Below are 72,089 nucleotides of genomic sequence, written 5' to 3' on the forward strand. Positions count from 1 at the left end.
AACAATGAGATTTGTGCTGTTCACTTTTAGCCCACACATAAAAAATATGTCCAAATCTACAGACCCAGTGATGTAGCACTGTCCTTTGACCATTTAGTGAAGGACCCCATAAATTATTGAGATGTTTAGGAAGTGGGAAAGTGGTCTAAGGCATTAGGTATTAACCTCTAAAATCTCAAGAAAAGAGAAATGGCTCACATTCACACACTTAAGCAGCCATAATATAATCAGCCCTTTTGGTGACCTGGTCAAGTTATGCAGAAGAGTCCAATGACTTTTTCTTTTATACACTTAAGTCACAAATTACTGGACTTCTAATAGAGTTGAATTCAATTGATTTGCCATTAGCCTTTCATTACTTCCTGAAAGCTGCCCCAGAATTGTTCAATAGGCATTTGTTTCTGTTTGCACAGTAATAGAGTCACTAACCAACTGGCCAAGTGACAGAAAGTGAGATCTAATATTTGACCTATAGAGCATTTCCAAACAACAAAAGAACAAAGTAGAATATATATGTGGGAGTGTGTGTGTGTATGTATATATGTATCTGGATTGCATATTAACCTATACATTTAAAATAAGGCAACGCTTTTAATGTTTGCCCTGTTCAATAACCACTCACTATTCTTTTGTAATTGATTTTGATAAATGTTATCAGTATCAAAGTTCATGTCTTGTGGCACCCCTAATCAGGAATATTGCAAATGGTTAATATAGGTCAATGTATTTTGGGGATTGATATGGGGGTACCTCCATGACCCCATATGTACATGCCAATATTTTTAGTTAAGAGGAACACTATGTAATATTTTACCTTAAAATTACAGTTTCAAAACCATTGTGATGTTCAATTACTGGTATATTTAGAATAGATCCTTTGTTATTACTACTCTGGGCTCAGCACTGCAGACATTTCTATATGTAACTTTAGGAGAAAGGTAGGAAACTCCCTCTCGCTCCCCTCCCAATTCATTTCAGTACAATACTGTAACTGTTAATTAAACTAGGGGGAGCCCCAGGAGCAAAAGGCCCAAATCTTACCTAGTGTTCCTTTAAACAGTGCAGTGAGGTATATGAAGCTCCTAATCATTGGGCTGCAGTATATTTTTCTGAAGCATTGGAATGTGTTGGAGTGGCATACTTGTGGCTAAATGGCATTGCATTCTTCAATGCTTCAGTGACATATGCAACGTTTTCCCAGAAGAGTTCCTGTTGCTGCAAAAACAAATGACCTATTTTATCTTAATTTCAAAGGAAATGTTGGACAAACATATGTTCACAAATTTTGGCCATCTGGTATAGTGTGTAAAGACGAGTCCCCTGTGAACCAGAGGCTTTCTAAAACTTTGATTATTGAGTGAATCTGGCCTGACTTAAATGCCTAAACTTAATATTTATAATAACACATTGTTGTGGGTCTGCTTTTCATATAAATCTAGTCATATTTAAAATATGTTTTTCTGAAACAATACAATTGGGATTTTCATATTCACAAGAGGAGTTTTTTACAGAACACTATTGTCAAAAGACTTTTAACAATTTTCATTCTGGCTGAAATTTACATGCCTAATGGACATCCCCAAAGTTATCTGTCTCACGTCTTTACTCACTTGATTTTACCCAGTAACACAATTGTTTACATGATTATCATGATTCTCTCTGTGCTATATTTAATTCAAGTTCAATTTGGTTCAATTAGGTCTTGAAAACAAACTTAAGAAAAAAAATGCAAACTAAAAGCCAGTAATATAGCAGTGTTATGCGGGCCCAACAAATGCACATAGTTTTCCCTCGTTTATCGCGTGTGTTACGTTCCAAGACCACCCGCGATAAACGAAAATTCGCGAAGTAGGGACGCTATATTTAAGTATTTATACACTATTCTAGGGCTTTATAAACCCTCCCCCACACTTTTACGCTACATAGACCGTTCCCATTCCCTTAATCACCATTCGAAAATCCGCGATTTATTTTCCCATTAATATTTTATAAAAACCCGCGATGCACTGGAAAGGTGAAGCGCAAAGTGGCGAGGGACGACTGTATTATCATAAGCCAGAAATCCATAAAGATCTCATCTGAAACATCTGGAGCATGTTTATAAACGTCTGTTCAGCTCCTCATACCATTCTCATTTAAATACGTCTGGCGCTCTTCATGTCCATTAAGAACCCTCTGAAAAGTCACCCAGGAATGCAAAGTGTACATCCTGGCCCCTTTAGGCCTGTAGACCCAGAGGTGATTGATTGACTGCTGACTGAACTATTTTTATGGGGCTGGCCTATGTCTGGTAGTTTAATTAAACAGTAGCCACTCCAATCCCAGCATGCAGTGGCTTTGGCCTGGAAGAGTCCAGCAGTGGCCCAGCGGCTCAAGCAGGACGGGCCATAGGGCGACGGGGCATAGGGGATAAGCCCGAGTTCACAAAAGACTCAGCCAGTCAGACTGTGAGTCACCAAACAAATGCCAAATCCGGCCTGGACTCTTTTCATCCCTGATGCGGGGGAGGAGGGACTGCCCTCTTGCTGGTTACCTAATCTATTTAAACCTATTTTTCTACCGTGTTTCCCCGATAGTAAGACACCCCCGATAGTAAGACGCAGTGTGGGTTTTAGGGGGGTCGGCTAATTTAAGACGTACCCCGAAAGTAAGACATAGTAAACTGTACGTTGGAAAAATATAAGCCATAGTACCGGTACCTTTTGCTGCATTAACTGCGGAATGCGGACGGATCTGGAGCCGAATGAGCGGAGGGATGTGGCGGCCGCGGGAGCAGCAGTAATGTTGTCCGTGGTCCAACACGCAGCCATGGTTGTCATGGAATAAATCTGTTTTATCTTCCAGTATAACATATTCAAACTGTTCGTTCTTACCGTTTTTCATTGTTTTACATGTTATACATGGAAATACCGTCATGATACGGTTGTAACAAGACATTCTTGGCACTTGCTTTTATAAAACTGTTTTATGGTGAATACCATACTGTTCAGGTTGTTAATAAATGTTAATTTTATGGTTAAAACAAAAATCGACATTTTTTACCAATATAAGACATACCCCGAAAATAAGACATAGTGGGACTTTCGGGGGTAAAAAGAATGTAAGACACTGTCTTACTTTCGGGGAAACACGGTAATAGCATAAATTTAGGAAAGTTATTAACTTCCAATAGGAGCAAGTGTTCTGTTCCTGTCTGCAGTTCTGCGATAGTAGTATGATGGAAAAAGGGGGATTAGAAGATTGAGACTGTAGAACCAGTAGTTAGTTCTATTCGTTAGATGCACACCCACCCACACCCATAAGAGAGAGAGAGAGAGAGAGAGAGAGAGAGAGAGAGAGAGAGAGAGAGAGAGAGAGAGAGATGATTTTAGTGGGAAGAGAGGATTGTGGTGGTGGGAGTGTGTGAAACATTTCTGGAGGTTTATTTGCCCAGAAAGATAGTTGGAAGAGAGTGAGTGAGTGTCTGGTGGTGGGAGTATATTTGCCCAGAGAGAGAAAGAGAGCGAGAGCATGGTAGCGACAGGTTAAAGATTCTTAGCGGTAACAGAAGAGCAAGACAGTTGGGGGTGGAGTGACAGCGCGGCTAATTTACACAGCGATGGACCCTGAAAGGGCAGAATATAAACAATGAGGTCTGCAGCAGACGTTAGAAATATTACATGAGGCATATACGGGCATCTGATAAGAAGAGAAAGAAGTTGAAAGAAGTACTTAGAACTGCCTCAAAGGGCTGTAAGGAGTGATAACGTAGGAGCAGAAACGGCCGAGCCCCGGTTACATGTTGAGGGGGGGGGGGGGGGGGTTCCAGAAGATTCCAGTCCGTGTTTTATGTGGAGCACGCGGGCTCCCGCAGTAAATACCATTGCCTCAACACAGCACACTTGTCACGGCACCCACCAGTTGTTCTCAATGAAAAGATGCTGAGTACACGGTGTGGGAGTTCTCGCTCTTAGGACTGGAAGAGAAGAGCCACCTAAGGATATGGAGCTCTGGAGAAAGGGTTTAACTGAGCACCGAAACGCCGAGCTGCTGCTGACCGCTACCATGGTCTTCACATGGGGTAACTTTTAAACCTAAAGTTTCGTAGAAACTGGACTTACTGAGTAATAGAGCCGCAGAGCGTTTAGCATCCTTTAAGTCGTATTAGCCTCTCATCTCATGGTTAGTAATAATAAATACATGATACAGTTTCACAGAGGTGAGTGAAGTAGAGGTGACACCATTTTCCTTCATTAGAAAGTAAGAAAGAGTATCAATGTTTTTTTTTAATAAAAACTGAAGGTGTCAGATGTAACACATACTAAAATGTTGCAATCAGTCCTAAATGATTGTGTTAGTTTATTAGTTATTTTCCATATCGCACGTTGTGGGGTGGTTTTAGAACCAAACACAGTAAACATTTCTTAAATTTAAACTGCCTTAAACTGTACGAGCTGGGATTAACTGTGGTGTGAAACCACAAAAAACAGTGAATTTTACACTTAGTGATGTTGAAGCTTATGCTACCCACTCAATAGAAGACATAGAAAAGATTTAAAGTGTGATACCCTCACATCAAATGGCAACACATATTTAGTCAGAGACTGCGAGTTTGCAAAGGCTGTGGAACCTTTCAGGGACACTACAGAGATAGAACTAAAACTTATTATAATTAAACATGGTTGATTTTTAAAAAATGGTGTAAAAGGAAAAAGACAGAAATAAGACAACTTTCCTGACCACCCAAACCATGATGAGAGTGTACCACAACTCTATCAAAATGTTCACTATTTTATTTAGACATTATAAAATTGTCTGCAATGTTGAAATCTTGTATCAAAAGAGTAATGTGATGTAAGGCTAGTGCTAGTTTTTTTATATGGACGGCATGAACTGGGGTTAGAACATTTAAATTAAACTCAAAATATTTTCAATGTCTAATGAAGGAGAAAATGTTTTTCCTTTTCATTTTATATGATGAATGGATGTTTTGAATCTGATATTGTCCTTCACATATAAGTTGCTAGCAGTTTCCTTATATTGGGCATATAGTGTATGATAAGATCTTTATGTTTATTTATTGCTTAAGTGAGTTAGAGTGTCCTTCAGATGTCTATTTCTTGTGAATGACCAGCTGTGTTTGGCAGATTTAATGTAGAGATGCAGAGTGAATGGACTGTAAAGCTAGAGAGAGAGAGAGAGGGGGAGAGAGAAGAGAGAGAGATGGAGTGTTGAAGGCAGATTTAGGCAGAACCATCTGTAGTGTGTATCTGAGGAAAAAAAAGAGGAGAGGTGTAGTGCAGTAATTGGGAATTAGCCCATGATGGAGCATGAGTGCAGCCAGCTGGCAGTCAGGTTGTTTAGAATGGGTGATAATCTGAAAAGCCCCCTGCTGTGAGAAATACACACTCAGCCCCCACAACACATCCTGCACACTGCACTCTTCAGCTTCAGTTTACAAGCAGGGAGAAGCATCAATTTTATTATGTAGGAACCTTTCATTTTTATTTATTTACTTCTTACATACCTAATAATACAGGGTGCAGTTGAGCCAAAAATGTACACCTAGGGCAAAGTCTTTCAAGCTCATGTTTCACAACTCCTGTCAGATTTTTAGTACGTTAAAAGTTTACATACACCATGTTGTCAGACTTTAGTCAGTCTGAGGTATTGCTTTAATGGAGTGGCTACCTTCACAGCCACAGATTTTTCAGCCTTGATTCTATAGGCAGCTACAAGCAACCTAGATATCACCTCAAGAAAACCAACAAACAAAAAAATAAAAGAAAAATTGCATACTTCCATAGGTTCCTCCTTAGTATCAATTTTCAAACAGTTAAAAGTACCACAAACAACTGCACAAAAGGTGTGTGCAATTATATACCAGTGTAATACAGAATATTACATTGTTCAGGAAAGAGGTGCAAATTAACTTCCAGGACTGAATATATTTTGGTCTAAAGGTTCAAATGACTCCAAAGACAACACCAGCAACAAACTGGTTAAGGAGTCTGGAGGAATAAGGTGCCAAAGAATCAAAGAACCATATAGAACTCTTTTCTAAAAGGTGCAATATAGAACCATCTATAGCACATTCCTCATCAATCTGAAGAACCATTTAACGATGCAAATAACCCTTTAATCATGCAAAAGGTCCTTCAAGTGTTCAGGGATCTGTAAAGAAAATTTCCTTTACTAAATAGTCCTTGAAGAACCATCATTTATAAGTGTGTACCATGCATGAAAGATGCCCTCATTGTGATGACTGACCATTTTGACCATTTTTGAATCTGATAAGGTAAATAAAACCTAAAATGATTACATTAGTTATTTTAAAATTCCTTCTTGGAAATGGTACATTCCTTGCTTTAATCAGTTGTTTTATTATAAATACATAGTTGTTGGACAGCATGCTATATTCATACATTTATATGTCAAAATAACTAACTATTAAACCATGTCAATGTTCCCTTTTTTGAAGTATCTCATGGGTATTACCAGTACGATTAGTTACTGAGAATGTTCTAAAAAAAAGTTCAGTTAAACAAAGCCTGTGACAAAAGAAAAGTAACGGCTCTTTTTTGGTGGGAATAATGAGTGTTTTATGTGTTTATTTGTGAACCTAGAAAAAGACAATATTGTAATGCATGTCATGGAGATATTGCCTTTAAAGCATCTGATGGTATATTTTAGCTGCACTGATGGTGCATTTTAGCTTTGGATGTAACATGTATCTTGGGCATTGTGGTGCAACAGGTAGTTTTGCTCTCACAAAGCTCCAGGGTCATGGAGTTGTGGGTTCAAGTCTCAATTGTTTGTGAGGAGCTTGGTGTGTTGTCCATGTGGGTTTCCTCTGGGTAGATGGATTAGCGACCATATGACGGGTGTGTTGTCCAATGATGGACTCATAACCCCCTCCGTGTGCCCAATGGTTCTGGGTAGGCTCTGCACATACCACGACCCTGAACAGGATAAGTGGTTGCAAACAATAAATAAATGAATGAATGTATGATTGAAAATGTATCATGTTATATTTTTGAAAAAATATTAATATATATTAATTTACGATTTGACACGCTGTACTTCACTAAACAGAAGTATGTTCTGTTTGTTATTAAATGTATTCAATATTTTTGTAGTGCTCAAACAAGGACATTTTGTGAATTTGATGTAATTATATAAAATCTATATCTATATCATATTGCCCACCTCTACATGTAACCTTCTGTTAATATCAGTGTGTTCATTTCTAGGTTTTGGAGTTTTTCTGAGAAACAACAGAACAACTGTATGTTAGCAGGATTTTAGCTGCCTAGTCTCAGGCTGAGGGAAGAGTTCTCTGTGTCTCTGGCGGGGGATAAGTGTTTGGGGGACCAGTCATTTGTGGGCTCCTCCTTAATGAGGCAGTGACCTATTTTTTGCTCATTGCTGTGGTGGTGGGAAGGCTGAAGTTTGGGGATTTTTGAGAAGGCACTTGCTCCATGAGGGGGGCATAGTTGAGCATCTCTATGGAAACCGGCAAGACTCTTGCCACGCCATCCTTTTGTCTTTAAGCTGAATGGTGACTCGAAAACCTTTTGAAGGATTTCTGTGCCAGAGCATGCTGTATTCTATCTTTCAGACACTGTAGTTGCATAATTTAATTTGTGTTTTCTTTATTGTCAGTAGCTTTTTGAAGAAACCTAAAATTCCACAGGGATGAATGAACTATTACAACTATCCTTTAACTCCAGTTTAACTCAGCTAAACATAAGTCATTCAGCATGGCTTTTATTCAGGCTTTAGAAGTTGTAATCAGCCTACACCGATCTTTAATTGTAGAGCAAAAATACAGTTTTAACTTTGTGTATTGTGACTCCTTATATCCCTAATTAAATAATTTACAGATTAGTTTAGGAGCATTATTTGTTGTAGGATTTTAAATGATATGTTTTCACAATGATAAGAAACCTAGTATATATATATATATATATATATATATATATATATATATATATGAATAGCATTGCTGTACAAAGAAAAACATATCTTCAAAATAGTGAGATAGAAAATATAGAGATCTTCTTAATGGATGACAATGAGAAATGTTTTATCCAGAATAATTTTGGAGCATTTTTATTGGGCCATTCATCTTGATGTTTTCACACAATGTGAAGAACAGCTGCTGTGTTCATATGTGAAAGCTATTGTTAAATTAAATGAAATTGGCTTGTTAGAAAACTGCTGAGACTATTTCCATATCTCAAAGTAAAATAAATCTTATAATAAAACAAACAAAACAAACAACACGATGCCTCCCAATAAAGCAACTGTCAGCCACAAGAAGGTGTATATAAGTTACTTTGGGTATTTAAATGCACAATGTATGTATTTAAAGTTTAAATTCAATTTTATTTTTATTATTATTATTATTATTTGAGATACATCAGTATAAAGACAGGGGGTGGGGGCACACCTGTGAGAACATTTATCCAGTATTCATATGTTTATAATTATAAAGAAGGTTTTAGTTGTCAAAGAACCCTTGTGTATAAAGATTATTTCTGATTCTGAAAGAATAAGCAATTTTAAGAAAATTAAAAATATAGGTTCCTAATAGACCATTTTTTTGTATACTAAATATACTAAATTTTCCTTACCAGATCCACAAAATAACATAAAGTAATTTCATTGCACTTTTTTAAAATGTAAAACAGTGTAATAGGACTGAATGTTTTACACACTCTGCCTCCCTTGGCCTAAATTTATGACTCTTGTGATAGTAGGAGGACAGAGTTCAGTGGATGTCACTGATATATGAAGTGGTGCAGCAAAGAAGCCTGGGACATCACCAGAGGAATGCTTTAAATTTCACTGAAAGATTCTGTTTGGATTATGAACACAGCCTGAGTAGTTTTAATGTATTATCTTTACTAAATGCCACATGCACATTAAGCTAATTACAGAGTTATGGCTACCATTTGTCACAGTACAAAATTGGGTTGGATTATTTTTATTTGTAATGAATTAATTAAAAGGATTGTAAAAAGATGTTTTATAGAATTAGACATGCATAACAATCATCCCTCTGTGAAGTGGACTATGCAGAGAATTCAGCCATTTTAAGTGAAATTCCAAAACATATTGTGTGAAAGTGTTCAGTTTTAAGGGAAATTCACACTACATAGGGGGTCTTGAAAAACGTTTTAGGGCTGGCAGTGAAGCTTACACATCAGTCATGGCGTTTCATTGTAAACATGGCACAATCAGACTTCATTTCCGTTAAATCACCTTTATTCTCATATTACACACATATTGCACGGATATAGTTCGTTAGTTTACTAGTGTTTTTAGAATGCAAAGGGATGGTCAGTTTGCTGTCAATGCGACACAGTATCTTTTACGTGATGATGTTGCAGGGCATTCCCAACAAAATGATTTAACCAACTGAAGTTCCCTTAGTTAATATCAAATTATTAGTGTGTAGGGATACAGTGATTAGTGTGCAGGGATACTGCTTAGAGACCCTGTGGAATGCAATGCATCTCCTCTGTGGCGCGAAGGTGTGCTTCCTCCTCTTTACAATTCAAAGTCCTTCCATTACCACTTCCATTATGGTTGTGTCAAAAATGGCTCCCTATTTGCATTTTAGGGCACTACTGAATGCGTCACCTAAGGACTGTCAACACAAAGTCAAATTTGATCTGATTTTAAGGGGACTACAATCTCCCACAGTGCACTTGTAATTCATATTGAACATCATAGCTCACTACATGAGCGGAATGTCAAGCAGGATGCATTATGAATTTACTAAGCAATGGACAGTGGAGGAGTTTCTGAATTCACACATTTCTAGTGCTACTTAATGAACTAAATTGTGCCTCACTATATACAACAACATTACAGAGGCAAGACTGATGTTGCACTTAAGTGAACATCGTAACCAGAAGGGTTAGTTCATACTCATGGCCTTGACTAAAAATATGTTTAGCAACTAAAAAAAACACCCAACTATGTTCTTACTAAAATTTGAAAAGCAGAGATCTGGAACAGTGCCTTGAATGCAGTATATTTCCTACAGAGCTAAAAACTGGTCCTCTATATTAAATGCCTTTAAGCAAAATGCCTCACTGTACTTATTTAGTTCATTAAGGACAGCTTTATCCTTAATCAAAACAGGATTTTGGGGTAACCTAAGGTTTCAGTTGTTTTTTTCCTTGAATGTATTGCTAAGAACCTCCCCTGGCAAAAATTATGGAATCAGCACACTTAAGGGATGTTCACCCAAAATTTTAACTTTGTTAAACACAAGAAAAAAAAACTACCTGAAACAAATTCCACTAAATTGGTTTAATTAATGGCATATATTTATTCAAATTAAGTTGAGAAAATAAACATAGAACTTCTGATTATTGAGGGTTAAAAGGAATAACTTTGTAATTTAAATGCCTAAAACAAATAATATATTATAAAATCTTACTTCTTAAGATGCAAGATACTCCGCAGTTAAAAGGGTGCATTAACACACATTAGCAAGCTTTTAGACTTGTCTGATTGAAAAAGATCATCACCCAAACAAGAGGGCTGTCATTTGAAATAATGGAAAGGATTAAAAAACCCTTTTAAGAATATAATCTAACTCAACACATCTTGTGGCATAAGATGTTGGTATTTATCCGGTCATTCATTCATTCATTCATTATCTGTAACCGCTTATCCAATTCAGGGTCGCGGTGGGTCCAGAGCCTACCTGGAATCATTAGGCGCAAGGCGGGAATACACCCTGGAGGGGGCGCCAGTCCTTCACAGGGCAACACAGACAAACACACACATTCACTCACACCTACGGACACTTTTGAGTCGCCAATCCAACTACCAACATGTGTTTTGGACTGTGGGCGGGGACTTGGGGCAGGTGCTCACAGCGGCTCTCTGCGCTTGTAGCAGTAGGTGAAGTAGTGTGTTTTCTTCTGTTTTGTCTTCACATGTGCAGAATTCTCACTTTTTCCTCTATTTTTGCCTCTGGATTTAGTCCTTCTGGGCTACGGAGTATTTCTTGGGCTTGGTCTCGGCTTGTTTTTCCCTTTTGGCTTTGCCTTTTTTATAATAAAATCCAAATGACTCATGTCTGTCTTTAGCCTTTGCTTACATCCAGTAAGCAACTGAAACTAGGCTTTACTTACAATTAAAAAAAATGGGGATCATGTTCCTTCCCTGGAAATAAACTTAGGAACGCTTTCACCACCACCCGCCGTTCCCTTACAGACGTACTCAGCTACGGTGTATGCGTAACATGTTGTATTTTTCTACAACACAAATTTCATTGGGGCATAATTATGAAAACAGTGAAACATGTATTTAAACATAAAAACTTATGTTTTACATTTTCAGTTATCAATACATTTTTAATCAAGTAGTACATTTGTCATTTGGCGTACCACCTCTTGCTGCTTCATGTACCACTAGTGGTACATGTACAACAGTTTGAGAACCACTGACCTAGCCAAATCCAGAAGTAGAAGATTTGATGATGTCATAGCGTTTCAGAAAAGTGAGATGAGTTAGAAGAAAGTTAAAATGAAACTATTTATGAAATTATTTTCTGGTCAAGTCAAGTCAATAGTCATTAAAAAATTAGTGAAATGTCATATTATATTATGTCACCATGTCCGTAAGTATACAAGTTATTCATTATTATACGTTTATTAATTCAAATCTGAGAATAAATTAAGAAGAGTGTGTGTACAATGCTTATGTGGCCCCTGTTTGTGTGCTCTGCACTTGCTATAACATGACTAAGCTGTGTTTCTCAGATGTCAGGCTCACTCTCTGTGGAGGGGCTCTCCAAGGAGAGAGTACAGCCTCTGTCCTGGAGACTTCAGCATACCACTCTGCTCTTTGGGGGGTGGAGATCAATCTGTTATGATGCGGCACACTAAAGCTTTTCAGTATGAATTTACTATAAGAGAAAATGGAGCTAATGAAAAGTGGCATGCACCAAAATACATGCATGATATGTGAACATTTCCTTTGCAGAGAAGTCTGTAGCAGACAATTTCCTTTTGTTCAGATTAGCTTTACCATCTGTCTGTTTGCCTGACCCTGTGTCTCATACAGACATGTAGACATACACACACACACACACACACACACACACACACACATATATATGTACGCTTACACTACCAAAACAGATGCTGTCACTAAAGAGTCAAAAAGACAGAAACATAAAAGAAAGGAATTATGAACTATATTTTAACCCCTAAAATGTAACAGAGTAGGAAGTAGATGCAATTTTAAAAGATACATTTAGCCATATCAAAAATGAAATGTTCTATATTTCTCTGTAGTTTCTCCTAGACATCAGTGAGATCAGATGGAGAAATAAGAGACTTTAGCATGAGCCTCCTGCTTCTCAATTGTGTCTCCTGAGATAAGCAATCTCATAATTGTCTCCTCTTAAGTTTTAGTGGAGATCTCAGTAAAGTTATCTGTGCTCAGTGTAGCTAAACACTAAACCCTACACTCCCACTTATCTTCTCTCTCTCTCTCTCTCTCTCTCTCTCTCTCTCTCTCTCTCTCTCTCTTTCTCTCTCTCTCTCTCTCTTTCTCTCTCTCTCTCTCTCTCTCTCTCTCTCTCTCTCTCTCTCTCTCTCTCTATATATATATATATATATATATATATATATATATATAGCCATTACGGGACAACATATTAGTGTGTAATCCTGAACATAAAGTTAATAAATAAATAAATAATCAAAGTCTGCACTGCGTTTGAGCTTAGGACTAGATTTAATCCATGTTCGTCAATCCATCCTGTGATGCTTTTAAGTAATGTTTCTTAATGCTGCTTAGCGTTGTGAATGACTGGGTCACCGACAGGTGGCACGTGTAATGAGTGAGGATCTGTGTTGATGCTGAAGATGCTCAGAGCGCATTCTGTTGATGGGATGTCTAGTAGAGGTGCTTAAGTCACTGAGGATAATACGGCATAGCCACCTGCTTATTTAATGTAAAAGCAGGATGCAAAACCCCTTAAACCTTTGAGATAGTAAAGTGTGTTTGCATGTAAGAGTTAGACAGGGTCACACTATGGGATGAATAAAAGGGTTTTGGGTGTGCTGTATCTTTATGTTGGTTGTGTAAGTGTTCAAAGGGGTTTAAGTGCAAATAGGAGGAAGTGTTGTAGGACATGTCATATGAGTTGTTTAAATGTTGAGTTAATTCACATTTATGTCTGGAGTGTACAAAAAGTAATATACTTTTAATAAAAATGCTCTTGTCCTTTACCCTATAGTCTCTCTTGAAACATTCTGTATCACTGTTTTACATCACACTTCCTTTCCAATCACAGAATAATAATGTGGTGAGCTAAGACAGCAACTTTCACCATGTTCTTCAGTGGTCAGGGACTCCACAGGACCACCATTCACCACCACATGAACTGTGGTGGTCTTCTTGGGGTACTCACCATTGAAGAACAGGGTGAAAGGTGGCAAACAAAGTATGTAGGGCAACAGATGGACTACAGTTTGTAATTGTAGAACTACAAAGTGCTCCTGTATGGTCAGTGGAGCCGAGAGAATGAATAGTCAGTATAGAAACAAGGAAATGATCATTATGTTATGTTTGATCTGTGTAGCTTTCAGTCTTGAATGTGTCACCCAGACTTTTGAACTTGTTACAGTCTGGGTGATCCTTTAATCTATTTATTGTGTACAATATGCGTGCATTAGTGCAATTCCAGAGAGGTCATCTATGTTCTTGTATATGGCTGACATTTGGCTTCTGTGGCCCATACTTGGTATTGTTGGGGTTTTCTAGCCTTGCAAAGTTTATTATCTGTGACTTCCATGTTTCTTTTTCTTCATAGGAATATTCTACACAGTGACAGCTGACAGATGTCTATCTGCTCCATGTTATAATGGAGGCTCATGCATAGACACAGAGACGGATTATACATGCATCTGTCCGACTGACCCCCTTGCCTATGTGGGTAAAGACTGTGAGCATCTATATGATGTCTGTGTTGATATCAACTGCCTGAACTGTATTAGTATCCTGGGTACAAAGAACTACACTTGTCCCTGTTCAGAAGGCTTCAAAGGCCCTGAATGTACAGAGAAGCTTAATGCATGTGAGAGCAACCCCTGCACTGGCATTAGGAGCCGCTGTGTGGATGGAGTTAACGGATATTCCTGTTACTGTCCCAGTGGCTACAGCGGTGACGACTGCCAGACACGAGTGAGGGAGTGCTCAGATGACCCATGCTTTAACAATGCCACCTGTGTGTGGGCACCGAGCGGCTATGAGTGCCAATGTGGACGGGGATTTCAGGGCAGCCACTGCGAACAGGATATTGATGAATGCCTTTCCCAGCCTTGTCAGAATGGTGCTATCTGCGTAGATGGTATCGATGTGTACCAGTGCTTTTGTGTGCCTGGCTTTCAAGGGTACCACTGTGAGATTGACATAAATGAGTGTGCATCACAACCCTGTGAAAACAATGGGACATGCATTAATGGGAAGGACCGCTACGTCTGCGAATGTCTTGTAGGGTTTACAGGTAAGGATACTACTGGATTTAAAGAAATAATTTAGAATAATATGCATTTAATTAATTAATATACACGATTTTCCCATATACATAAAAGACATTCCATTAGTCAAGACATGTTTTGGTGACTGAATTTTGCACCAGGGTTCATTGAAACTCCCCTTATAAAGAATGTATTTAAATACAATAAAGTGTCTTTGTGTTTTTATGGTCACAGATATTCAGTTGTGCATGCATGAATTTAAATAAAACACAGACTTATGGTCATTACATTTACACTTAAGGCATTTAGCAGATGCTCTTTTCAGCGAGTACAAATAGGTTAGAGTCTAAAATGTCCTTGAGCTGACACTTAGATGGAAAATAGAGAACTAACAGAACATAAGTTCAATAACAAACACTACCTGTGAAATTGCACCTAGATAAAAGACAGAGCAAGTACAAATACATTGCCTTTGGGTATAACCAATACTTGAGACAGCACTGTAGTGCAGCAAGCAGTGTCGCAGTCACACAACTCCAGGGACCTGGAGGTTGTATGTTTGAGTCCCGCTATGGGTGACTGTCTGTGAGAAGTTTGGTGTGTTCTCCCCGTGTCCGTGTGGTTTTCTTCCAGGTGCTCTCCCACTGTCCAAAACCACACATTGGTAGGTGGATTGGTGACTCAGAAGTGTCTGTGTGTGTCACCCTGTGAAGGACTGGTGTCCCCTCCAGGGTGTGTTCCTGCATTGTGCCCAAAGTTTCCGGGTAGGCCCCTGGACCCACCGCAACCCTGAACTGGATAAGTGATTACAGAAGATGAATGAATGATCATCCATCACTTAGTGCTCATTTGAAGGAAACGTCTTAGGTTTTTTAAGGCGGAATGGAATTTTTGAGGAGAAAAACAAAACGTTGTTTGTTCATGGCTGATGTTTAACTGATGTTTAAGTTTTTATTTACTGTTTGAATTACCACAGAAACTTGTATCTCAATTTGTTTTGTTTTCTAGCACTTTCAGCCTATTTACATCCATTCAGTTAGCAGTCTCTCAAATTTAGCAAAAATATATCAATATCACCCACCTATGGAGCAAGAATATAACAATATTCTCATCTATTTTGATGATTTTCAATATTTGAAAATCTGTATTCTGCTGTGAGCAGAGAGAAGAAGCCTTTTTTTTTTTTTCGTAAACACATTTGACCAGTTTCCAGTTTGTAACGAAACTGGAGAGCTAGCAAATGGTGAGGAAACATCTTCTGAATTTTATACAAAGTGTTTTTTAATTACAATTGTGAACATCGCTTTTAAGTAATTTACAAAGATATTAATCTTCAGTTAGCACTTAAGGACCACAAGAGAACTGTTCAATACTACCTGAAGTGATACAGCAGCACTAAATTGTCTTGTGAGAGTTGGACTTGTGTTTTTGATCCAATGCTAATCATCCAAGAACCTCACTCATTTGTTCCTTACCTCACTAATGGTCACGTTGCTGATTGCCATTAAATCTGCATAGGCACATTCCAAATCCAAAGCCTTCTGAGAAGATTAGAAATGGTTACTGTAAGTGTATAATGAGAAGGTGTCCACAAATGTTTGGTCATGTTTGGTCACCAAATATTAGCATTGTACAGTAATTTAAAATTAAAGGAAACAAACATTTGACACAAAACATGTCTTCACAGAAACCTTATATATATGTCTTTAACTCTTTGTCATGTTCTTCTAATAGTTTTTGCAGGGTAACAGAGCTCATTAGAGGATACTGTTGCCATGATGGTTGTTCTTGGTCTGTTAAAATATTTAGGATGGTAGTACATTGCAAAATAACATACATTTGAAAGCCAGGAACCAGTGTTTCCCAGTTATATATTTTTTCAGAACAACACAATGCCTCTGCTCCCCATAATGAGCACTGATGATAGTTCTTCCTCCAGTAAGCAACACTACTGCTACAAATGGTTCTTTGAATGATGCCACATAAGAGCCACTTTTGGTTCCATACAGAACACTGTTTGTTAAAGAGATAGGAGCATGAAGAAACTTTTAATGGTTTAAAATCCATCATTCAATCTTAAGGTTCTTTATCTATTTAAATGTATCAGCAAAATGGTTCATTATGGGTACAAAAGTGGTTCTTCTATGGCATGACTCAAAGAACTTTTGTAGCACTTTTATTTTTAAGCATGTTTGGTAGTTGTTCTATGGGATCGAAGCAAACAGGTTTGCCTTCATTCTGCATGAAGGCATAAGTGTGCCTTGAAATCCTCTGACCCTGTCACTGGTGCAATGTGGAAACACTTTTGAAGGGTTTAATTAATTGTATTAATTTCATATGTCAGTGGTTTTTTGTCAGTGTTTATGGTTGATCACTGTGTAACTAGTTGTGTGCTGATAAGTTATAATACTTTTATTCTGTGTTCATTTAAATAATGTTTTAATGCTTTCCCTTTTTTAATAGTTCCCTTTATACATTCATTCTAATCTTAGCTGAACAATGTAAGAAATGCATAAACATTAATATTCATTTTAAACTAACTAAACAAAACATCAGTTACACGCTTGTATAATTTGAATGCTAATTATGAAGATTTGGCTAATGTATTTGCTGATTTAATGTTGATTGTCATTGCAGGAGTGAACTGTGAGGTGGAGATAGACGAGTGTGAGGTGGCTCCGTGTCAGAATGGTGCTACCTGTCAAGACTATGTGGGGCTGTACCTGTGTGTGTGTTTGCCTGGCTTCGAGGGTGTTAACTGTCAGGTGGACATTGACGAATGTGAATCTATGCCCTGCCTCAACAATGGCACATGTACTGATATGGTGAATAGGTAAGAGAACATATTATAGCCACAAAAATACATAATCAGTTATAGCAAGTAATGCATCCAATTAAACAACATTAATACTACAAGCTTACAGAATACACATGTGCTTTTTTGGTTGAAGTTATTGAGGCAAGTTTTTTGAATGTTTCTTAAATCCATGTTATTAAATCATTGATAAAAATAATATTTTGAAGAATTTTGGAAGCCATGGTATGAGCTGTGCCCCAGGCCCAGTGATAAATTGTCTCACATTCAAACTCAAGATCAAAGATTTGAATTCCTTCATGGTACACAAGAGATTTAATTCACAGTATTTGAGATTTACAAATTGTAATATTCTGGCATTCAATGCATGCTCCCAAATAGTGATGACTTACACTGCCATACAAAGGGTATATGATATAATCCCAAAATCAATTGATCAAAATCATTTAAAATGGATATATCAGTTGTGTTCCATGTGAAGGTAAACAGAGAAGCATAAAAAAGCACTGTTGTATTTGGCTGTACACAATTCCTCATTACAAAATTAAACCATTAGTCATGGTTTGATTGATTTCATTAACGTGACTAAAGTTTAAATTGCCATAATATTCTAAAAATGAAGGTCTTTTTGGCTGCTTGCATGAAACATTGAGTATTCATTTGATTTCATATTAATTTAATTTTTTATAAGATAAATGGTACATTTAAATTTAAAATGTACTGTTATTGAAAACTGTCAGAAACCGAGTGTCTGAAACTCGGTATAGGATTATAGATTGCTTTTACTTAAAAACGTAATGGCAAAATCTGTTTAGGATATTTATTTATAAGGCTATATTTGGTCAAAAATATCCATATTTTCCATACTTTTTCAAACTGAGACTCTAGTGCACTCTATTTATACTTAATGAAAAATGGATGATGGCACAAAAGAAGAACTACAGTTCCTTCAAAAATGATGGTGATGTTTTCAGGACAGTGAACAGGTGTTATTTCAGCTCAGACCACAACATCACTGAATTTAGGATTCTCTGGATTGGGAGAAGCAGGAAAGACTGTCTGAATGCAGTGCACAAGCTGTCAGTTGCAGCTGTATTGTACACAGCATGTTTGTTTGATTGGTTCTGGTTGGTCTGACTCATTTAAAGGTGATTCACAAGCTCCATCTTATTATGTTAAGACAATGTAAGTGCTTAGTTTTTAATTACATGCAATATTTATATACTGTTTTCAGCATAAATTTTAATGTTATTGTATTCATTCATTCATTCATTCATTCATTCATTCATACTGGAATTCTGTGAAGCTGCTTTGTGACAACATCAGTTGTGAAAAGCGCTATATAAATAAATTTGATTTGATTTGATTTGATTCACACTCATACCTATGGAGACTTTTGAGTAGCCAATCCACCTACCAACAATTGCTTTTGGACTGTGGGAGGAAACCAGTACCGTGCCACCCTGTATTAGTTTGTCCTTAATTATTTCATTTGGTAGAATAAATTGCGATTTGTCTTCTGCTTTAGCAATGACTCGTCACATTAATGTCTTTGAGAGGGACTCATTCGTCACTCTTAGCCCATTGTCTGTGAACATGACTCACTTTCACTAATCCATCTGCCAGGAAATCAGTTTCATTCATTAGCACGCCACTAAATACAGATCCACATAATAATTTCAGAGCAGTGAATGTTGAGAGAGACAGTTATGTAAGTCTCTGTTTGAGGCTATGTGACATCAGATTTTGGCTGATTAGATCTTTAAATGGAATTTTTTTGTTAATGAGAATTACGCTTGGCATGTCTGGATCATCCAGGAGAGTTCAGATGCAAATGGATCTTACTTGATCTAAATGGATGTTCTTTATCAAATTACAGAGACTACTTACCGGTGTTCTTACCGGTTATGTTTTATTAAAATATTTTGAGGACTGATATTTTTCATTTGTAATTCAAATTAGAGATAGCCTACTGAGATATGTTGCTATGAAAAGCCAATTTGTATATAGGTCTATGGAATGGGCACTTATAACCCATGTACTTTCTTGATTTTCTGATTGATTTTCCCTTTTGATTTTGAACTGAACTGCTTGAAATTGATTTTCTGGACTGGGCATATATTAGTAACTATGATATTATTATTTTTCCAGCATATTAACAGCATTAAATTAAAAGACAGTGTGCACTTAATTTTTTGTAAAATGCCATATTTAAATAAAATATCTTGTTTTAACTGTTCTTCCTTTACTAATTTAAAAACATAATTTGATCCATGGGCGGCACGGTGGCACAGCAGGTAGTGTCGCAGTCACACAACTCCAGGGACCTGGAGGTTGTGGGTTTGATTCCCTCTCCGGGTGACTGTCTGTGAGTTGGTGTGTTCTCTATGTGTCCTCCGGGTGCTCTGTATCGACACATGTTGATAGGTGGATTGGCGACTCAAAATTGTGTGAATGTGTGTGTGTCTGTGTTGCCCTGTGAAGGACTGGCGCCTGTGTATTCCTGCCTTGCGCCCAATGATTCCAGGTAGGCTCTGGCCCCACCGCGACCCTGAACTGGATAAGCGGATACAGATGATGAATGAATGAATTTGATCCATACACAGGTTCATGGTCCTGGGGTTGTGGATTCCAGACCCATGTCTGTGAGGAGTTTTCTCCAGGTGTTCTGGTTTCCTCCCATAGTTCAAAAACACATGTTGGTAGATGGATTGGCTGCTCCAATCTGTCCATAGGTGTGAGTGTGTGCTGTCCTGTGAAGGACCCCTCCAGGGTGTGTTCCCGACTTGCACCCAGTGATTCTGGGTAGGCTCCACACCCATAAACTGGATAAGCAGCTACAGACAATGATTCAATGAATGGAAAAATCAATTAATTTGATTAGAATCCAGACTTTGTTTTACATATACCTTATAGAATTTTAAAATCAGGCAAAATATTTGTGAAATTGATCTTACAGAGAATGTTTTCTCCCTACAAAATTGAGCAGTTACAAGAGTCACAAAAAAGATTAAGTACTAACAAAACAAAATATTTGAAACAAAAGACAGATACAACCACCACTTTTTGTTCAGTAAAAGAAACTCTAGAACATTTGTTTGAACTTTTTATGTAAACTTACAAATACAATTTGGAATGATTTTTATGATTGGTTACCCCATGGATTAAGTAACATTCGTAAATTTCAATATATTCATATACAGTGTCATGTTGATAATCTTGCATTTGACATTTCTGTAATAGTTAATTTATTGTTATGGGTAAATATCATGTCCATCCATCCCTGTTATACCTTCTTTAAGAATGATTTTGTTGGTTACTATAATTCATTAAAACTTTTTATTTTAAGAACCAAACCAAACCAAAAAAAATGCCAAGTTAGTTACATATGGTTCCTATCAGTTAATTAGTATGTGCCTCTACAGTATATGTACCTGTATTTTAATCCCCTAAAATAAATGATTGTACTTTGTGTTCCTGTTCCTTTTTTATTTCCAGCTATGAGTGTGAGTGCAGTGGAACAGGTTTTATGGGAGAAGTCTGTGAGGAGGACATTCCTGAGTGTGCGTCTGACCCCTGCCATCATGGAGCTACCTGTGAGGAAGGAGTTAACCAGTACACCTGCCACTGTTGGCCAGGTAATCTACTATTTTATTATTATGCACTTTTAGAGTCCTGTGTATGTAAGTGCAGATGCCGTTAATGTGTCTTGATTTAAACTTAATTTGTACCCACATTTGACGGAAGTTAATATTTAATGTACTAGGACAGCAAAAAAGTCCACACACAGTGCATGCCTCTGCAAACCATTTAAAATGTATTAATTCATTATCTGTAACCGTTTTACATGGTTCAGGATTGTGGTGAGTCTGAACTTAACTGGAATCATTGGGCACAGGGCAGGAACACACTCTCCACAGGGTGGCAGTCCATTACAGGATGTTCTGGCAGCTGGAAATGTTCTGCGGGCTTTAGGTGTTGGATGGCACATGCACATGCAGGAGATACAGTGTGATTTTCCAGAACATTAGCAACCCTGTTCACACACGCTCACTCAGAGTTTACACTGATTTTTTTTTTTTTTGTCATGGGTGTTTGTGTTCATACATACAGCTCCTCCTTTTGGGTTAACGTGCATGTGTGAAAGGGGCTAGAGGATGACCTGAGGTGTGGTTTGAAAAACACAACCTTGGAACCCTGGAGTTGTCTGACAGAAACACTACTTGTTGTGCTACTGCACTGCCCCAGTTAAAAATGAGATTATGTAAATTATGTTCTTTCCCACCAAAAACTCTTTAGGGCATTTATATTACTCTGGTTAAGAAAACAATACATATTTCTCACTTGTATTTCTGCCACATCTTGCTGTATCTGGCAGTGTGTTTTTAATATAAACATCTATCTGGTTCTGACCGTTTAAATCATGGTTGTTTTTGTGGTAAATATAAATTTAGCATATTTTTTGAATGGTGCATGCTGCTGTGCTTTAATGGGACTTGTGTTTCAGGGATGTACAAGACAGTCCTGCAATAATTTACCAAATTTTACGACACACTGACCTCTAGAGGCCAGAAAAAGCAGTTGCACATTCTAACAGTGGATCATGCACTTCAATATTTAGTGATTTGACTTTCTTTTAAAATCTAATTGAACTCAGTTTGTTGATTAAATATATGATTGATTTAATTAGAATTTTGGATAACAATACAACAAAAGCTAGTTATATATATATATATATATATATATATATATATATATATATATATATATATATACGTGTGTGTGTGTGTGTGTGTGTGTGTGTGTGTGTGTGTGTGTGTGTGTAACTTAAAAAGTCTGTTTCTTTTGCAGATTCTAAGTTACTAGTTCAAAGAGACATATTATGCAATAAATATTAGCTAAGTGTTAAAATAATTAAATAAAATTAAATGTTCCTTTTAAATTTACATGGGCTCTGTGCAGAGGGTTTTTTTAACAATTGTTTTAGTACAAATTGTTTTAGTAGCAAAAACGTATCACTTGACCAGTGGTGTAAAAAATCTATAAGATTTGCATGTAAATATGGAAAAACCTGAATAAAAATTACCCCAAATATTAGAAAATCTCATCTCATCTCATCATCTTTTCCACTTTAGAAAAAAATCAATTTTAAAGAAAATTTTTAATTGTAAAGAAAACATTTTTTACAGTAAACATCCTAGCGTAACCTTGGCTACCAGAGGGAGGCACATAGCCCTTATTTAGTAATTAAGAACATAGACTGGACCTGCCCTTGCATTCAAGGAGGTCTCTTACAACTCTGTGCTCACCCTTGCGTTTTCTTTTGAAAGTGCTGAGAAGTGAGCAGTTAATTTGGTTAACCCACTGAGTTTAATTCTGGAACTCATTCCTGTTGTATCTTTTGGTTTGTCCAGACTTTGTCCCTAGAATCTTCTCACCTTAGGTCTCCAGTGGAAATTTTAAGTTCTTTATATTGTCCTCTGCTCTTCATATATAGCTTTGGCACAGCAGGTAATGTCACAGTCACACAGATCCTGGGGTTGTGGTTCAAGTCCCTTTTACAATAGCTTTTACATAGTAAAGCCTGTACCTATGGACAGACAATGACCTTTTACACAGTAACGTAAGTGTTATTAATGTGTATAATTTTGTCCTATAGAGGAAGAGATGGCACTTTTACTAAATAAATTATTTTACTAAATTTAATTTTAGATGTTTATTACACATTTATACACTATTTAATTCACACAGTCCCCTATTTTTGTGACCGTAAGACCATTTCAATCACAAAACAATTAAACCACATAAGTAAAGGGATGTTTTCACTAAAATCATATTTAACTTTTTCAGGGTTAGAGACAGATTATTTCTTCATACAATGCTCTAGGTCATATGGGCATCTCGTAATGAGCGAGCTGAGATTGTTCGGAACATTTTGATATAAAACGTGGGCAACGTAATTATTATCCATGTACTTTACAGAAATTTCACAAAATTTGCAAAAAATGAGAAAATATCCTTAGACCCAAAAGAGTTAATTGAGTTAACCCATATTATTAAAAAAATAAAAATAATAAAAAAAAACATGGAGATGAAGTGCATGTAAATGTGAATTTAAGATTTGAATGAAAATTTGAAAAAGCTGAGGAAACCCAGAGGGTTAAATGGTAAAACATATTAACAAATATGTGCTGAAGCTGACAGGCTTAATGCTGAGTGTTGCAGAACACAAAGTAAGGTCAGTGTCTGGCAAGATCTGAGGTTTAACAGTGTAGATGGATGTGGGTTCACTATTTGGCAAATAATGTCACCATTGCCATTTCTATGATTTCTATAACTGGTTATCAATGACTGTTACTGTATTAACAACAACATTAATAACTATTAATAAAGAGACCTTAAACCATTTAAAACCTTTATAAGTGTAATTCTAAAGTATCAAAAACATATCTAGCATACACTATAAATCTAAAACCTAAGATATGAGAGGATATATTTACCAGTTTAAATGTTCAGGAGTTCGCTTCCACAAAGAAACATTTTTTTAAAACCATTTTTTTTATACATGATGGTGTAGCTAGACAAATTTGTAGCTCAACAAAAGATTGAGTATAGTCAAACTGATTAGAAAGTAGTTAAATGGATCTGAGACAAGCAGTCATCAGCATTCTGTCAATTTCTGTGTCTTCTAACTTAAAGGAAACATGGTTTTTAACACTTTTTTATTTTAATTAATTTATTTTATTTTTTCTTACCATTTTCTAGCTCTTCAGACTGTTTGTGTGCTCAAACTCAGTATATATTTTTTGTTTACAAAACCCCAGTGTCTGTTAATTGGTCTCTGTCCAGTTTGCTAGGTTTTCTCTCTCTATCCACAGCAGAAATACAGCATCTAGAGGGCTAGACAGGAAAGAGACCTCCAAAAATTTAAAAGCATGAACTGAGATAAAGATATTGTTCTGTTCCTACTCTGGTGTTTAATATTAATAATATGTTTTTGCTGTAGATGGGACTGACTTTAAATTCAGGAGAGCTCCAACAGCAACAAAACTAAAAACTCAAAGAAGCAAAGTGCAACAAAAATAAATAACTCAAGTAACAAATGAGTTTCTGAAGTGATTCAATTACTTACAGACAAGTTAAACTTATGTTATGTACCAATAACAGTCATTTTCTGCAGTGCTGGATGCAGAGTAGCAACAACAGGCTCTATTCTCTCTATTACAGAGAGAGTAATAGCAACCTAGTGATGCCTAGTGTTGCTTTAATAGACACAGAGCTTCGGAATGTAAACAAATGTCAAATTTAAACAGCATATCCCCACAATCGTAGATGTTGCCTTTAATAAAAAATAAAATACAAATTGTCTAGATATATTGATCCAATCATGGTCTGCATAGAGATTATTAGAAATATATTACAGGATGAATATCTCTCAAGTCTAAATCCAGTTTGATCAAAATGAATGAATACCAATATATTTTTATCCTCATTCCCCTTCTTAACAGAAGACACATAGTTGCTGTGCAAATAGAGCTGGGCTGTTTGTTATTTATGACAGAATTTTCCATATTAGGAATGTTAGTTTGGGAAAAAATACTGTTAAATTCACAACCACGGCCATCAGCTCTGGTTGCCTCACCTGATGAGAAAGTCTGAGTATCCTTAAGGAAAATTAATATCTATAATTTTTTTCAACAGTTCGGAAAGTGGTCTCTGATTCATTCCTTTTTCTTCAAGAATTCAAAAGATAAAACAACTTTAAACATCACATGTGCGAGTGACTGAGTGTGTGAAACTGTGAGATAGTGGCACCCTGTCAAGGGAGCGTTTCCTGTCTTGCAATGTCAGCTCTGTACCAAATAACTGATCATTCTGGTGGAGATTGACAGCCATCAAATCATCCAGAGGGTTGCTGGACATTGGTGATGGTTGAGGTGGCTCATTAATGTTCCAAAGAATGTAAACCATATTGAGTGTGTACAAAAGTGTTAGCAGTGAAGAAACTTTCATTCATTCATTCATTCATTCATTCATTCATTCATTCATTCATTCATTATCTGTAACCGCTTATCCAGTTCAGGGTCGCAGTGGGTCCAGAGCCTACCTGGAATCATTGGGCGCAAGGTGGGAATACACCCTGGAGGGGGCGCCAGTCCTTCACAGGGCATGAAGAAACTAAATAATAATAAAAAAAATATGTGTTTTCGGACCGTGGGAGGAAACCCACGCAGACACATCAAACTCCTCACAGTCACCCAGAGCATGAATTGAACACACAACTTCCAGGTACCTGGAGCTGCACCACCGTGCCACCCGTTTTGCATATTGTGTAAACTATTAATTTAGGATATTTATCCATATAATAAATTACTTTTTGGGTAAACATTGCAAGACTGTTTATTCCAATATGAACATAAAATTATGAAAGCTGTTCTGAATTAAAACTTTTTTCTTCAGGAATGCTGCCAGAAGCTCGAATTTGGCTATGTATATATAGTGGGCCATATCAGCAAAAGACTGCTCAACTAAGCACCAAAGACACTTTTCTTGAAGGGGTTGAATAATTCTGAGACTGTATTAGTCATTAGAAGTGATATTTTGTTTTGTATTTGGAGATTCCTCTTGTCATATTAGTTGTGTTGAGCTATTTAAATTGTTCTTATTTTATTGGTTTATTGCAAACAGCTGAAAGCTTGCACATTTTGCTAATAAACCTAGAGTGAGTGTTGAATAATTCAACTATAAACTAAAATCTGATGTTTTTTTCTGTTCTAGGCTATGAGGGGCACAACTGTGAGGTGGATGTAGATGAGTGTGCGGCTCAGCCTTGTGAGAACAGTGGAGAATGTTTTCAGAAGTCAGACAGGACCCACTACCATGTCCTGTCTCAGCTTCAAGTGGATTTTAGCTACATTAATGCTGCTGGCTTCCTGTGCCATTGTCAGTCTGGGTTTACAGGTGAGCATTACTAAAGCTACTAAAGATCCAAGATCTGATTTACCTGTCACAGCTTTCAAACCTGTTAACTTGTTAGGTGCAATAACCTGTTGAGACAGTTCTTTAAATTGGTCTCAGACAGTAATGCTCTTTGTTGTCTTTTATTCGCAGGTGAAAACTGCTCTATTAACATAGACGAGTGTGAACTGATGCCTTGCCAAAATGGGGGAAGTTGTGTGGACATGATTAATGCATTTCAGTGCATTTGTCCTCCAGGGTTTACAGGTGAGATATGTCTGTGATAGACTGTGTTGGTGTTTATTGTCTAGGCTGTGCTCTTTCTCTGATTTTTTTAAAAGAAGAAGACAATGAACCTTTTGGTTTTTTGAAGTCGTATTGCCATGGGCAGTGTCCAGTCTTCCTTCAGGCAGACAGTGTAACTAAATGGTCGAGTAGTGGAGCTGAAAGACATGGCTCAGGAGAGCTCACTCCATGATCCCAGCATGTCTTCTAGCATAGCCCTTGTGTCCTGATTCACACTGAGCCCCCTAATCCTAATCTTGCCTCTCATTCTTACTGCTGTCTTGGTCTGGGGCTGTACAATTGGCTTTGATTTTCTTCCGTTCTACACACAATCCAATGTGAAACAGCTCAACTCTTTTACAGTGACATCAGACACATGTTTGAAGCAATTGTTACAGCACTTGTGCACTTGTAACTTGAATGAAATAATAGTCTTGAAGCAGAAAACATAAAGGCAGAAAATAAGAAGAGAAAGCAGAGGGAGAATAAAACAGCTGTAGATGCCATATGCTGGCTTCTTCAGTGTTTGTCCTGGACTGCATGTGTGTTTGAAGTTTAGTGCAGAGGATTAGAAAAAAGCTCCTTAGGCCTGATCAGCACTAAAACAAAGCAAATGTGTATGGAGACATTTGTGCAAACCGCCAAAGACCTTTCTCCTTTGCACAGGGTGTTATGATTTTTATTATTTAGTCAATATACCAGTCTGTATCTACATTAAGATTAAATTTAAGATTTTATTGATTCCAAAGGAGATTGCAGAGAGAAAACTGACCTTGTCGTAATAGTGTTGCTGTAGGGCAGCGTTCATAAGAATTTACCTAATGACTTTAAACTTACAGAAAAATATATAATCTTTCAAGCTTTCAAGTTGTCAAAGTCAGATGACCTTTAACAAAATCACCTTCAGTGTTTAAAACATTTGCATGAAGTTGTAAATTAATGTACATCTTCTAAAATATTTCACTCAGTGCTTATAGGATTTATGCTCAGCCCCATCTTCTTGCTGAAATCATGTTGTGTGTAATGAGTCTGCCACAGGCCAGTAATGTTAACCATATTGCTGCTGGCCTGGATGGACAGGCATTCTTTTGTCATCATTGACAGGAACCAGCTGGGTTGGGAGGGAGGGAGGGAGGGAAGGAGAAGGGGATGGAGACAGAGGGAGACAGAGAGGGAGGGATAGAGGGAGGCAGGGTTGATGATTAGCACAGCCAGGGCAGCTCAGTGGTGGGGGAGTGGTAATGGACTCATCCTTGTGTGTGAGTTTGTGTGTGTGTGTATGTGTTTGAAAGTGTGTTAAAATATGTGAGAGAGAAAGAGGCGGAGAGAGAGAGAGAGAGAGAGAGAGAGAGAGAGAGAGAGAGAGAGAGAGATAGAGAGAGAGAGAGAGATAGGGAGGGGGAGGGAGAGCGAGTAAGAGTGAGAGTTGGTGGACAGCTGCCTCGGGACCTGTCACTTTTCTGTCAGTGTCCGCCACAGCTCACCCTGTTGAGGAACATTACTGTCGCTCGGACGTTTGGCAGGATGAGAGGACTAACAGTGGCACTGATTTGGTGTGGGTTGATTTCCCTGACAGGTAAAGCATCTCCGTGCTTTCCATGGTGCTCCTGGCACAGCCTGCCTCCATTAGCAAAGGGTGGAGGACTTAGCAAAGCTCAGAAAATGGTGCGTTTTCTCATGTCTGCAGAAGTGTAGGTTTGAAATGCCGAGACATTATGTTTAAGTTTGATAAAAGTATGTTTCAACCTAGTGTCAGTGTGTTTTAGTGAAGACTGAAAGTTATTTTTATTTTAATTAGTTTGGTTTGCTTTTCTTTGTATTGATAAGTAGGTATTATAACAATATTTAAATAATTAACCACTAACACTACACAGAACACTTTACCTTGTACAGGTTTTCTAAAACTATCTTTAAGTTTGCAACATATATTTTCAACTCATTTCAAATTCAAAATGCAGAGATGGTAAGATCATTTTTTGTTGTTTCCCAGGAGGGAAAATTGATCTCTTGGATTAACAGTTAACTAGACAGACCTTATTAGTAAATTTGAAAAAATAATTAAGCTTTGTGTTATCTATCATTCTCAGAAAAGAAAGGTACAATAGAGTTACATTATTGGACACTAAAGTTACACACAGTGGTTTTAAAATCTAGTTCCCCCCTAAAAGAGGGAGACTGTTTTCCAGAAGGAGAGGTGAATATTTGTAATCTTTTCTTATAGAACTGTAAAATAAAAGAACATAATACAAGTCCTGGAGATGAAATGAAATCAACACAATTTTAAAATCTACAATTATAATAGAATAAGATACAATTATGTGTCCTAACTAAAGGTACAGATGGTATGTACTCTTGAGGGTACCACCACAGTGACCGTTTTTCTGACAGTAATGGAGACCCTTAAAAGGTTGTCTAAATTACATACCACATAATGGTTACCTCAAATGGCCAGGAGGGGTAGCTACTGACAATGCATCCTTCGTATATTATGCAACCTTTCAGTTTCAGTCATAGTTAAGACTGTGACTAAATCTTTTAGCTGGATCCACACTTAATAATGGATCATGCAGAGCGGCAGATCTGTCAGGTGTTTCCAGACATTCCTGACTAGGGGTCAGTGAGCACACATGCCCAGAGGGGTGGCGAGCCCTAGCCACAGCACCCGGGGAGCAGTTGCGTGTTAGGTGCCTTGCTCAGGGAGCATTTCAGTCATGATCTGCCGGCTCTGGGGATCAAACTGGCAACCTTCCGGTTACAAGCCCAGTACCATGTACCAGTACAAGCCCTAACCACCAGGCTATGCCTGCCCAAGTACTAAGACAGTATATAATTAGAAACTGATTGAATTCAATAATACAGGACATCAATAACATCAATATTAATGTATCGAACAATTGAATTGTTGTATTAACAAAGCTAATAATACCCCCTCAAATCTGCCAGCTGAATTGACTGGAAAAAAACAAGCTTGATTGTCAGATTAAATTACACCTACTATTTGCAGTCCAAGATTTATAAGCAATAATGTGTATGGTGATACACTGATGAATGTAAAGTAAAGACAATTCACATTTAAAATTTTGAGTTTGCCTTTTGAATTCCACATCCTGCATATACAATGACCAACCATAACATTATGACCAACCATAACATTATGACCAACTTCTTGTTTCTACACTCACTGTCCATTCTCTCAACTCCACTGACCATATAGAAGCACATTGTAGTTCTACAATTACTGAAAGTTGACCACTTGTCTAGGGCCCCAACAGGACCACCACAGAGTAGACAGAACCATTTTCTTTGATAAGGAACTCTTGTGGAACCATACTGTTTAAGTGGGTAGTTATGATTTGGGTGGTGGATCATTCATCTTTTGTGTTGCTACTGGAGCTGATAAACACCTCAATATCACTGCTGGACCGAGAATTGTCCACCATTCAAAAATATCCAGCCAACAGTGTCCTCTGGGTGGATTCCTGTGTCCATTGATTAAGGGTTTGAGGATGACCAACACAAACTGAGCAGCAACAGATGAGCTACTCTCACCGACTTTTCATCTACAAGGTGAACCAATGAGTGGACTGCTGTGTCTGATCCTCTCCTACCAATCTCACACTAATGCACCACCACAATGTTAGTGTCACTGCAACACTGCGGAGGATCCACTGTAATTGTAGAACTACAGAGTGCACCTGTGTGGTCAGTGGAGCTGACAGAATGGACAGTGAGTGCAGAAACTATGACGTGGTCATAATGTTATGGTTAGTCAGTTTTGGTGTATATACTCATTGATTTGTCTTGTGATCCTTATTCTAGGTGTAGTGTGTGAAATGAACATCGACGAATGTGAAAAAAATCCATGTCAAAACGGTGCCACGTGTGAAGACGGCATCAATGAGTACACCTGTAAATGCCCAAAACCTGTACCTGACCAGTTACCTTGGGGTGGCCGTGAATGTGATGTTCCTCTGACTGGGTGTATGGATAATCCCTGCCAAAATGGAGCCACCTGTAGGCCTTCACTCTATGGAGACCAGCATGTGTACAGTTGCCAGTGCTCTCCTGGTTTCTATGGTGACAAGTGTAATGTTCCCAACACTTTCTCATTCTCCTCAGAAAGTTATGTGTTTTTGGACATTCCTTATAACATGACACATGGAGAAATAGGTCGTTATGTACCTCACGTCAACATGAGCTTCAGGACAACATTGCCTAATGTAGTTCTGTTCTTTAGGGGAAGTCCAGAGCATTTCATCTCACTGGAGATAAATAATGGAAATCTTCTTGCCATGGCAGAATCATGGGAATTGAAGCTGGTGGTCCAGATTCCTGGACGTTTTAATGATGGACATTGGCACAGCGTTTCTGTCTCTGTGGATGAGAAACTGGTTGTAATTTCAGAATATAAGGACAGGGTTGAGTATGGAGGTCACAATCAACTCCTCTTTTCCTCCTCAAATGGTTTGGAGAAAGTGTACATTGGTGGGGTCCCACAAGAATACTTGGGCAAAACAAAGTCTAGGAAGGGATTCATTGGTTGCTTGGAGGACTTTCTCATTGATGATCAGTCAGTTCTGCCCCAGAACCTTCCCCCAGAGCAGGTGATAAACATCCAGCTGGGCTGTGAAAAGACTGAATGGTGCCATGCAGATTCTTGCTCCCAGCAAGGCCATTGTGTAGACCTTTGGACAGATTACAGGTGTGACTGCTACAGACCCTTTTATGGAAATATCTGTGACCATGGTAAGTCTGTAAACCAGAGCTTACAAATTTATGTTTAATCAATAATTGTTTATGAATTAGGCCTTGTTTACATGTACATGGGTATTTCTGCATTTTGACCTCCTGTACACATGAAAATGGCATTTAATTTAACTGAAAACATGGATCTCCATGGTGGAGACTTTTGAAAATTCCATTGTCAGTGATGTTGTCTGTACCAGGAAATCACATGCCTGTCTCTAGCTGAAATTCTAACAGTTCCTCATTCCCTATAAAGTGAATTACATAAGATATTAAACTACAATATATACATGCAGATTGCACTAGATTTTAGATTCCCACATATAATAAATATAAATGTTATATTAGAAATATATAATGCACTATTAAGATCTAGTTTCAAAAATTTCATGATTTGCTTAGTGCACTACATAGGGAGTATAGAGTGGTTTGGTATTAAACACCACTTTGTGGTGTTTTAATGTCTCATATTAAGAGGTAATATGCCCCCCTACTGGACTGGCATAAAAAAACACTTTCATATCCATCTGGATGGAGAAATTTTCAAAAACAGAGGGAGGAAAATCTCAAGTTTCAATATCCAGATACATGTGGATGAGGTCTTAAAATAGCTTCATTTACTATTTACAAATAACACAATTTGTAAAAAAAAAATATATATATATATATATATACATATATATATATCTTTCATCCTCAGAGCACTCTTTCTGGACATTCAACCATGAGCGTAACAGAAGCTTTGCTGCATTTCCCATAACTCAGAAGCATAGTGGAAACATCTCAGTGTCGATATTCTTGCGATCGCTCCAGCATGATGGCTTAGTTTTCCAACTAAAACGAGGAAACAGAGCCTACTTCACTGTGTTTCTGCGAAGAGGCACAGTTCATGTTGGGGTGTACTCCTCCATTAGAGGGAGTTCTGCATTCATCACAAATGGGGAGAAAGTCTTTGTCACTATAGACATACAAGGAAGATATTTGTACTTCAATCACACAGAATTACTCTTTAGTCCTGGGAATTTTACTGCTTTTGAAGTCGAGGCAGGAGATGTGGCATATCTTGGAGGACTTCCTGAAGTAGATGATACAGCACCATGGGGTGGCCATTTCAAAGGGTGTCTACAGGATGTGCGGTTGGATGACAAACAATTCTACATGCACTTGGATAAAATCATCCAAAAGCCTGAATACCCCATCTACTTACAAAGTATTTCACATAATTTACTGAAGGACTGTGTCAGTGACCAAGCATGTAGGGTAAGTGTTATCTTTTGTTGAGAGGTAAATTTTATTGGCAGGTAACAGAAGTGCTTTAGTCATGTTAATATTGTTTTTCATTTCATTTATTCATTCATTCATCTACTATAACTGCTTTATCCTCTCTAATGGGCGCAATTCAGGGAGCAAAACACACACTGGACACCACACCAGTCCATCACAGGGCATAGCAAACTCACCCAGTCCCTTACACACTCACACATATGGACACTTTTCAATAGCCAAATCCATCTTCCAGCATGTGTTTTTTCGGACCATGGGAAGAAACTGGAGCACATGGAGGAAACTTACACAGACATGGGGAGATTCATAAGTTGCAACGCCTAAACTTGTAATGTTGTCCCCTGGACTACACGTGTAAAAATAAAGGTGCTACAAAAGTTTCTTTGAGTGATGCCATAGAAGAACCACTTTTAGTTCAATAAAGAACTATTTTAGCTAATATGTTTAAAGGAAAACAACCCTAAGATTGAGTGATGGAGTTTAAAACCATTAAAAGGTTCTTCACCTTCACACATCCCTTAAAGAGCCATGATCTTTATGGAATTTATTAAAAAAAAAAAAAACATGGTACCTTAATAGCAAGTTCCTAAATATCTGACAATAAAGTGGGCACATGCTCTTTATAAAACCGATGGTTATCATTTTTGTTCATGTCCACATGCCTAATTTTTCAGAGTCATCATAAGGTGACATTGGTTTGATGACATGAAACAAATACGTTCACTTTTTCAAATCATATTTAGAAGGTTCCTTGGTCTGCCTGAATATGATGTTTGCTCTGTTTCTGTAGATGAACCCTTGCATGAATGGAGGAGAGTGCCAAATCAAATGGAATGATTTTTTGTGCTCCTGTCCATTGAACTACACTGGGAAGACATGCAACACACGAGTGTGGTGTGTTAGTGACCCCTGTGTCATGGGGAGCCAGTGTGTGGACCTGCCTGATGGATATGAGTGTGAGTACATGAAGGCCACACTCACAACTGTAATCAAACACTTTTTATAAAATTCACATAGAGCTGGATGATATGGCCACAATTTATAGCACAATATATTTCTTAATTTCAGTAAATATTATTTAATTCAGATATCAATATTCACAATAAAAATGCCACAGAAAAACTGTCAAGAACTGAAAGCAACGTCATGACTGAAGTGCCCTTGAGCAAGGCACCTAACCCCCAACTGCTCCCCAGGAAGCTGTGGCTAGTGCTGAAAACTGCCTCCTAGTTTTCAGTAGTGTGTGTGCAAATGTGTGAGTTCACTGCACTGATTGGGTTAAATGCAGAGAACAAACACATAGTGGCTCAGACAGACCTGCTAGGCTTCCTCTCTCTCTCTATGATCACAGCAAAGAAATGACAATGAGCCCTCCAAATGTTGAAAATCATGAAAAAAGGTGAGGGTATTGCTCTATTTCTGCTCCATATGTGGGCAATATTGGCTTATTTTTGCTGTTTCAGATTATATATGTAGGAACCCAATCTAAATTCAGGAGACTTGTTAACAGCATGCAAGTAAACACAAAGCAAAGGTGCTACAAAACTAAACAACTCAAGATGCAAACAAGTTTCTTTGGTAATTCAAACAGTGAATAAAAACTTACAGGCAAATTAAACTTCAGCTATGTACGAACAATCAATCAGTCAATTTCTCTTCAAACATACCATTCCACCTTAAAAGACACAAAGCTTCTGAACGTAAACAAACTAGAGAGAACTGCAGTTCCCCACAACGATAGGCTGTTTTACACTGGCACACAGAAGCCATTTTGATAGAAAATGTACTGCATTGATATTGAAAGTATATTTTACCATGTGCATGTGTTAAGTTTGCAAGAAAAAATTTCTTAACCTTATTGGTTTTTACAAATCCCTTTGTTTGTTAAGCTGTACAACTTAATCACTTTCTTCTTCAATCTGCTCCATGCACATCTTACCTTAGGCTTGGCCAATGCCACATTTGAGAACAATGCTTTAAAGTATGCAGCCAATGGGTCTTTATCTGTCTCTGTGACAATGGTTTCTGTGGAACTGAGAACTCGTGAAGATACTGGGACCATTCTGCGTGCCTCCAGTGGCCTGGAGTTCTTTTGCATGGGACTAATCAATTCCTCCTTGTTGGTCAAGATTCGCAGTGGCGACAGTCTGGATGTGCAGGCCTTTGCGAGTAGTGTGGAGGTTTCTGATGGAGCATGGCATCGGGTGGAAGTCAGAAAAAGTGCGCGCCATCTGTTATCACGTTGGCATCTTTTTTTGGATGGGAAAGCAGCTGGCTTAAGCCGAGTAGTTGCTGGCAATTTGGACTTCTTCAACCACTCCACGGTGTGGCTGGCCGAGAACTTCACTGGATGTCTTGGCGAGGTCAGGATTGGGGGAGTGTATCTTCCACTGGTGGAAGGCCTTCAGGTGGAAGGGACGCAGGGCCCACAGTTCACCCGCTATGGTGGATTGGCAGAGCCAGAGTTGGGGTGCATTAGCGCCCCTGTGTGTCATTCACAACTGTGTTATAATGATGGTGTGTGCCAGGATGTCTTCAACCACTATAGATGTGACTGTGCCCCGGGATGGGGAGGTGAACACTGCCAAGATGACATCGATGAATGCGCCTCAGGGCCTTGTGTCCATGGGACTTGCAGGGACCTGCTGGGGGAATACCAGTGCGATTGTGCCAGAGGCTACACAGGCCCACGCTGCGATGAGGATGTGGATGAATGCCAGGAGCATCCTTGTGAGCATGGAGGCTCCTGCATGAACACAGTGGGTGGATACAACTGCACCTGTCCACCAGACTACAGAGGTCCAAACTGCCAGTGAGTAAGAGACACTGCTTCCCAGCTGTGTCCTTCTTTGTCCCCCTTCATTGTTCTGTGGTAAGTCATAAATAGCGCTGACATGTGCTGATATGTGTGTGTCAAGGGTCCTAACTATTTTCGAAATGGAATATCTATACAATAAAAACTGAAATATATTGTTTGTTAATTCACTTGAACAAAGAAAAGAAAAGATTTTATATTTGGTTTTCAATCACAAATGTAATTATATTTGTATAATATAAAATAATTTAGAAACCAATGTCTGCAACACACAACAACAAAGCTGGGACAGAGGCATGTTTGTCTGTTTTGCTTTTCTGTAATACATTTTCTTTGTTTAAGGTTTGTCTTTTATGGTTGTGGTTTGTTCCCTAGGTTTCTCTGTCTGTCCCTTTTTACATATCTAGTCCCTTTCTTCTCTGATCTCCACCTTTGCTAGGTTCTAATCACTATAGACTTTTCATGGTTTTGGCTTTTCTCCCAATCTCTCTCTTCGGTGTCCTGGTGGTTCTCCCTTTTATATCATTCTTTATTATCTGTATTTATTATTGTTTGTCCTAGTATGGTTTCTCCTAATTTCGATTAGTGTGTGTGTTTGTCATGAGTTTAGTTTGCCAGCCCCTTTTCTTGTGTTCTTCTCTCATGTTACTTTAGTTGTTTTGTATTCCTTTGTCATCTTTTAGTATTCCTATTTGTTCAGTTACATCGCTTGTTGGCCTTTCGGTCAGTTTACATAGTTTTGTCAGATTATTTCTTCAGGATATGTTTCACAGGGTTGATTTCCCTTTTTATGTTTAGTTCCCTTTTCCCTATCTTTTGTTAATGTAGTCTGTGATTACTTGGTATAATAAAATCCCCAAATCTCTGCACTTACTTGCATGCCTTTCCTTTCCTTGCTTTCATAGTGACATAATTTAAATATTCATCCATTAATTCATCTTCTATAACAACTTCATCCTGGTCTTAGTGAGTCCAAAGCCTACACAGAAACAATTGGAGGCAAGGCAGGGTCACACCCTGGACAGGGCACTAGTCCAGGGCAGATGTAACTACTTAATATGATTGCTAAACCTAACAACTTCTGCAATCAGCCCGTACAATTGAAGGTGAATCATGACAGATCTAATCAACAGATATGTACTGGGACTCATGATCACTGAGCAATTTAACTTCTAAACAGGCATAGATCAGTGAATTGTAAGCTATAAATACACCATTTTCTTTTATGTCTGTGTGGCCAACAGGTGGATTTATCCTCCTCTAAAATGTGAAGTAGATGTGCAGTGCACTAATGGAGGCGTATGCATGGATGGACTCTGGGGGGCAAACTGCACCTGTAAACCTGGGTACATTGGAGACAAGTGAGTGTAATATTAATATATGATATACAGTACTGTACAAAAGTTTTAGGCACCAGGTTGACATTAAAAAAGTTATTTATCTGCACAGTAAGTGTTTATTTGCTAACAAACAAACAACAAATAACGCCCAACATTAGAATAAATCAAATAACATTATTCCAGTAAGTTCTGTGTGTCAATGTGTTGGTTTAACTTTTAAATCTCTATAAATCTAAATCTAAATCTAAATCTCTCCTTGTAGCAGTCTGTATTACTTGAGGTTATCATCCAATACCTGATTTTACTGTTTTTATTCTATTGCAATAGAATTCTTGCAATCAAGGAGAATATGAACAAAACATTGTTTTTAAACTCACTCAAACCTTATATTTTATGGAAAAAAAGTTTTATATTATTATTTGTTTGAATTTACTGTGAATATATATAAATTTACACAAGCACCATGCTTTTGGCATTAGTTAAGACTGAGAAGGCATTAGTTTAAATATATATAATTGTCTTAGGTGCCTAACTTCTGCACAGTACTGTATTTTTGAATAAATTGTTTCGACTGAAATTCTCTTAAAATTAACATAAAGCAAGTGTACTAAATATTTCCCAGTTCAAACAAATCAACAACAACAAAAAAATATTTTAATACACAAAAATGCACAAAAAACTAAATGTATCATATAATTTTAATTTTCCATTTTTTTTTAGATGTGAGGTGGATATAGATGAGTGTCAGTCTAACCCTTGTCTCAATGGAGCCACCTGCATGAACAGACAGAATCATTATCTGTGCGACTGCTTTCCAGGCTTCAGTGGGGACAACTGTGAAGCTACTGTGAGAACCGTCTTTTTTTTTTTCTTGCTGTCCTTTAGTCCAGAAATTCCTTGTTTTATTGCAGTGATGATGGGCTAAATTGAGATTATTGCTCAAATCTGTTGTTTTTCTCAGATCTTACAGTTGTATATCTTATCTTATCTCCATATCTTACATTCCAGTGAACAGATGCCCTGACAGGACCCTCATGCTCACTTTTTATCATTACATTAACTGGTGCTGACATACTGTTGACACTGGATGATAAGGATAGTGATATGTGCATGTGCAGTGAAAACATTGTGGATAACAAGGCCATGATTTCAATGGTTATTTTATCAGATGTATCCAATTTACTAATTTAAATGTTATTTAGAAAGATCAGATTTGTTTTATTCACAGACCTCTAACAAAATCCGAGCTGTGTTACATAAAGATATAATCAGATTACTACCAGTACCACTTAAAAAATATGTTAACTTGATTATAGCCTTTGATTTATAAGAATTGCGAATGACAATATCTTCATATTGCAGATGGTCAAAGAAAATCATGTATTTCCATTTTTGTTGATTTTAAGTTTTACTTCATTTGGACACAACAGCTGTCCTTCATATTGTGTGAAAATATAATGATAAAAAGACTAATATAAATGCTCCAAAATTACTTGGGGAAAAATATTTTACCTTGACTGCAGTTGAAAATTAAGAAGGTTTTTTCCTCACAATTTTCGAGTTACATGATTTGTTTAGACAGTGACAGTCTACAGCCTGCTAATTTCACTTTATCTCATCCACTTACAGAGGCAACCTCATAAGGACCGCATTCCCTGGCTGGTGGTGGCGATTCCACTAATGTGTCTGGGTGCACTGTTGGTGGTGGTAGGGCTGGTATGCATGGTGCTCACGGCCCGCAAGAAACGGCAGTCTGAGGGCACATACAGCCCAAGCCAGCAGGAGGTGGCAGGAGCTCGTCTGGAGATGGGCAGTGTGCTTAAAGTACCTCCAGAAGAGAGACTGATTTAAAATAAGGCTGCTAACAAATGAAGGAATACACTAGGTGTGGTTACCTTGACATCACACAGTATTCTGGACCATCAGTGCAGGTGACTAGACATGTGACAAAACCAACTTTCTGTTTGGTGAGATATGTTTGGACTACTTGGGTCCTGCACAGAATATGGAAGCTTTCTACTATACATCAAAATTTGCCATAATTTATAATTAGTAAAAAATGTAATGCATACCCAGGCCACATGCAGTCAGTACTGGGTGGTAATCTTGTGTAAAAACATTAAAAAGCATGAAATTAAATGAGACAATCTGGCGTAGCTGCATTTGAGCCTAAGCTCAATTCAAACCCTGGATTAGATGGATATAAAGTTGCCACGCATTGTGCTGTGGAGCATTGGAACATCAGTCCCTTTGAGAGGCATTGAGATGTTTCCAGAGAAGTGTAGAAGCTGTGGCAGTTACAAACCTGATTACTAACCTTCATTTCAGAAGACATGCTGGATGAGCAGGTGTCCTCAATCTTTTGGCCATTCAGTGCATGTGCAAAGCCCAGTATGATCTGTGTGATAACAGCAGCCTTATAAGATTATTCCATGTCACACTTTACAAAGTACTGCAGCAGAGAACCTGGGTGAATTCTACAAGAGACTTAGCTATGCCCTGTCTACTGAAGTCACACTGTATTGTAAAGATTTTCTGGTCTGAAAATCCAAATTTAATCCAGAAATCCTTGTGTTACTCTAAACTTCAGTGGATACTAGTGGTGTTCACAATGTGAGTTTGAACCAAACGTTTTAGCACATTGTGTACCTGCCATAGGAGACTAAAATCATAGGATGTAATTGACTGAAGTCATTGACTGAGATTTTACATTTCCTATAACAAAGAACTATGGAAAAATTCATTGAAGCTGAATGTACATATGCTATGTAAGATACAGTTGATGTTGTTTGTTCACCCCTTTAGCCCTAGTTGTCTTTTATACTAATTGTGTATAATGACATTCTTCATATTTAAAATGTGTTTTGGGGTATTTAATTAAACCAGCAATCTAATATCATATAAAGGAACACTATGTACTATTTTTACCTTAAAATTACAGCTTCAAAATCATTGTGATGATTCACTGACCTGCAATAGGCTTGTCGTTGCTACACTGAGCTCAGCCCTGCGCTATACAATTCATGGAGAAGGGTAGGAAACAACCCCCCTCCCTCTTCCTCACAACTGATTTCAGTGAATTCATCATTCATTCATTCATTCATTGTCTGTATCCAGTTCAGGGTTGCCGTAAAAAAATTAATTACACCTTGTATTACCTCGTGTTCCTTTATTAAGTCACTTGGTAAAAGCAGCTTACAAACACAGTGGTGTTCTTTACCTCTTTTCCAGTGCCATTCATCTCAAGAACCAGGCAATTCCTTTGGATGTTTAATGGTTCAGTCCATCGCACTGTAGTTTAATCTGTGAATAGTAGTTACACTGTGTTATACGCTACTGTGCTTTAGTCAGAGACCACCCTTAATTTCTTTGATTGTCAGTTAAATAGGCTATTAATTAGAATTTATTCCTGTTCAGAAATAAACACTGCAGGGGTCTGTGTAAAACTGAAAGTTTCTTCTGTAAAGTATAGAAGATTGGAAAAACACATTAACATATTTTTTAATTAAATACATGTTTTGTTTATTCCTGATAAAAAATGTAATTGAAAAAAAGTGTAAAATGTAACTTACAGCCTAATGACTGAAAATTAAGTAAATGAAGGGCACTCTTGTACTTTAGCACAGTATTTTGTAATTCCACTTGCCTACAGCTGCTTTTTAGACGATGTACATTAGTTAGAAATGGTGAATACATTATTAGCATATGACTTGACTTGTTCCAACAACACTGTCATCTTACTCTAATCTTGTTTGGCCTACCACATGACATCTCCTGCAACTGTGGTATGAGATTTATACAGGCAGTCATTGCAAAATTCCAACACTGAGTCATTTGCCAAGTATCACTGACAACTGTCACAATCTTTTTCATTCTGAGTATTTTGTGGCCCTTGACCTGCCACTCACTGGATGTCACCCTTTTGTGCCAAAATATTTGGGTCTAGCTGGCTTAAAAATGACATAGGAAGACATAAAAATGCTCAGCAAGCTCACATTAGTTATGGGACATATCTGTATTATGTTGAAGATTAGTACAATACAGAGGCCAAGGCATGCGGTTTAATTCATTTAAGTGTGATGATCTGTAAAGAAATATAATCAAGTGAATATCAAGGACAAAATATGAATATTTATTCAATGTGGCACAGGCCCCATCCTTTTTTCCTCCCTCCTCTTTGAAAATATCCCTGTCTAAACAAATATGAATATGAAATGGAAATTGGTTGCACCATGCCCATTCAGTAGGGGGCCATGGTACCTCTTAAAGAGAGGCATAAATTCACCATGAAGCATGAGAGGAACACAGAGGTTTAATCCCAAATCACTCAATTTTCCCAATGTAGTGCACTAAACAGGTCATGAAATTGCTGAATATAGACCTAATTAGTGCATTATGCATTTCTAATACGACATGTATACATATTTTCACATGTGACAATCAAATATTCAGATGAATAAGTAAGCACACATGCCTTTTATGATCATACTTTAGTAGCATTAGCTTTTTTTAGGCTCCTGACTGGTGCAGAGGTCTAAGCATTGGCTCTATCATCAGGAGATTTAGAATTTGATCCAGACATGTTTCAGAGGCTTTGAGTCCAAGAGAGTGTAAATGGCCTGGTTTGTACAGCCCTCCTTCGCTCTTATCACTCAGTGGTGGTTGGAGACCATACAAGTGTCTGCAGCTGACAAAGAACTGTTCTCCTCCAAGCATGTTGAAATAGTAGCTATTTGGAAAGGTGGCTGGCTTCCCGTGTCTCAGTGGAAGCATGTGCTAGCCTTCCCAATGTGAATGATGGAGAAAGTGAATGGAATTGGCAGTAACTAACATGGAGGGTAAAACTGGATATGTCCCCCAAAACACTATTTTGTAATTATTTTTAAAGCACTGATTTGGTTTTCCTTTAGCAGGACTATGCATAACATAGGATTATAAGCATCAGAATGATCTGTTTGGTTTATTTTCACATTTTTCCACCTGTTGTATTAAGTACAGTGTTACAGTCACTGGATAAAGCTCTACTTATATAATGAAGTGTTATTATTTTTTCTGGTTTGTTCTATAGGTTTGTAAATGTTATCTGATTAACACTGGATATTTTTTATTGGTATTGTTATTATTATTATTATTATTATTGTTATTATTATTATTATTATTATTATTATTGTTTTATCCATAAGATGATATTCACTGGACAGGTTGGTTGACACACTGAAAAATTCTTTACATTTTCTCTTTCCTATCATGATTTGTAATCTGAGATGTGATGAATGTATCTGTATATTTTTTGTACTATGTTTTTTACTGTACATGTCTTACCTGGTGCATATTTTAAATTTTAACTTGGGTAGAATTTGTTATAGATTTATACCCACAAAATATTATGGTATTTTTATCATCTACACTGTTATTTTTGATAGCTGATCATAGATCAGAAAATGATTAATAATAAAAATGAAAAGTGTAATGAAATTCACCATAGCTTTGTGTTTCATTTGCAAAATTTAATTCAATTCTAATAGGCTCCTGGCTCTGGCTTGCCCAATTGTTGGATTGAGGAGTTGGTTGAGGTTGTTGAGAATGAATTAGACAGAGTCACGGATGTGTGAAGAGAGTAAGGATGTTTTATTTTAAACTAGAGCTGGAAAAGGTTATAAACTGATGATACACAGGCAGAGAAGAGACAAACAACTCTGAAAGAGTTCACAGTAACCTAAAACAAAGTATAACAGAATCAGCATAAAATATGGAATTAATATGAAATTAATCACTTTCCAATATATATATATATATATATCAAAACATTTTAACACTAAGTAGTTGATAGAAATGGGAATTGTTGGTAATATTTTAACAATGTTCAAATTAGTATAAAACAACTTCACTTTATGACCCTGAGAAATCTTTGAATATATGTTCTTGGCTTTTCTTTCTGTGTGATCTGCAGATTAAACGTTCCCATGAAGCACCAATCCTTATTGCTTGTGACATTAGATCTAAATGTAGATGTGGCTTGTGGCTTCACTGCCAAGTGATCAGCTTGGCCATCAACACTGGAGTGTCCAAAAGCTTAAGCAGAGTTTAACTTTAGTGCAAATCTCCTCTGAACTGAGAGGTTGATTAAAGACTCAAGACAAGCTGCAATTAGCTCTTGTCTAGAACCCTTAGGTTACTCACAGGTAAACATGGTTTAACCATGGTTTATTTACTGTCAACTTCAGTAATAGAGAGCAAAGTTTAACATTTAAAAACATAGGTTCTTCTTTTTTTATGGCATTTATTAGCTCAATTGAATATTTTGATAAAAAATAAAATGCTTAAAATTGCCTGTTGCCATACTTTTGCTATGTAGGGTTTTCTTTGTGTGTGTGTGTGTGTGTGTGTGTGTTTTACTCTTTTATTACAAATTTGTTTCATTTTGCACTTTGTGTTCCTATGATTAATATCCTATTATGTGTATTGGTTTTATAAATGTTATATGGCCCAAATTTGTATTGTATATGATTGTGTATTATAGCAATAAAAAAAGTTTTCTTTGTAGATGGTATTAAAATTGTAAACTTTTAATACCATTAAAATGGCAGAGAGTAATGTAATTTTACTCACCTAAATCCTCTTCTTAACTTAATACGGGTATTGTTATTAATATTTCCAATATTTTGTTGGTATTTTATCCTTAAATAAATAAATAAAAAAATAAAAATATAGATTCTTTTATAACTATATATTCAAAAACATTAAATTATAAGCTATAAGTATAACCTAAATATTGTACCCTCATCTAATTTTCCTAATCTGCACCTTTATTTGAATTTTAGTATTCATTTTAAAACTGTACTTCTCATGTTCTTCAGTCACACCTCGCCAACTAGAATCACTGGGAGTTTGATACAGCACATTCCACACAGTTCACACAGAGCCTCCCCAGCCAGAGCACAACACTTAAAATAGTGCAGGACAACTCAGAAGAGAGGAAAACCTGGTGAGAGATTAGCTCTAAGAACAGGGAAACATAACACACACATCTCTTTACAAATATAAAACATATTTACTTAATACATTTTAAAGAGGTATATTAAAGGTAATCAAAGGTGTCTGTTAAATCAAATATAAATTTCAGCTGTACATAAATTACATAGATGCCCTCACTGTACAGGATGTGCTCCAGCCTTGTGCCAAAAGAAAAATCCAGTTGAAATAATGAATAAAGAATTAAATAAAATTAAATAAAAAATAATGTTAACTTAAAAGACTAGACTCCAATATTAATTTTATTATTATTATTATTATTATTATTATTATTATTATTATTATTATTATTTTATTTTCATGCAACCTTTGACAGTACACATTCGTTTGAAGATATTGAGAAGTTTATCTGCCATAAAATAATCCACTTGCCCGAGGAATGGGAAAGATAAAGGTAAATAAATAAGAAACATGAAATTCTTAAACTGAAGCACAAAGCTCTGTTAAAATATATGTGAAACATGGGGCTGAAATAAAAACCTGAAATAACACTACAATCTCACCATCATATAAACAGTACTTTTAGCCTTCATGTTTGAGAGACATTTCCACTATTTGTTGCTTAAAAGATACATAGTTGTTTCTAGTAGTCCTTCTACTGTGAGTAGACCACTACACACTATAAGTCTGAAAGGATGCAAAGCTGCTAGGAAGCCATTATACAGAAAAGAAATTGACAAATATTAACATTTGCAATCAGTCAGATAACCTGACCTCAAAATGAATTAATCTGTTTGAGAGTAATTATATCACAAAAATTATATTTAGTTGTTGATCCTTTTGTACAATTTTCTGAAAAATGAATAACTTGTACTTGGTGTGGAGTGCTCCTGACACTATTTGTTGAGTGCCGGATAGTTCAATGTGGGTTCATGTATATATATCAAGTGGACACTACATGATGAGTACAACATACGATAAATTGTCCATCAGATATGATGTGCACCAGATACTATATGCTGAACACCTGGTGTCTTTCTTTACTGTGAATAAAGAATATAATCAGATAAGCACTAGATACAATTAAGTGAGCACCAAATGCTTGTTTGGTGCTTGCCTCTTTGTACTCGTAAAAACAAACAAACAAACAAATGACTAAAAAAGGTGCATCCTTTCAGAGCCTGTGTAGTAAACGACTGCATTTGTACAAAACAATAACAGGACAACTCTTCTAATACTTCTCTTATTTAATGATGTGCAATATTATGTCATTTAGTTCTAGTTCAGAGTCTCCTCAGAACTTCATTTCTTTGCTTCTGATGATGAAGTGAAGCCCAAGATCATTTCAACAGTCTAGAACAGTGACAGAATGGGATTTTCTTTCATATCTATTTTCTTTATATATTTTTGCCTTTACTGGAAATGCTGAGTATGATCAAATATAAGCAGGTAAGCACTTATGGGTTTTTGTACTTCCTCAGACTGTTTTTCTTTTTTTTTCTTTTTTTTTTTGGTGGGGGATGTCAACAGAGACTGGTGACAGGCAGCGGTAAATACTTTTTAAAGGCTCAGCAATAAAAAAATGAAGGCTGTTCTGACTACTGGTGTAGGCATTTAATTTAGGCGAAACAATAAATCATGCTCACATTAAAAAGGTGATGCTGACACAGATTATGAGAACAAACATTAGAATAAGTGATGACGCGGCCAGAATTTTGCCATTGTGGGCAAAAAATCTTAATCCATTAAAACCACATCTCCCCCGAAGCCCCTCCAACCCCACCTTCTCCAGACTTTCTGATCTGCTTTAGATTCTTTTATATGTGTGTACTTCAGGGCAGGACAGCCACCTTTTCCTTAATGAATGGGATTTGTGGTCAGAATTGAATGGAAAATCTGGAATTCTTTTGCTCTGACAGCTTGGTCTTTCTCTTTCTGTGAGGACTGATAGGCAGGAATGCTACAGCTTATAGAGTGACATTCCAGCCCCCTACACACACACACACACACACACACACACACTCAGGAACCAGAGGTCTCGTTGTCAATATCAATGGTGTGCATTCAGCATAGAAGGGGTATCCAAATAGTGGATGGGCAAAGAAATATGTTTTATTATATCTAAATAAACTGACCCATATCAGTCTGTCCCTTCTCAGCATTTTCAAGAAGGTGGTATGCACTTTTTAAGAACAATAAATATTCATTCATTTATCATCTTGTAAACGCTTATCCAGTTCAGGGTCGCGGTGGGTGAGGAGCCTACCTGGAATCATTGGACGCAAGACAGGAACACATCCTGGAGGGGGAGCCAGTCCTTCAAATTGTGAACAATAAATAACTAAAAAATGAATAAATTGACTGAAAGACAACAGCATATGAGAAAGATATTGTGGGGTATATCTCACAACTTTTTTCAAGGCTGTCCTTCAACGAGAAACAGTTATTCAATGAGTTTGGCCAATTGTACTTATCTTGGTCACAACGGGAAAAGTTGTGTACTTTCTGTAAGTAGGAGAATTAGGAGACGTGCTCAAGCCTACAGAATTAGGAGCTGTTTTACTGGGACTGCACACTGACGCCTGGAATCACAGGGATTTGAAATTTGAGCCGTTTGACAAAGACAGTTAAATCACACCAAGAATTGACATCGCATTTGGACTTTATCTTTGTCTTTATCGACTGGAACTGTGAGTTTGGTGTTTATTAAAATGTTTCAGCTACCCTGGTATATGTTCTACTGCCAGTAGGTCATAAAAATGGTCCTAACTTGTGGAACGAATTAACTCTTTACGATTTTGTGGAGTTTAGAAACGAGATATGTGCATAAGCTACAGAAAAAAAAGGAAAATGTGCACTGGAATGGAAGTTTGATCAATAGTAAAATATATGTTACTTTTGTTTTGAAATTTGTAATTGTATATAAGGGATATTAATCTGTATTTGTAAATCCTTGCATTTAAAGTCATGCCTTGTTTATGTGATCTTTTTTACTTTGCATTCACAAATGAATGCACTAGGGGTTGAGGTTTCCACTGGGTGCACTGCACGCCACTGCAAAATATAGGCTACACATTTGGAGATTCTTGCTCTCCAAAAATGTGGTCGTAATGTATATTCTGAGCTTTTATCTGTGAGGTTTATAATGATTGTGATAAACATCATTTTGCTAAATCTGAAATTTATTCTTCAACAAATTCCTTATTCCTGAACTGTCGCAGTCATCAAGTCATGTACTTTCTGTAACTTTTACAGCCATTGGTTAACTGTTTCTTATCAAGGCTGTTTTAAACAGTCCGTCATATGCAAAATAATGGTGGACATGTTTCTCATTCATTCATTGTCTGTAACTGCTTATGCAGTTCAGGGTCGTCGTAAGTCCAGAACACACCTGGAATCATACGCGAGGCAGGAACATACCTTGAAAGTCCTTCACAGGGCGACACACACACACATTCACTTACACACTCACACCTACGGACACTTTTGAGTCACCAATCCACCTACCTTGTCCACTAGTCCAAACAATATTTTTTTGTTAAATTTGCTTCAGATGGAAGCACATGGAGCAATTAACATGCATCTTGCTGTTTTATAGCATTAAAATAATGGTGGAAAACTATGTCAATACAATCTTTACCGTGTCAATGGTGTGTACATGAGCAATGGCCACCAGTGTAAACACTCTAATAAATAATCATTTACCCACCGATGCAAAACCCAAGCGGGACATTGAAAATTTGCTTAGTAATATGTAGGGATGGTGGGAGATTGAAGGAAAGTGTGCAAAGAAAATGATGGATAATTTATATCTGTCTTGTACAAAGTGCCAAAGTAAAACATCTGTGGGTATTTAGAAGTGGGGAAATGTCTAATTTGGTTTAAGATTGTAGAAAATTGAGAATTTTGCCGTTTAGGTGAAAAGGCATTTTTAATCATGACAAAGGGCACTGACAAGATAACAAAGGTTTTAACTAAAGGTTGAATCTTTTGAATCATGAAAAAATGGTAAAAAAAATTTCACTCTGTTTTCTTCTTTTAATCCCACCAGCAAGCAAACTATATACACTATATATGCTATATACACTCTTCCAACAAAACCTGCTGGAGTAATTATTTTGTAAGTAATTCTACCGGAAATAATCTCACTTTTTTTCAGCATGTATTCACTCAAGGTCTGAGGGTTCCCTATGTGTGAGGATGCTTCGCTAGCCTCTGTGTGTGTGTGTGTGTGTGTGTATGTGTGTGTGTGTGTGTGTGTGTGTGTGTGTGTGTGCAGATGTGCGGAGTTACACAGTGGCGTGTGACATGCTTGACAGGCCGGGGGTGGGAGGGGTGTGTGTGTGTGTGTGTATGGGAGGCTTTCAGCTGCTAAGTATCATGTCAGCCATGATGGCTGGCGCTCTTTCTCTAATGAGGGAGACCAGCGTGTCAGGAATCGCCGACAAATCAGCGGCGCGTCACGAGGGCCCGGAGATGATATGTTGACAAATGCAGATAGTTCACTCTTTTAATTGACACTAAGAGACGGAAACGCTCCTGCTGCCATGAGACAAGCGTGCAGAGGAAAGAAAGGGAAGAGAGAGAAAAAAACAATGCAAGGGAGAGCAAGAGAGCGAGAGGGGGATTTTAGGGTTGGGAAAGTACTAGTGAGAGAGAGGGTGGGAGAGAGAGAGAGAGAGAGAGAGAGAGAGAGAGAGAGAGAGAGAGAGAGAGAGAGAGAGAGAGAGATGTCGAGATAAGGCAGGAGAATGTGAAATGTTGGCACAGGTTGTCATTCTCTGAGTGTTAGCGTGCCGCTGTGTTGAGACACCCTGCTATGATTAGAGGCGGCTTTCTATGGGACTGTCAGCGCTGACAGGAGCACTGAGACACCACTCCGCACTCACACCCAGGCCCATGTGAAGATGATTGAGGGATTCCATAAACATATAGGCATGACCCATCCATACAAGGATGTCGTTTGAGGTAAAACAGAGGCCTGATTTCTCCTGATGATGGACTGGAGCTTGGAGATCATTGGGACGGCTTCATTAACAAGGCCTGGGCCTTTCCGCTCTTCTGTAGAGACGAATGAGCCAGGCTTTAGAAAACACAGCACAAATATCATCTTAAATCCTGTTTTAGGTGTAATGTATTCTGCATTCAAACTACTATGCCATTTTAACCCACTAGCCAGTACAACAGCTACTTAGCCAAACAACTTAGCCAGAGGCTTGCTAGTACAGGTCATTAATGCAGTAGATGCCTTCCATCACTAGAGGGCAGCCATACATCACCAGTACATTCTCACAGCTTCTCCACAGCCTCAGTGAGAAGAAAATGATCCCCACTCAACGAACCAATGAAGAGTAAATTATTTATAGATTGAAAGGGGAAAAAATATTATTTTACCTGAATATAATGCCTTTAAAGGGGGAATTCTGAGGTAAAAGTCACTACATAACAGCAGAGGTCTAAGAAAGAGAATATATTTAGCATGTTTTGAAGGCTAATTAATGGGACTAAGTGGAGTGTAGAGAACCTTGCCCCCTAAAAAAATTAAAAATAAATAAATAAAATAAAACAATTTTAAATTTGAATTAATATGGCACTTCCAGCTTTCCTTTTTGGGGCATGTGATGTTCTTGTCAGAATTATTATAAGGCCAGCTGATAAAAAAAAAAAAAGGCCTTCAAGCCTCCACTTTGTTGACTGGATTACTTGATCCTTCTGGACTTACAGCCACTCGCTTATTAAACAAGTATTTCTGTGGATATGTAGTTTTTCCCCCTAGGAGATAACTGTGACACTGACAAGGTTAAAAAAAAGAGTAGCTCTGCCAATAAAAGTAAAATTTCCAAGCTACATCTTGCTAAAATTAAGTTGAATAAAGCCATGGCCTTAGCGTTAGCTTGCTATGTATCCTGGAGTGCCAGACTTCTTGCCGCCTGTTTATCCTTCCACAGCCTGTCTGCCTCTCATTTTGCCCACATATGGAGATATCTTGCTACGAATTTGAATACATACATAGCGCACTATTCGACTCTATTGCTTTGCACTCAGTCCAGCATATAATTGTATATCTGGCTATTAGGCTGCTCTCCAGATGCTAAATTGGCTCTGTGGGTGTGAACGAAGCTCCGAGGACAGCTCGGCTGCAATTTGTCTGATCTGAGGTAACCCTGCATATTTTCTCGTCTCGAACCAGTTATTGGAAGGAGACAAAAAAGAAAAAAAAAAAACACTTACTACTGAAACATCCATAGCACAACACTATCTGTTTAACTCAATTGCTTGGCTTCAGGGCTTTGTGAGTGTTTTGTAGAGCTGGAGTTTTCAGAGCCTTCTGTAGCTTCTCTCTTAATTAATATGTCTTATTGTTTTAATTTTGATTGATGATTTAAGGTGGGATCCTCAGCGGGATTATTGGAGTAGGGTCCTCAGCCTGAGGCAGTGGAAGAGGTGTAATCCACTGTCTTCATACACACTCAAACACACAAGTAATTAAATCAAGCTGGTAGAAATAGATGACTTAAGCTTTTCAGGCTGGATACTTTGGCTAGTCTACACATAAACCCCATTTGTAAAAATGTTTGAAGACACCATTTATAATTTGTCAATTCAGCTAATTTAAAGTACAGCAATTGTGAACACATACAGTCAGTTATGCATACACAGCTTGTATCATCTCCACAAAAAATGAAATTGACACTGCAGAGCTGCTTCATATAAGCATAAGTCACCACGGTCAAAACCAAATGGGGGCTAGAATTGCCTCTGCAATCAAATACATTTAAGTGGTTTTCTGATCTAGATTTAATAATTTACTATTAATACCCCTAAGTAGCTGAATGCCATCAAATTGACATAAACACCCATACATCCATTGTCTACCGCTTATCCAGGTTGTGGGGGAAGCATACATTTTTATAGGGATTATACACCAGTCAACAATAACATTCTGACCAACTCCTAGTTTTTCACAAACTGTCCATTCTCTGACCATACAAGAGCACTTTGTAGTTTTATAATTACTTTATAATTATCATGAACTATAGTTCATTTATTGCTCTGTATTTATTGCTCTGTATTTTATATCCTATGGAGTGAATTTTGTGTCAAAAGTTTTTGACACAAAATTCACTCCATAATATCCCTCTTTCACACTGTTCTTCAATGGTCAGGACCATCATAGAGCAGGTATGATTTAGGTGTTGGATCATTCTCAGTGCCTCAATGACACTGATGTGTTGGTAAAGTATTAGTGGGTGTTGCACTGGTATGAGATGAGAAACAGAGGTGATGCTGGAGATTTTAAACAGTGTCCACTCACTGTCCATTCTATTAAACACAACTACATTGCTGGTCCACTTAGTAGATGTAAAGTCAGTGCAGTAATGCATTTGTTGTTGCACAATTTGTGTTGGTCGTCCTCTAGTCGTTCATCAGTGGATACAGGACGCTTTTGGCTGGATATTTTTGGTTGGTGGACTATTCTCAGTAACACTAAGTGCTTTAAATCCTCCAGCAGCACTGCTGTGTCTGATCCACTCGTACCAGCACATCACACACCACCTGTTATGCTACAGGTATTCAATTTGTATTTATGTGATTATATCACTTCCTATAGGCCATACTGATTTCTGTCTGCTACTAGATGTTGATTTCTGATTGGTTGTTAAAGTCTTAGTATAAATTACAAATGATTGAAGCAGCCATTTTTCATAAAAACAAGCTAGAAGTATTCACGTTTGCAGTCCTTTTGTTCGTCTATTGCCCCCTATTTGTGTAAACCTTGGAGAACTTTTGTGTGTGAGTAAATAAGTTCATGTTTTAGGAATTATTTATGCCTATATTTCTCTGTATTTTATATTATTTTTGTACATTATTTCTGTTTTACTATTGCAGCTGGATTCTGTGGAAGTGCTAGATCATCAATAAATGGATGTACAAATTTAACTCATTCCTTGGTGCCCCTTCATGGCTGAAGTTATCAGGTGCTACTGCATTCAAGTTTGCTACGAGTTTAGCTGTCTAGTGGTGTGCCTCGCTACATACACACACAGGTGCCAGAACAGTAAAAAAAAAAAAAAAACAATTAAACAGCGGGTTCTACACAGCAGGCTCTCTGGTGAACAAGTCAAGAACTGTCCAGAAGTTGTCCTAGCTATTCTTGTTTGATCACATGTACGCTACAAGATGGACCATACCACACAAGATGTACAGCAGGCAGATCTATCAGTAGATGAGGCACATTACAAGATCAGAGGCTAGTATCTCAAGTTCAAACGAATCTTCTGCCTGGTCATGGCTAAAGTGTTGGCTGCATGTGAGTGTTCAGCATTTGTTCAGAAGGAAAATTAACCCAGCCACATTTAATACTGTTGTTCTAGATTTGACTAGCAGCGGTCTAAAAAGATAAAATCACATATCTCAACCAGCTGACTACAAGAGTCACATCTTGAAGCTAATTTTAATGCTTCTCATCAATCTCCATAAAGTTAGACATAAACTTGTTACATTTACTCCCTCAGCTGACCATACAGGGTTCTGTGACATTGCCAGTTTCCTTGCTCAGTGTGAACTGCTAAACTCTGGTCTTACAAAATATGATGATCATTCTGATAGCTATTGGCATTAATATGAAGTTTCTTAAGCTCTATTAAAGGAATAGAACTTGCAAGCAGTGAGAAGCTTGGTCTACTATGTAAGTGGTTAGGCTTCAGTCATCAGCACAAGTTAAGAGAATTTCAGCTGTCCACGTTAGCGACCCAGCTTTAGGCCTAAATATGGCATGGACTCAGGTTCAAGAACCTTATGGGTCACCAGAAATTATTGAGAAAACTCTCTTTGACAGATTAGAGAGGTTTCCTAAGGTCAGCAATAAGGAGCCTCAGAAACTCAGAGAGCTTGGAGATCTATTACAGGAGGTGACTTTAGCACAGTATGAGGGCAACCTACAATGATTCCCTTACCTGGACACTGCTAAAGGCCTGAACCTCATCAGAGAGGAGCTGCTACCAGAGAAGCAGTCATTACAGGAAGTAATTGCAAACTACAATACAACGAGCATTTTCCACCATCTGTTTATTTTGCTGACTTTATCAGTAGAGAAGCTTATATCTGCAATGACCCAAGTTTCCCTTTATCCTTTCCAGCTGCTTCCACAACGAAGGCCAATAGTGCAATAGCAAAGAAATGTAGTTTCAAAAATCTCATCTCCTTGCACAAAATGGAACTCTTTCTATGTCTGATTTTAACTGGAGGGACCTCCAGTGCTAGGCCAGATGTCAGTAAACAATGTCCTATACACAAGAAGTCGCATCCCCTTAAACATTGTAGAGGTTTTAGAACTAAAACCATAGAACAGTGTAAGGCGTTTCTAAAAGTAACTAGTAAATGTTTCAGAAGTTGCTCTTTGAGTGAACATGTTGCTAAAAAGTATGTGATAGGCTCAAACATATAACAGCTCTTCATCCTGGGCCAGCCCCATGGTGTAGCCAGACCCCTAAGTTAATGGATGGCAGGGAAAAGAAAAATGAAGCACTTTTCACTGTGAACAACAACTGTACATAAATCTTTGGGGAAAACAACAGCCCACGATCTTGTTCTTAAGTCTCATTACAGTCTCATTACAGTGCTTCCTAAGGGTCAACCTGAGAGATCAGAGAAGCTCTATGCAATATTAGGTGACCAGAGCACCCACTCACTTGCCAGGACAGAGTTCTTCCACCTTTTTGGCTTTAAGAGCACAGAAGCCTTCTACACAATCTGGACGTGTGCCGGCCTTGCAGAGATAATTGGAAGGAGGGCTAGAAATTTAATTGCGCAACCTTTGAATGGGAGTCTCAGCATAAATCTCCAAACACTCACTGAGTATAACTACATTCATGAAGACAGGTTCAAAATACCCACTCCAGAAGTATCAGAGCATCATATGCACCTTACCTCCATCACTAAGTACATTCCTCCACTTGACCCGGAGGCTCAGATACTACTGCTTCTCGGACATGACATCCTACAGGTCCACAAGGTGAGTCAGAGGTGTCCAGAGAACTGACTGTTAAACTAGATGACATAAGTTTTTATATGGACAGCAAAATCACACTTGGTTATCTTCACAATATGACCCAAAATTTCCATGTATACATTGGTGAAAGAGTGGAATGCATCAGGAAACTCTCAAGCCCAGAACAGTGGCTATACATACTGTACCTATAGCCAGAATCCAGCCAATGTAGCAACCAGGTCAGTACCTGCAGTGCTACTCTCTATTTCCTGTAGGCAACCACAGATCATACTCCTATAGAAACATAATAAGAACTTGTAGACCCGGAGTTGGATGTAGACATTCAATTGCACCTTACAGTATGTAGCAATACTACCCTGGGCTGTCTGTGGTTTGAAAGGTTCTCTACTTGGCTGTCCCTCATTAGGGCCAAATTTAATTCATTGAGACCAGTAAAGCCAAAACAGAAAATCAGAATGCAGGATGTAGAGGTTGGCATTTATGTTTAAGAGCCCAGTCACTTGACATTCTGTCAAAAGCAAACAAGTTGTAATTAGGTGTTCTCAAGGTGAGAGGTATCATGCTGAGGTGATGTGTCTGAAGTAAGGAAGAGAAGTTCAAACCTCCAGTTCAGTAAGGAAATTGGACCTTACGCTTGATGATAATGGACTCTTAAGAATGAGTAGTCAGCTTAAACACTCATCTCTATCCACAGAAGATAACCAACCACTTACCATCTCTAACCGCAGCCACATCGGTAGTCTGCTCATCAACTATTACCACGAGAGAGTGAAACACCAAGGTCGGTTCTTTACAGATGGAGGTATATGCTCAAATAGCATCTGGATTGTTGGAGTCAAGAGATGTATTGCAAGACTTTTGTACAAATGTGTCACATGCAAAAAGCTCAGCAGCATGACAGCCGAACAAAAAAATGTGACCTTCCTTCAGATTGCCTGAGCACAGAACCACCGTTTACCAATGTAAGTGTTGATGTTGATGTTTTTGGAATAACTCAACTTGGCATACGTGTGGAGGTGCTGCCAACAGCAAGAGGTAGGCAGTTATCTTCACCTGCCTCAGTGTGCGTGCATCATAAATGCTCTATGTTGATTTCTTGCCATCCATGGTCCTGTGAAGCTGATTCGCTCAGATTGTGGCACAAATTTAAAGGGAGCCTGCAAAGAACTGAAAATACTACTAAGAAATGACAAGCAGCACAGTATCTTCAAGTTCTTCAGCAAGGAAGGTTGTACATGGATTTTCAATCCACCTCTCACCTGTGTGCCGTGTAAGAGAGGATGATTGGAGTCTCCTGGAGGATTCTGGATTCCATGCTGTGCCAGGTGCAACCTTCTCAACTACCCTGTCTACTACTTAGAACTACTGAGAGTAAGTTCTGTTTACTCTCATGGTAAGGGTATCTGCCATAGTCAATGCCAGACCTTTGACGACCAGCTCAATGGGTGCAAATGTGCCTTCCATTCTTATACCAACAATGATCCAACAGTGATCCTCCAAAAATCTGCAGCCTTCCTCCTCTTGGTTGCTTTCTTGATACGGATCTACTTCGGCAGCTGTGGAGAAGGGTCCAGCACTTAGCCAACACCTTTTGGGAGAGAAGGGATACAGAGCAAGTCTAAATGGCAAAAGAATCATCACAATATTAGGGAACTTCCAAGGTCTTCCTCTGCCCTATCACCAAGGTGGTGGTGCTCTTATCTCCCAATGTTCTCTCAGACTCTAACCATAAGGTGTTTAATTTCAACTGTAGCATTCTCTTTAATACCATACGGGGAGTGTTATGTAACAGGTATTCAGTTATTGTTTATGTGATTATATCACTCCCTAAAGGCCATTCTCATGTATGTCTGTTACTAGATGTTGAATTCTGATTGGTTGTTAAAGTTATATGGGTTATCTATCACATAATTGAAGCAGCCATTTTCATAAAAACAAGGTAGAGGACCTCATGTTTGCAGTCTTTTCGTTCATCCATTGCCATCTGTTTGTGTAAACCCTGGTAAATGTTTGTTTGTGAGTAAATAAGTTCATCTATGTTTTTAGGAATTATTTATGCTTATATTTCTCTGTAGCTCATATTCTTTTCATATATTAATTCAGTTTTACTACTGCAGCTTGATTCTGTTGAAGTACCGGGTCATCAATAAATGGATGTACAAGTTTAACCCATTCCTTGGTGCACCTTTATGGCTTTAGTTATCTGGTGCTACTGCTTTCAAGTTTGCTGCGAGTGTAGATGTCTGTATATGTATGCCTCTCTACATGTTCCAGAACACCAATACCAAAATCATATCTCTTCTGTGGGATTCCATTGAGGAACCATTGAAGAACAAGTTAAAAAGGGGAAAATATGTTATACAGAGAAAAAAAGGACTATAATTATAAAACAACAGAATACTCCTGTATGGTTAGTGGAACTGAGAGAATGGACATTGAAACAAGGAGGTGGTCATAATATTAAGGTTGATTGGTGTAAATGTGTATCTAAAATGTGATTCACCTTAAATTGGCTAATTATGAGGCCTACAAACCAATGGAAAACAGTGTAAATATAGTTGGAGGTGATCAACACAGAGATCCAAAGCTAGAGGTCACTGCTTCAACCAAGAGGTTAACTGAGGGAGCAAATCTGGGGTCAAGTTAGGGTCAAAAATGTCTCTTGCTCGGAGAGTGGCAGCAGTGGGATGCGTTATCTGGCGGAGCTTGACTTATAGCAGCCCGGGTCTCTTTCTTTTCTTTTTTCCTCCCTCCTGAACTTGAAACAGGGAGGAAATCTCAGGGAGGCAAAAGAACAACAGAGCTAATTAGGCGCGCAGAGCTGACGGAGCGAAGCCAAATGGCTGCCAGCCAGCCCAGCAGAGGAGAGAGACCCCACCATCAGCAGGATCGATGGAGGAGACTGCTTCATTAAGGACCCCCGTAACGGGGGGGGGGGGGGGGGAGAAAGATACTGTTTAATTAAAGCTTCTGCTGCAGGCTTTAATGCAGCGTCTCCTGTCACACACCCGCACTGTCCTGCCCACATCCACCATTAACATGCATTCATGTATAAAGTGTGTTTATGTAACTCACATTGATCTCAATAACAATCACATAAAATAATGTCTGTGGAGGCATTATCATCATCAAACAGCAAGACAGGTCAGCTTACATTTAAGTAGGTATAAAATCCCCAGGTTTTGGGTTGAAACCTCATTCTTGTGTTAATTATTCTTGGGGCCAAATGCTAAGTGAATATATATAAAACTTTTCTGTAGACAACACACTTCTGCACATTTGAAAGCATTGTTACAGTTATATGTTTAATATGAAAAAAAGCAGGAGGCAAAATTATAGCTTATGCCAAACTTATGGCACCTCTTATATTTATATATTTACACACATACATACTCTATATGGTGTGTTGGACGTGGTGGATCAGACTCAGCAGTGCTGCTGGAGATTTTAATCACTGTCCACTCAGACACACCTACCTTGTTGCACTACCTGTAGATGTAAAGTCAGAGACAGAAGCTCACCTGTTGCTGCACAGTTTGTATTGGTTGTTGTATTGGAAACTGCCAACGCGTATCTGTTTGTTGATTATTTTTGTTTGGTGGACTATTCTCAGTCCAGCAGTGACTGAAGGTGTCCAAAATCTAGCAGCCCTGCTGTGTCTGATCCACTCATACAGACACAACACACATCACATCACCACCACTGCAGCACTGAGAATGATCCACCACCCAAATCATACCTGCTATGTGGTGGTCCTGTGGGGGTCCTGACCACTGAAGAGCAGGGTGAAATTAGGATAAGAAAGTATGTAGAGAAGCAGGTCAACTAATGTCCGTAATTGTAGAACTACACAGTGCTCTTGTATCTACACTTACTGTCCATTTTATCAGCCCCACTAACCATACAAGATACATGTTCCTAATTCAGTTATCATTCAGTGTACATATGTGTAGGTTTGCTATTTAGAAGAAAAATTATTGTTCCCTGTAGAAAAATATTGTGCCTTCTTTAGAAAACAATTAAAATATAGTTTAAACCTTTACACACCTCTGCATTACCTTTCCATGCTACCTTAAAAAATGTGCTAATTTGGAAAATGTGTATGTAGGACAGATAAGAAAATGTAGGTAAGTTTTAATCTAATTTCCTAATTTCCTGCTGTATCATTATATCCTTTTTGATATAAGGATATAACAATCCTAGTGTCATGTGTTCAAGTGAATGTGAGCTGCTCTTAACTCTTAATCATATCCATTTGCAGTTACTTTGTAGGTGTGTTCCTGTCTGCTTATACAGGCCCTGACTTTGGTTTTGCTGTTAACTAATTCGGGCCTTCCCTGGCGCGGTAAATATGCGTGACGTGTTCAGGGCTTTGTCAGGGCCTCCTTAAACATGTGGAGACTGTGCTGTGCTCTGTGTCGACCAGTGGACTGACCTCCCTGTGCCACCTGCGGGGCCAGACAAAGAGGAGCGAGTGCCCAACATGAAAAGGGGTTCATGCATATTGAAACCACAGCGGGTTTTCTCAGTCAAGAGAGGGAGAGCAGCAAAAGAGAGCCAGAGAAAAAAATATGTCTCAAAGCTATTTAAAACACATAATGTATCGCTCCCTTTTTCTAATCCATATTTCCCTAAGAGCTTTTTGGAACAAATGGCTGCTACTAGACTTTGCATTTCAATGGAATTCATTAATGCATATTCCGGCTGCTTATGGCAGAGGAGTCGAGCCCCCTGAGGGACCGCTCTCTCTCAGACCCTCCGCCAATGGGAATAGGTACAGATCTAGGATCCGTTTTTTTACCCTCTTCAACCCCCCCCAAATCTTTCATTGTGGTACAGAATAAAGCTAATGCATTTAAACGGCAGGACGTAACCCCCTCCTGCTATGAATCTTTGCATTGGTGCAATTAGAGCTTCTTATTTCTAACAGTGTGTGATCAAGCACTGTGCTATGACCTGTACCTTTGTGGCTTTTGGGCCTCAACGACAGTCTCATTCAGTTGCTTTGAACTTAAATATAAAAGTTATGAATTCTACAGTTGGAAGTCATTAACACCTCAGAAACAATGGTAACAATATTAATATTAGTTAATATTAACAAAGGTTAATATTAACAGTCAGACATCACAGACATCAGCCCACCTGGCCAGTTATTAGCACAGAATGTAAACCGATGATTATATAACAGCTTTGTCAATAAATTATGGTTATTATGGTCAGGTTATTAATGGAGCTGTTACAGCATGTCACAGATCCCTCTAACATAACTCCTATCACAGCATTATTTAAGTCTGTCACTTCTTTCATACATGGTGAGTTTTAAAGGCAACATACAAGATTTTAATCAAAATACACTTTTTAAAAAATTCACCATTTGCTTGCTCTCCAGTCTGTTGGAGTTCTGGAAACATGTCTGTTGTATTTGCAAAACCCTATAATAAAATATGTAATAAAACAAAGGGTTTTAGTCCTATATGCTTTCTCTCTCTCTTTAGATGACGAAGAGACATACAAACATAGAAAATTATAAAAAGAGATAAGGAAACTGCATTCCTGTTTCATAGGTGGGTAATATTGACAAACATTTGATCTTTAAGATTACTTAAGGTGGAATTGACTCTAATTTGGAAGAGAACTAACTACATAAATGTCAACGCATTTGAAAAACACTTTCAATATAAAGTATAGTGCAGGGCAATAACATAATTTCTGTTTGTCCTGGGAGTGAAAACATTTTTAGCCATATTGCACAGCTCAGCGGTACTGTGTTATCAATTATTATTCATTCATTCATTGCCTGTAACCCCTTATCCAGTTCAGGGTCACGGTGGGTCCAGAGCCTACCCGGAATTATCGGGCGCAAGGCAGGAATACACCCTGGAGGGGCTGCCAGTCCTTTGCAGGACAACACACACACACACCTATGGACACTTTTGAGTCACCAATCCACCTACCAATGTAATGTTTTTGGGACCGTGTGAGGAAACCAGAGCACCTGGAGGAAACCCACGCAGACACAGAGAGAACACACCAAACTCCTCACAGGCAGTCACCTGGTGCAGGACTTCCTCTATTATACACAGCTTAATTATTTATGTATTAATACATGAGAGCATGTAGATTATATAAGATTATAGCATGACTGTGTATTATTGTGATTATACCACAGTTCGTTATTGCAGTTTATTATTAGGTTTTAAGAAAAAGAAGATTGTGAATTTTTTTTTCATCAACATCCCGCGATGTAGAATAGTTCCATTCCATCAAACATTCCCTTTTGCTCTTTTCAACCAATTCTGGATCTTTAACTTGTGTGATGTTGGACCCATCCAGGATTTCTGAACTTTTGTTCTCTCCAGCAAGCCAGTCCGTATTCACACGAGCTTTGTTGGGAAACAAGTCTGCATTATTCAAAGCTTTTCTGTGTCCAAATCAGGATAGAAGCAGAGATAAACGCATCAAGCCAATAAAATATCATGGTTTAACCATAGTTTACAGTGGATTTAGAGCTTAGTGATATATATCATACACTAAACAATGCCAAGTTCTCTCTGTTTAAGTTAAAAGTGAGTATTTTGGTGTATCACTCAAGAGTCATGCTGATGAGCTGGTGAACGAGATCAGCCGAGAAAAAAGACGTGCCTCAACTCGAATTAAACACAATCGCAGAACCCACATAAACATAGCTAATTACTTTTTATTATTTTCTAGTTATTTTTTTTTGTTTACAAATCAGAAAGCAGATAGTGGCCCACTGCGCCATAAACATTTACTCTGTTGAACCAGATCACCATTGGGTGAAAAATCCAGGCACAGCTCTGTCTTGTAAACTCTGGCATCGTTGCTAGGTTACATGTATTTTGTGGAGTGATACCTGAAGTGCTTTGGTCAGTGTAATATTGGCACTCCTGGAATGTCTCTCAGCCAATCACATTACAGGGTCGGAACTAACCGTGGTATAATTAATGAGACACTACTATACTTATACCAAGATGCTGCTGAATGATGCCATTAATATCCTTGCTACAAGAAAAAAAAATTAGAGGGTATATCTACAACTGTGGGGAACTGCAGTTCTCTCTTGCTGGTTTATGTTCAGAAGCTCCACATCTTTTAAAGTGGAACAGTATGTCTGAGGAGAAAAACTACTGCTTTTTGTACATGGCTGAAATTTAACTTGTCTGTATGTTTTTATTCACTGTTTGAATTACCACAGAAACTAGTATGTAACTCAAGTTTTTTGGTTTTGTATTGATTGGTGCAGTTAGCAGGCTCCTGATTTCAGAGTGGGTTCCTTCTTAAATAATCTGAAATGGCAAAAATAAGTAATTTTATCCAGCTATGGAGCAGGAATAAAGCAATATCCCCAGCTCTTTTTTTTAACATTTGATTTTTGTTTTCAAGTTGATTTTCAACTTTTAAAGGTCTCTTTGCCATTTCTCTGCCATGAGGAGAGAGAGAGAGAGAGAGAGAGAGAGAGAGAGAGAGAGAGAGAACAGAATGGAGAACGGTAAGGAAACATCTGAAATTCATGAAAAGCCTTATTTTAAGCTTGTTATGTGATTAAAACAGACAAACAGAAGCTATATCCCAACCCACCACTTCTCCAATATCTCCATTTTTGAGATTTTTCTTTTGGTGGAATTGTTTGAAAAAATCTGCCATTTACTTTTTGCAAAAATAAATTAGAACAAACACTTGTTTCATTTGCTCATGAATTTGATTCTCTACCTGATTATCTGAGTTTTATTGTAGAGCTCTTTACTAATATACTATAGTAAACCACAACTCCATATATTGACTTCTCATTCCAAACTCAATGCTATTTAAGATTATTCGGTATGGTTCACAGCTCTCAAACAAAGTGTTTGACAGCTTCATGGTGCATTGCGCTGATGACAAAAGGCAGAAGGACGTCAGAGAGGCTTTTACAGATACTGGACGGCTATTTACAAGAAGGCTTTTTGAAGGCAGGGGAAGGCGAGAGGGAAAAAAACATCACACGCTTCTTGAGCTGAGGAAGAGTAAGAGGAGACAGCAGGAGAAAAAAGAAGTTGATGGCCGTGTCTGAGAGTTGAGTGCCACGTCTCGGACGAGGAAGAGACGCAAAGAGAAGGGAAGGACCCAGAGGCATATTCAATACGCCCCCAACCCCTGAACCCCCCCAACCCCCCCCCCCCACCACCACCCCACCCGGCATTCTAACTGTCATCGCAGGGGAATACGAGTCGGAGCGTTGTACCCTGAGATGGAGCAGCTGATTAACCATGTGTAGTCTTCTAACACCCCCACCCAAAACCTGGGGAAGAAAAGGAGAAGAAAAATAAAAAAGAATGAAAGAAGGAGAGAAATGAAAGAAAGAAAAAGCCCACAGCACACTCGCCATGCAAATGTGTTTGTCACTGTGACAGTATGTCTCAATTAAAGCTCAAAGAACAGCTTTTCCTCCCTGAATCTTACCACTGTCTAACTGACCCCCCCACCCACAACACACACACACAGCAGACACACAAAGTCACACACACAGCCCTTGTGAAATGTAGCAACAAAAGAACAAAAGAATAGCAGAGGTAAGAGAGCACATAGATGATTGGAAAAGACAACATTTAGTGTGACTGTAGAGGAACTGAGAGAGAGAGAGAGAGAGAGAGAGAGAGAGAGAGAGAGAGAGAGAGAGAGAGAGAGAAGTGGGAAGTGAGGAGAAGTAAAGAGAGTGAGAAAGAACAGAAAAAAAGATAAATGACAGAGACAAATAAATATAAAAAACTAATGGGAGAGATCATGTGAAACCTTTGTGTGAGAGAGAGATCAGAGAGACAGAAAAGGGTAGAGAACAAAGTGTGTGGCAGAGAGATTGTAAAGAGGAGAAAGTGGGATAGAGAGAGAGATGGAGTTGAAAACGAGCAAGAAAAAGTGAATAGATATAGAAAGGAATGAAACAAGAGAAAGTAAAAGGACATTGAAAAGAAACCAGAGATTGATAAATATGAACCTGAAAGACCCTGTTGCTACAGTAAAGGTGTAGTGTGATAATGATGGGAGTCTTCCATGTGCTGCTGTGTATCGTGGCTAGAGATGATTACCACAATGGGAAAAAAGCAAACCCCCCCCCCCCCTCCATTGTTGTTGTTTTTTTTAATTAAAGAACAATGAAACCATAGTGTATGTGTCCAACCCCTGCTGGGTGTGTGGGCTGAGGGGTTTCTCCTCTTGTGGAGAGAGCAAGAGAGAGAGACAGGGAGAGACAGAGAGAGAGAGGGAGACCCAGGGGGCCAGACACCCAGCAGCCTGCAAGCGCTGGCAGAAAGAGACAGAGCTGACAGGTGAGATGACTGAGACTCTGTTTAATTAAACTCCAGACGTCATCAAGGGAGATGGGACTGGAGAGAGCAGGAACAGAGACACACTCTGTGTGTGTATGAGAAGAAGGAGAGAGAAAGAGAGAGAGAGGGATGAGAGAGAGAGATTGTCATGACAACAATCATGCCGTTTTAGCACCTTTGTTCTTAGCACAAGGTGGCAGAGGTAGTGTGTGTGTGTGTGTGTGTGTGTGTGTGTGTTTACTCCCCACTACTGCCTTTGTCCATATTTTTTAATCAGTGGTGCAACCAACAAGCTAGAAGTAGGCTATTTCTGACCATGTAATTATTTAATTAAATACTTGTAATGCTAAGTTAATTAAAGGGTCACTATGAAATATTTTACCTTATAATTACAGCTTTAAAATCATTGTGATGATCCACTGATTCGTAATGGGGAGAACAGAGCCTCTGTCTTTGCTACGCTGGAATCAGCACTGCAGAAACGGCACTATGTAAATTTTGGAGTAGGGTAGGAGACCAACATCCCTTCCTCCCCCACCGCACTAATTTCAGTACAGTGCTGTAAAAGTAAATTACACTACCTCCCCATAATAGAGTAGTGACACTGACATATAGGTGATATTTCATTGTGTGTTGGGTTGGTACAAGTGGATCAGGCATAGCAGTGCTGCCAGTGTTTTTAAACGCTTCCATGTTACTGCAGGACCTAACTTTCTGAAAATGTCAAGGTATGCCACATTATTTAACTTGTTGGTTAAATTATATTAACACATATGTGATAAAGCTACCAGGCTAAATGTTGACTGAAGGAGGAGACAAAGTAAGGTAATTATTATATATTATATATTATATATTAATCATGCTCGTGGACTGATCATCCTGTGTTATAAATGTCTGAAACTAATAGTTAGCAATTAGTTAGCAACTAATAGTTGTGAATGTGTTTTCTAAATTTGATCGAAGCTCTTTTCCATAACGTATGCAGTACTGTGCATAAGTTTTAGGTACTAGAGATTATGAGATTTAAAAAGCTATTTATCTGAACAGTAAGTGTTTATTTGCTAAATACAAACAACAAATAACACCCAACATTAGAATAAAACCAAATAACATTATCCCAGTGTGATATTCTGTGTGTGAATGTGTTGGTTTAACTTTTTAAATCTCTCCTTGTGGCAGTACATATTTTTTGAGGTTATCACACAATACCTATCCACATTTTATTTAGGTTAATTTTCTCTCATTGTTTACTTATCTGTACAAAATATTGAACACAACATAACAACAATTTCATACATTTTCTTAAACTGATTAAAGTGATCTCAAACATTTTGCGGAGAATTAACCTTAACTTGAGCATAACTACTACTAGCCTAACCCTAACCTTAACTAACATTAATTTCCCCTTAAAATATAATGATTTATATTATGGGGACACAATGTTTATTCCCTAAGGAAATCAAGTCCCCATAATGTGAATATGTAAACAGATTTTGGCCCCCACAGTGTGATATATAGCTAGACCACACACACACACACACACAAACACACACCACAGGCTCATCTGGCGCTGGTTGTCGTGGTGACAGAGCGGCGAGGAGCGCTTGGTGTTGCAGGCCCACAGGGGATATCAACACACTAACAGTGTGAGACACCAAGCAGCTGGGACTACTGTACACACACACACACACACACACACACACACACACACAGAGGCAGTCCTTGTGTCTCCAGCAGCTAAGAGATTTTTAACGTATCCATGACAACATATTCACTGTAGTACATACAGTTTAATGTATACATGCATTCATACATTTCTTCAGCATGACTGTACTTTCACATCACTGTCCAAGCACATTTCACTAACCATTTCTCCACTCCTGTCTGTGTCAACACAACTGAGTAAGGAAAAATGCAAGAATTTTGTCAGTCAGTATAAAAGCTTGCATCTCTAGTAACGTCTTAAGGTGATATTCTTACTGTAATGGTAATGTTAAATAACTTAATTTCCAGTCTAATTGTCTATTGAAGTCATAACATTATGACCACCTCCTTACACTCACTGTACCTTCTCTCAGCTCCACTGTCCACAGGAGCACTTTTTGGTTCTACAATTACAGACTGGTGTCCATCTGTTGCTTTGTATACGTTGTTTGACCCTTTTCACCATGTTCTCCAATGGTCAGGAACCCCAGAGGACCACCACAGAAAAGTTATTATTTGCTTGATCAATCTCAGCACCGCAGTGACACTGACATGGTGGTGGTGTGTTAGTGTGTGTTGTGCTGGTATAAGTGGATCAGACACAGCAAAATCACATAAACAGTATGTTTTTTTTATCCCTTCTTGTGTTTGTATATGGCCAGACAGAGCTAGGGAGTATCTGTTGTGTGGCTATTTGTGTGTGTGTGTGTGTTTTGTGTGTGAGAAAGACAGATAGAGAGAGAGAGAGAGAGAGAGAGAGAGAAAGAGAGAAAAACAGAGACAGCATCATTGGGCAGCTGGTGTAATAATAGGCGTGGGCGGTACCGTTGTGAGGTATTTTTTACCTGCCTGAGCTCCCAGGTGGCCGTTCTGTGTGCTGAGTTCAGGTGAGGCTGTTAATGAGGCTAATTAGGTGTAAAGGGGGGCGCGGGGTGGGGGGGGGGGGGGAGGTAGGTGCTGGGATCAGCTGTTCCTCTGTTCTTGCATGTGCTACTAATGATAAAGCTGCATAATCACAGACACCGGACACCCAGCACAGGCCCCTTTACATCTGAGCTCAAGCTGGAGCCGCTGAAACCTCCAACCCCCCACAGAGACCCCTACACAGCATACGCTGTGCAGCAAAGGGACACAGCCTTTAGCTCACATGACAAGACCTACGTGACCGCTAAACAAATCACATGCATATACCCCTCTGTGTGGCACCCCACCCCTGGTCACCTGACCTGCTCTGTTGTTTTATTTTTTATCAGAAGTAAAGTAAGTTAACCCATCTCTGTATACTTTGATGGCTATAGTTTGTTTTCTAAATTTAATACATTGTGGGGTTTAAATGATCTTGCTGTTTTCCTGTTGTGTTCAATACAACCAATAGATGTGGTGCAAAACCTTTGCAGAAGTGTGTCCTCCCTTTTACCTAGAAAACATCACAAAACCTTATATCTGTGCACATTAGCTCAACATTTTTGTATTATCATTTATGTTTGGAATTACTTATTGTAGTCTTTTTTTATTATATTCCAAAATAGCATATAAAATATATAGACTTCAGTTCTGTAAATAAAAAAAAGGAAAGGATTTTTTTCATTTCTCAAGTGTCTTTCCTCAGTAAATGATAATCCCTTTTCAAAAATGTTGAGCCTACCCGGAATTACTGGGCGCAAGGTGGGAACACACCCTGGAGGGGGCGCCAGTCCTTCACAGGGCAACACACACTCACACATTCACTCACACACTCACACCTATGGACACTTCTGAGTCACCAGTCTATCTACCAACATATGTTTTTGGACCATGGGAAGAAACCAGACCATCCAGTAAAAAACCCAGGCGGGCACAGGGAGAACACACCAATCTCCTCACAGACAGTCACCCAGAGGTTGATTCAAACCCCCAACCCTAGGACCCTGGAGCTGTGTGACAGTGACACTACTTGTTGCTCCATAATGCCACCCCTTTTCAAAAACAGCAGTTATATAGTCATCAGAATTTTCTTAAGTGCTATACAGATTTTTTAATCATGCTAAAGTCATTGTTCAGTTTATCAGCTACACTTGTTACGTAAATGCACTTTGCCGTTCTACAGTTACACTGCTGTGTCTGATCCAACAGGTACCAGCACAACACACATTAACACCCCACCAGCACCAAGCTGTGGTCCCATGGTGTCCTGATCATCAAAGAACAAGGTGAAAGAGGACTAACAGTGTACGTGGCCTAGTGGTTAGGGAACTGGGCTTGGAACCAGAAGATTGCTGTTTTGATCCCCAGAGATGGCAGTTCATGACTCAAGTACCCTTGAGCAAGGAATCTAACCCCAAACTGCTCCCTGGGCACTGTGGCTATGGCTGCCCACCACTCCAGGCATGCTCACTGTTCACTCCTGTGTGTAAATGTGTGTTTCACTGCATGGATTGGATTAAATGCGAAGATAATAAAGTAATTCTAGATCTAGACAGTACACATGTAGAGGATAATTGGTGCTGATAAAATGCACAGGGATTGTAGAAACAAGGGGGTGAATCATATTATGGCGTATTACTAATCATGTTAGAATTTAGTTACATTCAGTCTTACTTACTTACATACAGTCTTTTTAAACAGTCTAAATCATTTTAGACGTTGATAAAATTACATGTAGAGGCTTCTGACTGGACAAATGCTTACATTTGCCTACATTTATAGCTAGTGTCTCTTTCACTCTGGAAGCTACAGGAAAATCCAAGCAACTCAGCAAAGACCTGTGAAAAAAACTTATTTAGGACCCAAACACTACAAACTACAGAAAGGAGGCACAGATTAGGCTATGTCTCAGGGCTGAACAAATGTTGGGCCAAAAGATTCAAATTAAACCAAAGACAACAACAAACAAACTTGTGAAAAAAACTGGAGGCTTCATCTCAAATAAGCTGTGTTCCACCCTTCTGTTGCTACAGGCTTCTTTCATTTCTTACATATTACTATGATTTACTATACATTTGATATTTTATAACCAAGCCACCTCCACATTCCTGAAATCATTCACCTTTTTTTGGAGCAAATTCTTCTGCCTCAGAGCCACTCTCCACTTTAATTGTCACTGTGCCTAAATGACTTATGTAATGAACATATGCCAAATTAAGGGTAACTGCATGATGTCATACATAAACAAATCAGAATATAATTATTATCACAATCGTGTTCACAAATCGTGAACAATACTGTATGGCACAGCTCTAACCAGTACAAAATCCTAGCATTTTGTAGGAGTTGTCTCTGTTCAGAAGAAACAAAAACACAACTTTGTGGCCATGATCAGCCCTAAATATGGAATGAATGTGGTGTGGTATGATTTATATATCATCATTATCCAATTAAAACCATGTTCCTCAAAAAGTAGTAACTATACAGAAAGTAAAGACTTAACTTTCAGTGGATGTCAATTTAAAAATATTTTATTCCTTGTAATTTTGAAGCATTTCTATTGGGCCATTCATTGGGATTTTTTTACATTTTTAAAGACGGCTGCTGTGTTCAACTGATGTAGTAAAAAAAAACTGATAGACAAAATTGGATATACAAGTTTTTCAGACAGTGACCATATTTAACCTGTAACCAAAAGAAATAATTATGAATGCTAGTGTAGTTGAAATACCCTTTTCCTGGAATGTGTTGATGATTATTAAACTGTCATCTGTCATTATAAGTATAAAAACTACTTCCTCCATTTGACACAACTTAGCACCTACTTGTGTCTGCTCTTATAATAACACTTGCTTGAAGCTGCCCCTAATATATTTAGTGCATGGCTTGTACTGCTGTGTTTACAATATATGTTCCACCAAAGAGAACAGTGAGAAAGCTTTATATATTAAGTTCATTTTAGTGTTTATCTGCTCTTACAGACCACATTCACAGCACATTCCACATACACTGATCAACCATAACATTATAACCACCTCCTTCTTTCTACACTCACTATGTATTCTGAGTTCCACTGACCATAAGCTAGCACTTTGTATTTTCAGAATTACAGACTATAGTCCACATATATATATATATATATATATATATATATATATATATATATATATATATATATATATATATACTTTATTTTCCCCTTCCCCTTTCACGCTGTTCATCAAAGGTCAGGACCACCACAGAGCAGGTATCATTCTCAGCGCTGCAGTTGATGTTGTGCTGGTGTGTTAGTGTGTGTTGTTCTGGTATGAGTGGATCAGACACAGCAGTGCCGGACGAGTTTCCACTCACTGTCTACTCTGTTAGACAACTTCATTGGTCAACCTTGTAGATGTAAAGTCAGAGACAACAGCTCTAATGTTGCTGCACAGTTTGTGTTGGTTGTCCTGTAGTCCTTCATCAGTGGACACAGGATGCTGCTGGCTGGATAGTTTTAGTGGGTGGACTATTTTCAGGTGGACTATTTTAAATAAAACCTCCAGCATCACTGCTGTGTCTGATACTATTGTACCAGCACAGCACACAATAACACAGGGGTCCTGACTATTGAAGGACAGCCTAGAAGGATGTAAACAATATATACAGAGCAACAGATAGACTCAAGTATATTAGTAGAACTAAAAAGTGCTCCTGTGAGGCTGAGAATATGGAAACAAGGAGGTGGTCATGATGATTGGTGTAAGTTTAATGTATAGGGCAAAATTTTACATATGTTTAATCTAAACAAAAAAGTCCAAAAATGTTAATTAAATCAGGATATGTATTAGGTGTACAAATAAGTTTTAAAGTGCTTTTATTGTAATTTAAAATTCAAATGTTTTCCTGATCATTTTACTGTCTTAAAACTGTAAACTGTACTGTCAATTGGACAGAGTTGGCTGATGCCTTTGTTTGGTTCAGTATTTAAAAACACTCCATTTTCTTTATGATGTCATCTACTTTCTGAAATACACCAAGTACCATACAATGATGTTGCCGTCCCCATACTACACAGTTGGGATGGTATCCTCTGAATTAAAAGCCTGAGGATTTGTCTCCATATACATTTCTGATCATTAAGGCAACACAGTTCAATTATTTGTTTCATCACTCTTTGAAAAGGCAATCACTTTCTCCTAATGACCATGTGCAAATTTCAGTCTGTCTTTTTCATGCCAGTCTTGGGGTTATTTTGTTCAGCTCTGGGACTAAATTTGTAGTTTTTTCCTAAATGATATAGCATTTGTGCCATCCCAGTTTTTTTTTTTTTGTATACAATTGTTCATACAGTTGTTTGCTGTACATTTAATTCTTAAAAATTGCTCCTAAACTGAGAAGGGGTCCATATTTAAACATTCAATTACTGCACCAGGCAGATATTAATATTCATCTATTATAATATTTTGACTGATATAAGAGTCAACTGCATTTGGACTGTGCGGTATTTTCATGAATAGAAAGGATAGAATACATGTTTGCATTAAATAACAGGTTAACAAACTTAAGAAACTGTCATCACAACATTTTCAACTTTATTATCTTGCAAATATATTGACTGAAATCAATATGCTGAAATCTTGCTTCTTGTAATATATTATTCCACCGTTGTGAGATGTGTCAGGAACGAGGGGCGGACTGACGGAGGCGGACGCACTCGCTAAAACACAGTATTTTTAATAAAGGAATAAAACAAAACAAAGAGACGTTAACAGAACTAAAACAAACAGGGAATCAAGCAGGCTAAACTAAACACGGGGAGCTACACAGGGCAAACGGGACTGACAGACTAAAGAGTTAACGAAGAAACGATAAATGAAAAGAAACTACGACATGAAACAACGACTAGGAAAACAAATACGGAGAAGCTGTGGAGACAGACGGACAGACTAGAAAACACGACCAACTAGACAAACGAGAAAGGAGAAATGTTCAACAACAGGAAGGACGGGTTAACACATGACAGACGAGGAGGCGGAACAAAGGCGGAGACAGGGGCGGAGACAAGGACAATAACAAACAAAGCCATGTGCAAATAAAGCACATGGCAGGGACAACAGACTTGACAGGGCGAAGGCGTGACAGATGCCCCCCCCCCATGAACGCGCAACTCCCGAGGCGCGTACTCTTAAACCTCCCAGGAGTTGGCACAGGAGAGGGCACGGAAAACAAAACCACGGAAGACAAGACTCAAGACTAGACAGGAACAGACACAGGAACTGGGGACACGACACGACCGGATAAACGAGATGGGACATGACAGGAGACTGACAAAGGGGGGCAACAAGAGACTGAAAAAGAGACAAGAACGGACTGGACAGGACGGGAGTGGACACATGAGACTTGACGGGAGACTGGACAGGGTTTTTGACACTGGACATGACACTGGATGGGAACAGGGACTGGACAGAAGACGGGACAGGTGACAGGACTTGAGACAAGACAGAGGGTTGAAAGGGAGACTGGACTGGAGACAAGACAGGTGACTGAACGCTGGACAGATACGGAGACTGGACATGTTTGGGGACAGAAGACTGGACACGGGCAGGTGACAGGACAGGGGACTGGAATGGAGACAAGACAGGTGACTGAACACTGGACGGATACGGAGACTGGACATGACTAACAGGGGACTGAACATGAGACAGGACAGAGGGTTGGAACGGGGACTGGACATGAGGCAGGACAGATGACAGGACTGGTTGCTGGGAATGGACGGGAGCAGAGACTGGTGACGAGACAGGGGACAAGGCACTGGACCGGACAGAAACGTTAGACTGGACAGGGGTATGTGACTGGACAGAAGACAGGACAGGTGACATGACACTAGACTGCAACGGGGACTGGACTGGAGAGGGGACAGAGGGTTAAAACAGGGACCGTCCAAGGAGGCAGAGGAATCTGTAACGTCGTCCACGGAGACAGGAGAAACTGCGACGACGTCCATGGAGGCAGAGGAATCTGCGACGTCGTCCACGGAGACAGGAGAAACTGCGACGATGTCCACGGAGACATGAGAGGCGGGCGTCGCGCTCACGAAGACAGGAGAGGCGCGCGCCGCGCTCACGAAGACAGGCGCGGCAGGAGGCGCCGCGTTCACAAGGACAGAAGCGGCTGGAGGCGCCGCGTTCACGAGGACAGGAGCGGCCGTTGGCTTCCGTGTTCACGAAGATAGGCGCGGCTGGAGGCGCCGCGCTCTCGAGGACAGGCGCGGCTGGAGACGCCACGTTCACGAAGACAGGAGCGGCTGGAGGCGCCGCTTTTACGAGGACAGGAGCGGCCGTTAGCGCCGCGTTCATGAAGACAGGAGCGGCTGGAGGTGCCGCTTTTACGAGGACAGGGGTTTGTGCTGCTCGCCTGGCTCGCGCTGGAGCTGTAGAGGGTTTAGGGGGTTT

At 38.5% G+C, this 72,089-nt stretch overlaps 1 protein-coding gene across 1 annotated transcript; it reads left to right on the forward strand.

Moving 5' to 3' along the window:
• The first annotated feature begins 4,018 nt into the window (after positions 1-4,018).
• On the forward strand, positions 4,019-42,146 carry crb2b (crumbs cell polarity complex component 2b). Its single transcript, XM_066644908.1, has 13 exons — positions 4,019-4,060; positions 13,835-14,527; positions 17,139-17,334; positions 20,815-20,954; positions 26,095-26,277; positions 26,428-26,541; positions 30,379-31,305; positions 32,006-32,565; positions 33,380-33,545; positions 34,534-35,401; positions 36,649-36,765; positions 37,465-37,591; positions 38,374-42,146. The coding sequence occupies exons 1-13, from the start codon at positions 4,045-4,047 to the stop codon at positions 38,593-38,595; spliced, it is 4,329 nt and encodes a 1,442-aa protein (XP_066501005.1). The 5' UTR covers positions 4,019-4,044; the 3' UTR covers positions 38,596-42,146.
• The last annotated feature ends 29,943 nt before the right edge of the window (positions 42,147-72,089 follow it).

The sequence above is a fragment of the Hoplias malabaricus genome, chromosome 14, assembly GCF_029633855.1.
Source record: "Hoplias malabaricus isolate fHopMal1 chromosome 14, fHopMal1.hap1, whole genome shotgun sequence".
NCBI classification, from domain to species: domain Eukaryota; kingdom Metazoa; phylum Chordata; class Actinopteri; order Characiformes; family Erythrinidae; genus Hoplias; species Hoplias malabaricus.

Coding starts and splice junctions, on each gene's coding strand:
- crb2b (XM_066644908.1), top strand. Junction 33,546..34,533: donor CCTGCCTGATGGATATGAGT/GTGAGTACATGA, acceptor ATCTTACCTTAG/GCTTGGCCAATGCCACATTT. Junction 36,766..37,464: donor CCTGGGTACATTGGAGACAA/GTGAGTGTAATA, acceptor ATTTTTTTTTAG/ATGTGAGGTGGATATAGATG.